Raw genomic sequence first — 72,089 nt, 5'->3', positions numbered from 1 at the left:
ATCGTTAAGAATCTCGATAGACACGCACTAAGCATGTCCTATTCCTGTACAGTACCAGTGTACAGGAACACTGATCTGGAACAACAAACATTGAAGAGTAGCATGAATAAAGTAATCTAACAGAATATGAAACTGTTGTACTAGAGGGCAAGAAATTCACCGTGTTAAAGGATAATAAAATCGTTCAAATCAAACTTATTGCAGAGTAGCATGGCCATTGACCGAGCAGACAGAAGGTCGGGAGCTGAATCTGAGTTTATGTCTGAAGATATCGACACTTTCATCACTTAACTGAAATAGACTTGCAATAGCCTCGTCACCTCACGTCCTGCAAGTTCAGAGTTCATAGTCCAACAGAGAAACACCTCTGCCGGTTCAGACTCGTTGTCTGCAGAGATTTACAGAGAAACGCGAGCTGGCGCAACAGATCGAATCAAGACAAAGTAGCACAAACAGGATCATAGCAAGAAGAGAAAGCGCTGTTACAGTAATCTGATCAAAATTCAGTAAAAACTTAACAAATCTGATCAAATAAAAACTTTCCATTGGTACAACAATCTGTAACTGGTACATCTCCTGACTTCAGTTGGCAGCCAATCATCCAATCAAAAGAATTTCTACAGCATGCCAATGGAATTGGATCAAGACCTACGTCGACAGTTTCACTGAATTTTGTTTTCGGCGTCAATGTTTCATTGCGAGCCAAACAACAAATCAGATGAAATAAAAATCTTACCCTGCAAAAATAATGAAGACCTATGCCAACAATTTACTCATCCATAGATGATCAGCTAGATGCAGAAGGTTCAGGGCAAGAAAATTGGTCGAGCACATCACACGAGTTAAAAAAATAGAACAATTGGTCGAGCACATCACAAGAGTTAAAAAAAATAGAACAACCGCCATCGTCATAAAACTGAAGAACAGCACGACTGAAACAACCACTGGATGATTCGTTGATTCAGATAATCCGACTCATTTTACACTGTTTGTATAACCCCTGTGATTGTTGACACACGAACAAACGGAACCAAACTGACAAGAGACTCGGTGGCGGCAGGAGATCTAAGAGGAGGTGAACTTGGTGACGGCTTTGGCGCCCTCGGAGACGGCGTGCTTGGCCGGGGAGGACGAGGCGGCAGCCATGGCCGGGCGGATGAAAGAAACCTAGACGACGAGGGGAAAGGACACTACTAGGGAAAACCTTATACACAGAACTTTAGCAGTAGCGCGTCTTAAAAAAGCACGCTGGTGCTAAGTAGCAGTAGCGCGCTGATGTAAATGGCGCTACAAATACAGTTATAGCAGTAGCGCGCCTGAAGATAAAAGCGCTACTACTAAAATTTCCACGGCTTAGCTGATAGGCTATACATAGTAGTAGCGATCTACTGCGAACAACGCTACTGCTAGTTGGTTTGTAGCAGCGCGTTTACGAAAGGCGCTACTGCTAAAGGAAATAAAATTAAATGGAAAGCAAATAGAAAAGTAAATGAAAATGAAAGAAATAGAAAAAGGAGAAAGAAAAAGAATAAAATGTAAATAAAAATAAATAAAAAAAGGGAAAAAGGAGAAAGGAATAGCAGTAGCGCATACCCGGAAACGCGCTATAGCTAACTTAGCACTAGCGCACTTCCCGGAACGCGCTACTGCTACTTTTGACTTAAGCGCGCGGTTTGTCCCCCCTCCCCCCCCCCCTCGGCCGGCCACTTTCCCCAAATCCAACTCCTCCGCTGTCGCCGTCGCCGTCGCCCGTCGGCCGCCGCGCGCTCTCCTGTCGCTCTCCGCACACCCTCGGCGTCGCCCCCGACCCCGGATTCGACGCCGCCCCCGACCCCAACCTCGACGCCGCCGCGCGCCCGAGCCCCGACCCCGACCTCGACGCCGCCTACCCCTCGCCGCAGGCACCCGAGGTGAGCACGCCTGCTCCTCCCCCTCCCCTACCTCTGCCTAGGGTTCTTCAAATTTTAGTTGCATCAAATTAGTTAGGGTTCATCTATGGGTGGAAACGAATCGGATGCCGATGTTATCGGATACGGATGCGGCTCGGATGTTTTCTTAGATGATGTTTTCTTAGATGATGAATAAACACTATTGTAATGCATAATAAAACGAGTAAAATTTGACCACTTATTTCACTTATAAGTTGGATAATTGGAATATGGGTTACCACTTTCCACCCCTAGGTTCATCAAATTAGATGGTAATTAGGGCAGTAGTTCCTAGGTACTAATTAGTTAGTAAGAACTAGGTACTAGTTTATTTTTGTTTATAATAAGTTTATTTTTAGTAAGAACTAGTTGAATTAATAGAACTAGTTGAACATGTCACATTTGTTGTTATTTTTTAGTTAAAGCAATTATTACCGCATCGACGTCGACGATGCCTATCCCGCATCCTCGTCGTCGTCGACTCGGCGGAGGACACCTGCTTGACCAGATGGGCCATGTCCGGGACTAGGCTCCGCCGGGCTGGTACTGGGAGGCACTACCTACCGAGGGGTGCAGCTTGGTGAGGAGTCAGCCCGTCGTTGACCCGAACCTTCTTTGGTGGCGGTCGCATGGACCAGTGACGGTCCAGAGGCTCGAGGACCCCGCGGAGGTGGTACGTCACCGTGTCAGGGAGGAGAACATGCACGTCCGTCGCTACTTGTTTGCGTTGGAGCACAGGTTCTCCAATACCTGGCAGGTTCTCCAGGGATCTCACTGGAGCTATGATCATGTGATGGTTCCTTCTCTTTGGGTGTCCACCGCACGCGCCGATAACCGTCGTGCGCTAGGGTTTTAGTTGTATTAGTAATGTTATATGTATGATACTATTCGGGATGTATTAATGATAATATTCGACGATGTACAGACGCATGAGTTGATTTACTTTTGCTTATTGAATGCATGCTAATTTGAATACTTATTTGTTTTACGATTTGGTTTTGCTTATTGAATGCTCATGTCAATATGAGTCCTATAAGATATTTTGAAATGTATATCTTGTATTGCTCAAATAGGATATGTGCTTGCCCAAGTGGCCGGTCATGTTTGCAGGTTATACCTCCGAGTGGCCTATGTTTTGCCGGAGTGTTGATTCATTTCCGTTCCGGCAAATTTCAGGCGCTCGATATGTCCTATTTTAGCAAAGGTCATGCCGGATTTTTCCGTGAATTTTGGCATGAGTTGTGCCAGAATATGTAGGAATCGAGTGCCCCGGATTTGTGTGTTGAGTATCTTGATAGTTGCCTTCGATCGATTTTCAATTAATGTTTCAACTATGAACATAGGAAATGTCTGACGACGAAAAGGATTTCGGTATTTGCTAATACTGCGAAGACGAGCGCGGCCTGTGCGACAGAATCTTCCTAGATGATGATAGGTGCTTCAGCATCAAGCTGGATGAGAACTTCGAAGTGGATACAGTAAGTCACAACGACAAGTATTTTTTCGTAATTAAGCATGACATCTGCTTCATTTGATTTAACTTATAATTTAAATCTTTTACTATTCTACTAGCGTATCCCCAGCCATGCAAGAGTTTTTTTGTCTTGGATAAGATAGGTTTCAGTCCTATAAAAACTACTATGGAGATAAAAAGAGTTAACTTGAAGATCGAGCATGGTTATACTTTCCACACAAAATTATACAACGCAGACACCTACACCTATTTTGAATGCAAAACTTGGCAAGCACTATGCAAGGCTTATGCATTTGAGCCTGATATGTTTATCACCTTTGATATTCGTCTCGAAGATGATATTGAAGGTAATAGAGACATCTGGGTCGATGTGCAGATGCCTTCAGTTATATCATTATGTGAGTTTCTCAACCATATTTATGTCTTCGATATTGTTTATTCAAAAATAGTTGACAACTAATTTCTATTGACAGCTTATTTCCATTCAAGCAAACATGTCCGACGCTTGGTAGACATGACCGTCCATTGTCCCGGGGCTGAACTAAATTGCGAGAAGATAGGTCATTATGTTTCATGGCTTGAGGATCTTCATACTGTCAAGACAAATTATTTTCCTGGACTTAAAAATCTTAGTACTCAAAACGTGCGACCAATAATGTTCGTACTGAACTACGGTAACATCTATTTAAGAAAGATGGTAAGATTTTTACTATCCTCAGTGCATCTTTTGCATACATTATTTTTTAAGGTAAACTTCATTGCTAAGTATGTTACTATAAGATGTTCTTCAACAGGGACTCCCGATGAATGTTGTGCCTCATTGGATTGAGACTAAAGGTCGCATGAGAATTGTTAGCTTACGGCCAAGATTTCCTACAATGCACTTTAGTGCATTCAGGATTTCTAATAGCGAGGAATGCTTAATAGTGAAAGACTGGAGCAAAATTGTGAACGATAGCAGAGAAGTACTAGGGGGCAGCAATTACAAGCGCAACCCATGATTAGGAGACAGGTTCATATGCATGCTCCAACTTCATGAAGCAGGAGTGCTACACATGTTTTATATTATTTTACCTAAGAGAGAGCAGCAGGAATGATTAGCTAGCCAGAAATGAGTTATGATGATTAAATAGCTAGTGTTGGTGGTAATGACTATGATGATTATTATTAGCTAGTGTTGGTGGTGATTAGATAGCTACCGCAGCTAGTGTTGGTGGTGATTAGCTAGCTAGAATGAGTTTGAAGATGATGATGTGTGCTACACTATGACTATGATGATTAAATAGCTACTGTTGGTAGTAATGACTATGATGATGATTAAGTAGCTTGTGTTGGCGTATTAGATTCAAGTGGAGGCAACATGTGGTGCACATCGAAAGTACTACTAGTCCAAACTAGATCAAGTTTGGATTAGTAGTATACTTTTGACATGAACCACATGTTGCCTCCACTTGAACCTAATCCACCTTCATTTGACACACTGTTATGGACATATTGATATAACAACCTCATAATTGGTATTGTACCAAAATTTGTATAACAGCGTATAAATACACAAAAAATTAAAAAAATGAGAAAAAAAATACTAGTAGCGATGGAGAGTAAACACGCTACTACTAGCTATATTAGCAATAGCGCAGGGGCGAACAAACGCTGCGGTCACGCGCTACTGCGACTACTAGGAAAAGGGTTATAGATGGAATGGCCACTAATGGCGCACCAGACATGTGGTGCGCCATTGCTATGTAGCAGTGGCGCACCATGTGCTGGTGCGCCACTAGTGTGAAATACACTAATGGCGCACCAGACACACGGTGCGCCATTAGTAATAATTTTTATTTTTATTTTGCCAGACATACTAATGGCGCATCAGCCACATAGTGCGCCACTACAATTTTTTTTTATTTTTTACGTTTTTGCAAAACTACTAATGGCGCACCTGGGGCAGTGCGCCATTACTAGTTTAAGCTAGTAATGGCGCACTGCTCCCTGGTGCGCCATTAGTGTCTTTTTCTTTTTTTGCAAAACTACTAATGGCGCACTACCAGCAGGTGCGCCATTAGTAACCAGGGTTACTAATGGCGCATTAGGTGGTGGTGCGCCATTAGTAACCTGGGACGAGCTAGATATTTTGGACTACCACACCTACCCACTCACTTTCCCCACTTCATTCTCTCCTCCCTCCTCCAAACTTGTCTCGGCTGCCTCCTCCTCCTCACCTCATTTGCACCATAAATTCATCCAAATTACGTGGTTAAACCCCCTTTTTTGATAGGTAAGTAAGGGGGAAGCTATCTTTATGTTGTTCTCCCTCCAACAACGTGCACATGCACTTTTTATGTCCTAGCTAGATCTATGTATGTTTGTGGTGTTGCATATGTTTGTGGTGTTGCATATATGTTTGTGTTTGCAGGTACCGGTATTTGAAATGCGATAGTTGCCAATATTTTGCCGGAATGTTGATTCATTTCCGTTTCGGCGAGAATTTTGGCACTATGCATTCTTTTTGGTCCTATTTTTAGGGAAAGTCATGCCAAATTTTTTCTTGGTTCTAAAATATCGTTTTGCTCTACCCCGCAGGCGACCATGGTCCGCACAATGACCGAAGGCATCGTGAATAGGTTTTTGAGCTCCGCGAAGGCCGAGATGCTTGAAAAGAACGAGACGGAGATAAGATGTCCGTGCCGAAGATGCAAGCTGAAGAGCCTTATTGCGAACCCGGATTCCGGGCAGGTGCGGGACCACCTGCTCTTGCGTGGTTTCATGGATGGCTATCGGTGGCAAGGTGATGAAGATGACTATGAAGTCGTCCATGGGGGTCGGGCAAGAAATGAGGATGGGCAGCAAGACAACCACCGCGGCTCGGGCGGGCGAGAAGACGAAGAATCTCCAGGACATGATCACGACGGTGATGCTGTACACAGTCATCATGTAGAAGATGCCGGACATGATGATGAGGAAGATGCGGGAGCAGACGAAGGGCATGATCATGAAGATGAAGATGCTGGCGGAGCAGACGACGATGGACCATCGATGGACTGGGTGCAGGACCCTCATATTCAAGAGCTGCTTCTCAAGCAAACGGATAACGCAAGAGCTGCCGCCCGAGAGAAAGCCAAGCTGGATCAACTGGAGATAGACGCGGTTACTCCATTGTATGAAGGATGCAGGCCCGAGGATACCCGCCTGAAAGTAACGCTCATGGCTCTGGAGATGAAGGTAAAGCACAAAATAACCGACGCATGCTTCGACGAGAACATGTCATTCTGGCACGAACGTCTTCCCAAGGGGAACAAGTGCCCGACCAGTTTCGAGGAGGTGAAGAAAATCGTGTGTCCTCTGGATTTACCGCACGTGAAATACCATGTGTGCATGAACAATTGCATCATTTATCGGGACGAGCACGCGGAGTCTACCATATGTCCGGTGTGCGGCGTCACTCGATACAAGAAGAGGAAGAAAGCTCCTCGAAAAGTGGTGTGGTACTTTCCGATCACTCCTCGTCTGCAGCGGTATTTCGCGGACCCTAAGGTAGCAAAGCTCCTGCGTTGGCACGCGGATAGGGAGGAGAAGAAGCAAGAAGATGACGCAAATGATCCGGAGATAAATAAAAAAGACAAGATGCTGAGTCACCTTAAGGATGGGAGCCAGTGGCAAGCGTTGAACTTCGAACACCCAGAATTTAGGAACGATCCAAGGAACATCGTGCTGGGCGCGAGCACCGATGGAGTCAATCCGTTTGGCAGCCAGAGAAGCACACATAGCACCTGGCATGTGTTTGTGTGGATGTACAACCTTCCCCCTGGTTGTGCATGAAGAGGAAGTACATTCACATGAGTATGCTAATTGAAGGGCCGAAACAACCAGGGAACGACATCAATCTGTATCTGGGGCTGCTAGAAGAGGAGCTAGACACGCTGTGGAAAACGCCAGCCAATACGTGGGACGCCGCAGAGAAAGAATATTTCCCTATGAGAGCCGCACTGCTCAGGACGGTGCACGACTATCTCGGTTTCGGATATCTCGCGGGGCAGGTGGTCCACGGATTTTCTGAATGCGTCAGGTGCATGGATGACACAACGTATCGCCAGCTAGATAGAGATCCCGGGTCTTCGAAAACCGTGTTCATGGGACATCGAAGGTGGCTTCGCGACGATGACCCGTGGAGGAAACGCAAGGATCTGTTCGATGGTGAAACCGAACCCCGAAGACGCCCGCGTACGAGGAGCGACGAGGAAATAGACGAGCTGTTGAAAAATTGGAAAGATTGCCCACTGCCGGGAAAGAAGCAAAAGGCGCCAGAGCCGGGAAAGAAGCGAAAGGCGCCAGAGCCACTGCTGAAGGTACGGAAAACGAGGTCTGTTTTCTGGGACTTGCCGTACTGGAAGATCCACCGTGTGCCTCACAGCCTTGATGTCATGCATCTCACGAAGAACGTGTGCGAGAGTCTGCTTGGTACCCTGCTCAACATGCCAGAGAGGACCAAAGATGGGCCGAAAGCAAGGGCAGACTTGAAATCAATGGGCATCAGGGAGGAGCTTCACGCTAATGATGATGATGATGATGAGGCGAAGTAGGACAAGGAAAGTCGTCGCAAAGGCAAAAAGGCCAAGAAGACCGGAAATGACTTCCCTCCCGCGTGCTTCACTCTAAGTCAGGAGGAGATCGATCAGTTTTTCACCTGCCTCGTAGGAGTAAAACTTCCTTACGGTTACGCGGGGAAGATAAGCAGATACCTAGACTCAGTGAAGCAGAAGTTCAGCGGGATGAAGTCTCACGACTGTCACGTGCTGATGACGCAAATACTTCCAGTTGCAATCCGTGGGATCATGGACGCGCACGTCCGTGAAACGCTATTTGGCCTATGCAACTTTTTCGACGTCGTCTCTCGGAAGTCGGTTGGCGTGAGGCAACTCAGAAGGCTACAGGAAGAGATCGTGGTGATACTATGCGAGCTTGAGATGTACTTCCCTCCCGCATTGTTCGACGTTATGGTGCATCTGCTGGTCCATATCGTGGAGGATATCATCCAACTCGGGCCGACGTTCCTGCACAGCATGATGCCGTTCGAAAGGATGAATGGTGTCATCAAAGGATACGTTCGCAACGTGTCACGTCCAGAGGGAAGCATAGCCAGGGGCTTTCTGACCGAAGAGTGCATCTCCTACTGCACGAATTATCTAGGCATCGAGAACCCCGTTGGTCTGCCCGTCAACAGGCACCTCGGCAGGCTCGCTGGATGGGGTCACCGTGAGGGTCGCCGCAAAATGCATGTCGACTTCGACGGTCGACTCGCCGACTTTGAAAGAGCAAACCTAGTCGCACTACAACACATAGACGTGGTCGATCCTTGGGTGGTAGAGCACAAAACGTTTATTGAGAAGACGTACAATGACCGAGGCCAACAGAGGACGGACGGAGATATAATCAAAGAGCACAACTCATGTTTCACGCGTTGGTTCAAGCAGAAGCTTCTGTCGTACCCTTTACATGAGGATTCTTCCGCGGAAGAACAACTCATATTTGCCTTGTCACAGGGCGTCGAGCACAACCTGATGACGTATGAGGCGTACGATATCAACGGCTACACATTCTACACCGAGGACAAGGACATGAAGAGCGATGGTTATCAGAACTCCGGGGTAACGATGGAATCCTACACCGGTAACGACAAGGAAAGATACTACGGAAGGATCGAGGAGATCTGGGAGCTGAGCTACGCTGGAGAGAAGGTCCCGATGTTCCGTGTCAGATGGGCCAAGAGCGTCATAAAAGAAGACCGGTATTTCACCACCATGGTTATACCCGAAGCCAAATCCAAGACCGCAGGCGCGAACGTCACCGCGAAAAATGAGCCATGGGTACTGGCTTCCCAAGTGGACCAATGCTTCTTCATTACCGACCCATCAAAGCCCAGTCGTGTTGTCGTGAGGAGAGGCAAAAGGAAGATCATCGGAATGGATGGAGTCGCCAATGAGCAAGACTTCGACAAGTACGGCGACCCGAAGATGGAACATGACGACGACGATGAAGTATCAGCATACACCACAAGAAGAAGCAGGACCACCCTACCTAAAGGACGTCCGTTCAAGAGAAGAACTCCATTTACGAAAAATAAGGGCAAGAAGATTGTGAACAGATAGCTAGCTAAGATCGATTGTATTTAAATTGTAGCCTTCATTTCTCGATTGTATTTCATGGGCACTTTTTGAACTCATGAATGTTTTTAAATTTCATGGACACTCGATCTCGATCCCCCTCCATCTCGATCGCTATCCCACCTCGCCAGATTCGGTCCCCCTCGCCGCCGAGCACCCCCCGCACCATCTCCCCCGCTGCACCGGCCGCCGCCGCCGACCCCCCGCACCCTCCCCCACTCCACCGCCGCCGACGACCCACCGCACCCTCCCCCGCTCCACCGGCCGCCGCCACCGACCCCCGGCCCGCACCCTCCCCCACTCCACCTTCGCCGACGACCCACCGCACCCTCCCCGCTCCACCGGCCGTCGCCGCCGACCCCCGCGAAAATATTACTGTTTGATGATATTTTTTAAAAAATCATTACTTTTTTATAAAAAATATTACTGTTATGATTTAAACAAGTTTGAACATATTTAAACACAAATAAATATCAAACAGCATTTTAAATGCATAAAAACAAAAATTGGGGAGCCTGGGAATTGAACCCAGGACCTCCTAGTGTGTGTGCTGCATGCTGACCAGTCGGGCTAGTGGGCATGTTCTGATGGAGATAGGGTTAGGTGGAATATAACCTGACCAGTCGGGCTAGTAATTAAAACAAAATTCTAATGGCTCACCAGGGGGAGGTGCGCCATTAGAATCGACGTACTTATGGCGCACTAGGGGTAGGTGCGCCATTGCTAACCCACTCCACTTGTTCCCCTCGGACTGTAGCCTCCCTCCCTCCCTCGCCAGATCCCCCACTCGACCCCAACGATACGCCGCCGCCCCCTTGCTCCACCCCCTCCGTCCGCCGCGCCTGCACGCCGTCGGTGACGCCGCCGCCGCTGTGGTCTTGCGCTGTCTAGACGCCGCCGCCCCGACCCCCGCGGGACTCCACCCCCGCCGCCCCCCGAACGGGATCGGCCGAGCGCGCGCCGCCCGCTCCTCTCCTCTCCTCCTCCCTCCGACGAGCGAGGGCCTCCTCCGGCCCCTGCAGCAGCCGGCGAGCGCAGCCCCGACGCGCCCATCCCGCCTGCCCCTGCCATCCTCCGCCACCGGCCCCTGCTCTCCTTCGACCGCGGCGAGCGAGGACCCGGACGAGCTCGAACCCCGACCGCGACCCCTTCGCCGACCCCTCCCCCTCCGGCGACCAGGTACCTCTCCTCCTTCCTCCTTCCTCCCTCTCTCCACCATTCCCCATTCCCTCCCTCCCTCCCCTCGACCGTGGCAGTGTAGGTCATCTGACAGGGTAGTCCATGGATTAGTCAGAATTGTGTATGATTGTGCCTAAAGTACATAATCTAAAGATACAGATAAAATAATTAGGGGAGCATGTGTGAATCTAAAGTATATTGTCAACTTCCAACATTTGCTCTGTTGTCCATGTGGTTGATGATGATGATGATGATGATGCATAGTAGTTTTATGTTGTTGTTGTAGTTGTAGTTGTAGATACAGTAGCAGTATCATGTGCTACAGTAACAAGTGTCATGTTGTTGTATTAGATACAGTAGCAGTATCATGTGCTGCTGAAGATGAGTAGTTATAGGAAGATGATGCCCTAATGGAAGTGACATGAGTATTTGGCCTGCCCATCATGTTTGTTGGTTGTTTGCTGTCATGTTGTTATTACTTCCATTAGGGCATCTGTTGGTTCATTAATCTTAAGCCCATTATTCCATGGAATAGCTGAACTATAATACTATTATTCATTTATGATAGTTTGTGAGATACAGAAATAGATAAATTTAAGTTTGTAATGGCTAACAGCCAGACATGTGAATCTGTTCTTGATACTCCTTTTCCCTTTTCTTAGAATCATCATATACAAATTAGAACCTTTCTAACATCTGCATATTTCAGGTTTCCGAGGAGGTAAAGGAAGTGAAGTCCAGACAGTGCAGCAGCAGCAACACCTCCAAGGTGAGAAATATGTTCCTATTTATCTTTTTTTGCTCAAGTTCTTCAGTACATCATATAATATAGAGAAGTGCAGATCAAGTGGTGCAATCATATACATCTGGCCACTTATTTGCTCCAATGGCACAAACTTGAGCTGCTAGCATAAAAAGTGTTGCAGGCGACAGACAGTGAGGAGCTACTGTCAAAAACTTGAGCTACTGTAAAAAAAATCAGTTATGGCATCTAGAATTATGTCAGTTTTGTTTTGTAACTAGAAGACCAAAGTGTTAGGAATTCTGTCCAAACTGTAGTTTTCAGTATTATGTCCAAACTGAAAACTGTTAAAAAGACCATGTGTTTTTTGGTCAAAATCTGCATGTAAAACTGAAATAATCAGTCATAAAGAATATCCTCAAGACCATGTGTTTCTTGGATTTCTGTAATGATGATGGAACATTATAAAGCATTGTACTCCAGTGTGTATGAAGGATACAAAAAATTTAGCAACTTCTCTGATTTTATAAAGTTGTTCTTATATGGGTGAAACTTCACTTGTTTTTAGGCTAGTGCAGGGTGTTGCTTTATTGTGATGCCTCTGAATTACTTGTGATCACATTGAGAAAGACTTGCAAAGATGATGATCATCTTTTACAGAAAACAATTTCTGTAAACACGTTAGTAACTTTGCTAGTTTGCTGGGTTTTGTCTCCGACCATTGTGTCGTGATGAATTTGCAGGTACCCCGAGAGGCCCTTGAGTTTGCTGGAATGTCGATTAACTTCCGTTCCGGCAAATTCGGGTACTCCATATGTCCTATTTTCAGCAAAGGTCATGCTGAAATTTTCCGTGAATTTTAGCATGACTTTGCTAAAAATAGGACATATGGGGTACTTGCGACTAATTCATGGGCCGGGGTATCTTAGTACTTAGTTAAGTAGGATCAACTGCCCCGCCATTCTTGCTGCATTAAACCATAGGTGGCAATAGAGCCAAGTGATTACGCCCAACTTAGAATTCTCCTTAGCATCGATAAACCCTAGATGATAAACCCAACATAGGTGGCAATAGAGCCAAGTGATTAGTGCCAAGTGATTAGGCCCAACCTAGGGTGCCTCGGCATCGATAAACCCTAAATGATGAAAACTTAACTTAGCATTTAGGGTGCCTCGGCATCGACAAACCCTAAATGATGAAACCTTGGCTTCTATAGGGTGCCTCGGTGTCGATGAGAACCTAAATGATGTACGCTTAGGCTTTTAGGGTGCCTCGGCGTCGACAAACCCTAAATGATAAAAGCCTAGCTTTTAGGATGCCTCGGTGTCGACAAACCCTAAATGATGAGACCATGATCTTGTTCCTTGACAATAACCAACTTTTTGACCAAACTTTTTTCCTATTTAGAGCGAAACATGGCCCACAACGATGAGGCCGGCGGTTCGGGCGGCAAGCAATTCTGGGAGCTATCCCAGGAGATGGAGGAAGAACCTCACCGCTATGAGGACGCCGCGGAAGACACCGATCCTGACTACACAACCCCTAGTGGCGTCGGGGATGACACCACTGATGGTGCCGCCGAGGATGCCACCACTGATGATGGCGGCGCACGCACAGATGGCAGCCAACCGAAGAGGCAACGGAAGGACCGGTGCCCGAACGTGCTCGGCACCGTCAAGGAGGAATTTACTAAAGTGAATTCCGACGGGCATCCAACGGCGCCCAAACATGTAGTCAAGGGGTACTCGGTTCAGCTCGGGTGCATTCTCCGGAGCACCGTCTCAATCAACACCGAGAACCTAAGGCATAAGGACCGAGGGAATTTGTGCAGCCTCCTCTTCATGAAGCTGCACGAACGATACAAGTTCCCCGATGAGTTTGCAAACACACGCCTCTCAGGGAATAAAGTGAACAGTGCCACCCTCATGAGGATGAGCACGGCCCTGTCTACATGGAGAAGCACGGTGAAGGCAATGATTGAAAAAGGTGATAGTTATGAGAAGATCAAGGCGAAATATCCTTTGATGAGCGAAGATGACTACAAGGAGTTCAAGATCAAGTGCGAGAGCAGTGCAACCTCCGAATCAAGTCAGTGGGGGAAAGAAATGTGGCAGTTGAACTTAGGGGTCCACCAACTCGGTCCCGGCGGTTACAGAGTGGCGGAGCCTATATGGGACAAGGAGGACGCGGAGCGTGCCGAGCAAGGCCTACCGCCCCGCTTCGAGAAATTTCCTGACAAGCAGACCAGGAACTTTGTCAGGGCCCGGTACAAGGAGGACCCGGTAACAAAGGAGCTTACCACGGATCCGAAGACCAGGGCGCTTGAGCTTGTTCTGGTAAGGAATACACCCCCGCGTAATTAGCTCCATATGGTTGCATTCTAATTAATGAAGCCAAATTTCTAAATGGTTCACATTCCTTCCGCAGGAGGCTGAAAGCAGTAGCGCGGGGTCATCTCAGAGCTCCCCTTTTGATACCCCTTTAAATAGGGCGTTGAACGTAATGAAAAACAAGGATAAGCTCAGTAAGCCGTCGTCAGCTGGTCGTGTGGCCGGCAAAGGCTTGTCCACAAAATGGTCGTCATACTATACCGCTGGTGGGCGAAAGGAGAAAAAGGCCAGCTCGGAAAGCCAGTCGCGCGAGGTTCAAGAACTCAAGGCACAAGTGGCGCGGATTCCGGAGATTGTCCAAGAGCAAGTGCAACAACAACTGGGAATGACGCTCACCGCCATTGTGCCTACCTTGATTCAGGGGCTGACGACGTGGATTGCGGGCGGCCAACAGGGGCCTCCCCCGGTTCCCAGCTTCACGGCCAGCAACTCGCACAACGCGCAGGCGGCGCCATTGGTGTCTCCGGCGGAGGCGGTATTCGTGTCTCCAGCGCCGGCACGGGCATTGGAGCTTAATGCACCCGGGTGTACGCCGGCCGGCACCTCGCCAGCAAGCGGCCCCTCCGTCAGTTGCACGCGCACGCCCGCCGTTGGCGGTGCCTCGACATTAGCCGAGCTCGACGGCATCATGGTAACTAAGCCTCTCGGCCGATGACTTCATCTCCTTGCCTTTGACTGGGCATCCCTGACGCCCTACATGTTTTCGCAGGGCGCCACCGATGTTCCTTGCACTCTCCTGCACTTCGTGGGCGACGAGTTGGTCGATGTCGCCAAGGGCAGAATCGTTCAACCGGGCAACCGCGTGTTCCACGGTAATCCGATGCCACCCACCTTGTATAGGGTTGAACTGGTTCGGGTGCTGCCAGGCTGCGACGAGTTGTTACCTCCGATTCGACCCGCTGGGGCCGACGAAGATGATGTGATGACCCTCAGCGCCTATGTAAGCTGGCCCCTGCTTTGGCCGAAGAGCCAGATTCGTTTGGGGGCGGGGGACACCACCCCACAGACAAGACCTCCAGTCGTGCCAGCGCCAAGCCATGGCAAGAACGCCGCAACGCTACCGGACATGCCGGACATCCCTATGGCACAGGATCCGGACATGCATATGGCACAGAATCCGGACGACGACGACAACGACGACGGTACATTTACCAACGTCGATAAGTACTTTGCCGAACATGGGTACGGTGACGAGTTCTGCGGGCCTCCTTCTCAAGAACCCAACCCTCAAAAAGACGACCGCGATCTAGCTGGTACGGCGGAGAAACCCAATTGCAACAGGCGTCGTCTAGCGTTCAGTTCTCAGGAGACGCCTCCAGCTGCCGCCTTCACCGAGCCTCAGATAGCTGAGGTGCCAAATATTATCAGCCCCAACACGCTCAAGAAGGCGGTCTGTGAGCAGAAATCAATCCCATTACAGCAGATCAGGAAGAAGGGACGGAAACGAAAGACTAACAAGGGTGGCAGTGCGAGCCAGCCGGCACCGAGTACGATCCGTGCTCAGGACGGGCCACCTTCACCTAAGGATATCTCGAGGAGGGTGCATGTGGCGGGTAGGCCGATGCTACCGACAAATATGCTCAATGCTGCAACCGGTGCTATGCGGAGTCTGCATGACAGTGTTCTTTCTTTGGAGAAGCGGCGTCTCAGAGAGAATGATGTGGCATACCCGGTTTTCGTGGCCAAGGTGCCAGAGGGCAAGGGCTTTGTGGATAGCATCGTCGGGGGTACGATCGTCCTGCGGTTTGATGACATCTTTGCTATGCTTAACCTTCATCCGCTGCACTACACCTTCGTTCGGCTGTTTTCGCTGAGTATGGAGATGCGAATCATTAGAGACAAGACCCCGGACATTGTGATAGTCGACCCCTTCTACATGCGTGCCAAGATCTTGGGCAGCGCTGGGGACCGGCAAGTCGCGAGTTCACACCTCGAAGGCGTCATTCTGGCAAACCCAGATAAGGATAACTTCCTCGTGCCTTACTTTCCCGAGTAAGTCATCTCCTAACCGCCCCGTAACATATGATTTCTTAGATTTCGATCGTTCTTTTTTTTTCTAACATTCCGTGTTCTGTGCAGTGACACACATTGCACCCTCATCCTCTTAAGTCCGAAATATTCCATGGCCATGTATTTCGAACCGGACCGTGACTCCAAGATAGACTACACAAATATCAAGAAAGTTCTTGATGATGCTCTCCCCGGCTACGCCGCATCTGGAGGCACCTTTAAGAGGCCAGTTCGTAGGTACGGCAGGCACGTGTTCACCCACAATACGACGTTCCCCTGCGTCAAGCAGCCGCCTGGCGGTCAGAAGGATGCCTACTATGCCCTCCATCACATGCGGGCGATCGTGCGGGACCATAATCACCTTCTGCTACCAAATAATCTCAAAGATTGGGCCGCAAGCTTGGCGGCAATCCAGGACGCGGACATCCGACAAGAATTCTTTCGCATCCAGTCGGAGTTTGCAGAAATCATCCATCAAGATGTCCTTCGTACCTCGGGGCAGTTCTACCTCAAATTTCAACCGTCCAACAGCGAGATAGACACAACGCTACAAATGCAGGCTGACAACGCCCGCGACTTCATGACCATCACGACAGACGGTGGCTTCATCCATGCTCCGGACCCATGAGTCGAGTCGAAAGTAGTGATGCTATGTGTAGTTCTGAAACATTGATTAGCTCATGTTGTAATTAAACTTTAGTGAACTTGTATGTCTCTTTGGTTTGGACAGTCGTTCAACTTAGATGTAATCGATGCTATTTGTTAGTAGGACCATGAATCGTGCTATTAATGTCTTGCTTTTCTCTTCCGATCCTTTTGTTGCATACTTATATATTGCTTATGTATTGTCTGTTGTTTGGCTAGTGCATAGAGATGCCGTCGTATGTCGTGTACAAGTGTAAGGTTCCCGGAGTCTACGACGACTGGGAGGAGTGTCGGAGACAGGTTCACCGTTTCAGCGGTAACAGTTACAAAGGGTACACCACTAGGACGGAGGTGGAATCTAGATACGCGCGCTATCTAGCGGGAGAGAGGAGGGAGCGTTGGAGGAACCAGATGAAGACCAGTTTCATCGCGATGATGCTCATCGTGATGACCGCAGCTCTCTTCTATGTGATGGTAGTTTAGATGATCGATATCGACTTGTAATGTGAAGACAAACTCGCTACTCGCGGTCTCGAGACTTGTAATGTTCTATCTTTGTTCAGTCTTTTGAATTCGGAGACTAATATGATGAATTGTATTCGGAGACTAATCTTCTATTGTATTCGATGAATCTGCTATTGCTGTGTCCTGCTGCTTATATTCTGTCCAATAATATATTTTGTAATCTGTGCAAAAATCAGAAAAGAAAAAAAATAATCCCTAATATACATACTAATGGCGCATCACGCCAATGTGCGCCATTAGTATGCCAAAGGATACTAATGGCGCATCGCAGCGCAGTGCGCCATTAGTATGCCAGAGGGTACTAATGGCGCATCACCTAGCAGTGCGCCATTAGTATGCCGAAGGATACTAATGGCGCATCACACCGCAGTGCGCCATTAGTATGGCAAAGCACATGGGTATATATGCCCCCTGGGAGGCATACTAATGGCGCACCGTGGCCTATAATAATGGCGCACTGCCCGGTGCGCCATTAGAATACCAGATACTAATGGCGCACCAGCGGTGCGCCATTAGTAAAAAATACTAGTGGCGTGGTGCTAGTGGCGCACCAGTAGTGCGCCATTAGTAGGCAAAACTGATGCGCCACTAGTAAGCCTTTTTCTAGTAGTGTGCTAAGGAATAGGTGTAGCGCCTTACTAATAGCGCGGTGTCCCGCGCTACTAGTGGGCATTAAACCTGCGCTACTACTAGCGTCTCTTCACACCCTGCTTGTTTGGGCTTTTACTTCTGCTTTTGCAGTTCTTCCACTTTGGCAAAGAAGCCACAAAAGCTCCTAAATAGGGTCTTTTTGCTTCGGCTTTTGACTTATGAATCAATAGGAGAGGTTCGGAGGGGGGGTTTGGGAGGGATTGGGCTGTGAAAACCGGCCCTGCGTATCAAATGGGCCAACGGGGATTTTCATGTGATACGGGGCTCACGAGAGCTCTTGGATCTGGGATCCAACGGCCACGGGCCAAGATTTTAGGCTTGTCCAGGCGAACCCTAGATCGGCACACTCCTCCCATCCTCTCCCCTTCTCTTCGGTTGGCGGCCGGCGGCTGGCGGCTGGCGCCGGAGGCCGGACGAAGAGGCAGAGGAGAGATCACCGGATGGCGTAGCCCCCGCTCACTTCCCGTTCGTTGAGGCAGCAGGGCAGCCACTTCCTGCTCGAGCTCGACACGCTTCCCTCGTGGGCTCTCAGTCGGACGGCGACCCTCAAGCTCCACACCCCTGTGGCCCTGTAACCCTCAAGCTCGACGCCCAGATCCCCTGCGGCCAAGCCCTTCTACCCGTGAGTCAAGTCCCAGTCCGGCTGCTCTGCTTCCCAGCTGCTCCTTCAATCCGGCTTCGGCAGCTCACTTCTCACCACGGTTCAGCACCTCAACAAGGTATAAACTTTCCTCTTCTTTTCATTTATATTATATATATATACTGGTCGATGCATATACTAGTGTCATGTCCGTAGATGAGAACACAACAAATCAATACACACCACCGCCAATTCACCCGAATCAAACCGGAATCTGACTTGATAACGATTGTTTGTGGCTACAATCAAACCATTAGTTGTAGGGAGGATACAAGACAAGTCAGCAGCATGGAGATGGGGAATCAGAAGCAAGCAAAGGGGATGGGGAAACTGAGCTCAGGGACGAGGTAGAGAGACAGAGACGAGGAAGAAGAAGACCAAGGTTCTGTTCTGTTTGATGCCTACTCGTGCCGCCTCCTGTGTGCTTTATCCTTCCTGCTCGAGGGCTTGATCGGTTGGGCCGGGCCCATGTACAACGGCCATACTACAAGCGCAGTCCAGGGGTGTATGCAGGGTGTTACACTACCGCCCCGGCAAAACATTGCTTGTCCCCAAACAATGACTCAAATTCCATTTCCATGAAAGCCTCCTGGATCCCATGACATTTGCGTCGACATACCGCATAGCTGATGAATTTTGAACCCAAACAACATGGATTGCAAGTGTAAGTAGCACCTTGAGCCGCCGTCTTGTTGATTCTTGTGAACCATCCCCTTTTTTGAGCATATATCCCACTGACCAATTAAATGACCGTGTTGCTGCTCATCTCCAGCATGATCAATTTTCTCAGCACAATTTCTTATCAGATGGCTAAGAGTATGCATACACCTTGTCAGTCGCCAAGCTAACACTTTACAACCTTCCACATCATTCAGCTTAGGAAATGCGAATAATAAGGACCATCAAGGGGAGCTGATACTTGATGGCTCTCAAATGACACAGTAGTCTGACTAACCATGCAATTCCCACTGGAAAAATGCAGAAGCATATAGGAATGCATTTCGACAGCTGCAGTACATCACTAAAGCAAAAGAACTCTCAACAGCCAAATAAAACTGCACCATGATGCCAACTAATTCAACCAGCAGAGACATTTTGATTGGCCTTGCTCGAGCACTACTAGTCATCCACTGCATTATTTCCGATAGTATAATGGCTCTGACCAGGCAAGTGCAAACACAAGTCCCATGACTGAAAACATTTCTCCTCCATGGGAACACCTTGTCAAATATTCCACGAGTACTCTCTATGCCAAATATCTGAACACCATTGAGCCTCCATGATTGTAGTTCTAGCAAATGCTCCCATTGGTCCCCAAACCAGATATCACACCAGCATGGATGTAAAGGTACATACCCAAGGTTAGGTTGATTACGTGTACTATTTAACTGGAAGTAAGGTGGCCATGGCTTCAACCGCACATGGCTCTCATATTCCAGCAGCTCCTGGAATAGTCGAGGAATCTTCCATTGCCAAAAGAACAAGAGCCAAACAATTGTACCTTTCGTACGACTGGAATCAACAAGGAATGCATGGTATAAGTTTGTACTTTGAGTCAAAACCTGACCAGAATCCCAATTTTTTGTAGCCAATTGCATGACTTGGAGCTGCAACATTAAACATGACCACGTTTGTGCAGTTGTTGAATCTGAGATGCCCCAGTTTTGAAAAATAAGTTGGTTCTCGGTTTGCAAGTCATCACTATCCAAAAGCTGCACCCTAAAGTTCCTGTGAAATATATCTGCAGGCAACACCCTCAACTTCGCCACGATGTTCTCAAGGATCTCGGATTCTTCTTTGCATTTCATGTGTTGTATTTCACCAACTTGCTGTGCTTTTATCATTCCAACAAATGGCTGAAACAACAAGGATTCAGAAAAATGTTTGCAACTCGGCACCCAACATGCGTACTTTGAACCTCCAGGATCCCAATGCCTACTTAACCTGCAAGCCAAGAGCTGATCCACCTAAAGAAAAGAAGTAGCCTGCTGTGTACGCACAAGTTGAGCTGATGGATTATGAGCAAACTGAATTGAGCTTTGGCGTGTAGACACTTTGACCACCATCTCCCTAACAATATGACTAGAGATGCTTAAGTTAGCGCCGCAAACTAGTGTCGAACCAATATTGTTGTGTGTGCACCTAGTGGATGGCAGCAGCCTCGGAAAAGAAACTTCATGATAGAAAAGATTGGCTGCATATTGATTTTCTTGAAACTCATGGCGAGTAACCATATCCATAAGACTGACTTAAAGAAGAAGCGCCCCCCGCCCTTGCGAGAACTAGAACCCTACCTATCTAAGGCTAGGCAGCAGGAATACCCTCCCGCCACCGGCCGCCCAAGCGGCAGGCGGAGGGTAGGCGAATCCACGGGCTCGCCGGCGGAGATCGAAGGGAGGAAGGCTTTTCCTAGTGGCCTTGCGAGAGGGAAAACTTAGCACAAGAACCAGCAGGAAAAACCGTAGTCAGAAGATCGACGGGCAAAAACCACCTGTAATCATCGGCCCATGTCCTCCTGCTCGATTTGCACGTTTGGGCACTATATTACGAAGAATAAGATTTTCCTCATCGACACCCTTCCAGATCACACAGCGGCACCATCTAAAAAAATCACACACCGGCGGGCTCGCCGCTGGCCGCCTCCTTTGTCTGCTTTTTGCGGCTTGAGCTGTTGCGCCCCAGCCACCCCATCCCCCCACCCGGTCTGACTCTTGCTCGACCAATAGCGACGGCAAGGCCACCGCCCCGTCTCCAAGCTGTTTGCCGGACTTCATTGATTTGCGCCGAAGTGTATGCTTCGTCCAGCGTCACGCGACGGCGCGCCTCTTGCGCCCCGCTTCTTCCCATTAGACTGCGTCTCCTACGCCGCCTCCTTTCTGCTTCTCTCCATAGTGAGTATTAGCAGCTTATTGTTGTGTTTTTTGCGTGATGTTGGAGAACAAATTGGAATGCAAATTTGTTGTTGATTTCAAAATGTTCTTCCACGATTGCGAATCCCGTAATCACGATTGATGTATGTATAGAGTGAATGTGAACATGACCTTGTCAACTTAGTCGGTGATGATCTTTGAGTAAAGTGTATTCAGTGATAAATTCAGAAATAGTAGAGTGAATTTGGGGAAACAAGTAGCAGGGGTCACCCTCGTCGTTGCCTGGTTTGCGACCAGTGGGATCAAATGTTGTTTGCAGCATGACAACGGTTCATCCATGTGCTGGATCAGAAAATTCTCAGATTATTGTTGATAGAGCTTGAACTTTCTTTCCCCAAAATCTGTTTGTCACCATTACGGGTGTGACTATCATGTAGTACTAGTGTGATTGCTGATATTAGGAGCAATTCAATCTGAAATCTGTTTGTTGTGTGTTTTATGTAATATCACAGTGTGCCCCCTTTGAAATGGTCTAGCAGGTATTAGTTAGTCATGGTGTTCAGCAAGGTGGAAGTTAACTTGAGAAGGCTGCTTGAGGCGGCCCCCCGCCAGCAGAATCAGGCTAAGCTTGTCCATGTAAGTGTAGCTCCTCTACTCTTCTTAGTTTTTTATCATTATTAATTTCTGTTCAACATCGGAGAAGATATATCTTCCATGTGGATCCTATTGTTGTTAAAATGAGTATAAGGAAGTTTGTTTGATGGAATTTGCTTGCTTCATTCTGTGCTTGTTCAACTTTAACAGGTGGTAGCTAAGGATATCCTCACTTTAATCCTTATTATTTTGGCTGAACCATCTACCGGCACTGACAACCTCCATTTGCAGTACATAACCACAGCCAGGGAGCTGTTGGAGCAACTTGGAGCTGAAATTACACCAGAAGGAATATCAAGGTATGATATAGTGTTGTGTTTTATTTGGGGAATTAATGTGTTGATCGTGGTACAGCCTGCAAGCTGCACTCTGTGTTCCAGCTAGCATTTTGTTGAGGATCCATAGTTACAGAAAGAAATACAGCCGGTATGTGACAAGATCGTAACCATCAAGGTTGTAGTCTAATACAGTATTAAATTGTAATGTACTCTTGCTCCTAGTTTGTGAATTTAGTGTGTCCTTACAAGGTACCAATACTTAAATCGTGTGAATGCATCTGTATCGGTATCACCATCCATTCATATGTATTTCCTATTAAGGTAAAGGATTGGTGGTTGTTAGTCATTGAATACAGTTTGCTGCCAGCTTGCTATCATTGATCGTGTGTTTGAGCATTTCAACTTCTCCGTACTGTTGTTATAGTAATTGGCACAAAATTTAATAGGAACTCATGCGAATGCCGCTATAGCTTTTAGCTTACATATTTGAAGTTTCTCTGTGTACACTGACTGGCCTCCAGATGTACCATTCTCTTTCAGTATAAAAGGGCCCATGCTTCTCCACTCAATAAAGGCACACAAATCTGGATACTCTTTTGCTTTTGGATTCATGGAAATCTGGATACTCTGTCTGTTAAGATACTCTGCTTGCTTCACAAAATAAATCTTACATGAAGGTTCAAACTACAATTTTTCATGATTTTCTTTCATTTGTTGGCCTGCATTTTGGCGATGAGAATGTCTGGTATACTGCCTGCCTTTTCATCGGCGAGCTTAATGCTGATAGACTTGTGTGGAGCAAAGCAAGTTATCTTTTTCTCTTTACGCATGCATTCCCATGATGAGAACATGTTCATTCATGACTTGTTGATTCAGTGTTTCAAAAGCTAAGCTCAGTGAGTATTCAGAAAAGATTGAAGCACTAGCTGCCACGCTTGCTTCTCTAGTGGTATGTGTTTATCATGTTGATTCATATTTACATTGACATGCTAAGTACCTCTACTACATGTAACGATGCATACCACTGTTGCTCATACAATTTAGTACTATATTTTTTGATGCAGCCAGAAAATGAAAATCTGGTTGATGAGAGTAGAGAACAAGACAGCTCTTATGAAAGAGAAAAGGTCGGGAGTCCAATATCCTTATCATCAGGACTGCGGAGGAGATCGACGTAAGTGAAATTTGGTCCTTTTTATATGTTGACTTTTCTTACAGTAACAACTAACGAACTGATGGATGCAATTAAATAGGGCTCAGATGGAGGTTGGACCAAGCAGTCATGAAAGAAAAGAAAGAGACACTGGAGCACCTATTAAATTGGATGCAGAAGCTCAGGCTCATATTGAGAAGCATAGGTATGTCCCCTTCTTGTTTGCAAGTTTTTTTTTGGACCTCAGTCTCTGGCTTAATGTTGTCACTATTCTTATCTACATGAGTAACCAGTTTATCGATTCATTCTTTGACCAGTCTCACTGATTTTGCTGCTATGAAAAGTTGAAAGCTGTAGCCAGTGCTATATTTTACTATTACCCGTTTCTTTTGATGTTTTAAGAAGTAAGCATAGAAAGTTAGGTCGTACAACTAAATATACTGGCTACCCTCTTACCGTGTTGGATCTCTCCTAACTGCACAGGAAGCTGCAAGAAGATCTGACTGACGAAATGGTTGACTTAGCACGCCAGCTGAAGGAGAGTAGCCTTTTAATGAACCAATCCGTGCAAGATACAGAGAAGGTAGCCTTTTACTTGAGTTCCATTTCTGCTGGATGTTTACTGAGAAAGCTCACCTGCTTTGTACGTACTTGTGATGCAGATCCTCGATTCCACGGAGAGAGCCGTGGAACATAGCCTGGCGAGTACTGGCCGTGCAACGGCGCGAGCCTCGGAGGTCTACTCGCTGGCCTCCAAGACGAGCTGCTTCCAGTGGTTGCTCATCTTTTTAATGACCTGCATGTTTGTCATGGTGGTTCTGCTCGTACGGATCACCTGATGTCGGTCGCCATGGCGTGTCACCAGTGGCCGCTAAGATAGTAGTGAAGTCTTGTAAACGGTCCTTGTATGAAGATAAACTTGAACCCGTGTTCCAGAGGAGCATTGTTGCTCAACTCAACATGGTTATGCAGTTTGCTGAAGAAAGATGTCCCATTGGGAGAATGCACCCAGGCCCACTGTTAGTTAATTTTGGAAACACCAAATGTTTTTGAAAATGTGAATCTAGAAATTTTGGTCCAAAAGACTTGTGTGTTGGAAGCATCGAGCACGATGGGCGGCGCCACCCCACCGTGGCAGATAGTTCGGTCGGTCGACGGCGACGGCGGAAACATCGGCGCCTATCCACCTCCCGTCGCCGCAGCTGGCTCCTCGTGCGGAGGTGTGGCGGCCTGTCTCTGCCCGGCGACGGTCCATGTGCTCCTTGCGCGGACGCCGGCCGGCCATGGATGTGCTGGAGGGAGTGCGCACTACCATGGTCCATGGAAGATATCTGGTGCTCCGGGAGCTTCTCAGCCGTTGGATCTAAAATCAAAAGGCCATGGAGAGAGCTCGCGCATTTATTAAAAACACACACCTAGAAGTCCGTTATTACAACCAGATCCAGCGCATCCCTAGATGACCGTCAGATTATAGATCCAACGGCTGAGAAGCTCCCGGAGCACCAGATATCTTCCCCATGGTCCATGGGCACGCGCTGATGGCGACGGCGGACGCACTTGGCCGCCATCGAGAAGCGGTGTGGCGTCCTCCCGTGCATCCAGGATTCGTACCCAGGGACATGTACAGTGAGACCATCTTGAATACAGTAATGATTTTTTAGACCAACTTGTATCTGCATGTACATGTGCAGTACTGATTTTTGACAGATTATAAATGCATGAACATGTACAGTAATGATTTTTGACACTGACAACACATATGAAGTGAACATGTAGTACAAGAGCATAAGTTCTGAACCTGAACAGTACATACTAGGTTCACAAATTTACTAGTCTTATGATCAGCACAATGATCATAAACAAAACATAGCCATTAATTACAAGCTCTGCATCTTATCATACAGTAAGTAGAAACACAAAAGTCATGAAGATCCCCATTTCTGACGACTAGAGATTTCTGCTCACCTAAATTCATCAAACATGCTAACCCTTGTAGGTTTCTTCAAGCCTAGCCTGGTCTGATTTGAAGATGCACCTATTTTCTTTGGCTTGTTTCTCTGAGATTGGCATGAATGTATCTTTCCTCCTCCTCTGCGTTTGAACTACTTGCTGCAGTTTGTGTCCTCTTGGTTATTCTGCATGTCCCAAGCTTGTTGCCTTGCAGCCTCCCCACGAGTGAAAAAAGGGCTGTATTTCCCTGAAACAGAGCATAATTAAGCAAGTTAGTCGCTCACTTAAAACAGAGCATGATCAAACATGGCAAGGGCTCACTTTCAGGAACCCTACATTCAATAAACCCTAGTGTAATGCGTATGAAATTCCATGAAATCGAACAGCAGACCGTAGGGGAACTAGAAATCATTGCTTAATCCACTTGGGAATGACTCGATCTTAACAAAAAAAAAACATTACGCCGGAGCCGCAACCTCGTCCAGCCACCGTATCAGGGCACCCATCGGCGCCGGCAGATGCGGCGGCGGCGAGCTGCTTCGTTCCTCTGCCATTCACGTGCTGGACCTGCCGACGATCATCAGGCGGCCGCCGCTGTCCAAGGTTGATTACTTCTGTTCTGATGAGAGGAACGGGCGAGGGCAGATGAGTGACAAAAGCAGATCCTGGGGGGCCGAACACAAAAAACACCAAGGATTGGCAGCGGTTGCCGGCGAACTCGTGTGTATCAGTAAAAGAACACCAAGGATTGATTCAATCAGTAAAAAATAGCTTCATTCACCATAAGGAAATTCTGCCAAAAACACCAAAGCTGAATCATCTCAACATGGTTAGGGGGTAAAACAATAGAAACATGGATTATCACTAGGCATTTCGTAGTGTAGTGGCACACTTTCAAGTTCTACTGCTAGCACATTCCAGGGTATTTTCGCCAGAGGGCAAATGCTGAACCAACTAACTTACCAAATCTTTGACACATTCTTAATAACGATGGACATATGAGGGGCTCAAGGAGTAGAAAAGCAGAAACATCTGGTTTCTAGCTCATGTGGATAATTTTTAGAAATGTACACGCATCTAATAAAAAAACTTTTCTTATTCATCTTTTTTCTATCTTCCAATTCATCTCCACTATACCCCTCGTCTTCTAATTCCTTTTGTTGAACCAAGGAAGTCTCTAAAATAATTCGCAAATCTAAATCTGCTAATTGTTCTCTAATAGCACCTGGAGGTAGCTAGCCACTAACTGATTGAATTAATCAAATTCATGTTGTAGAAGCCTCAAGCAAGGGATTGTACGCCATCTTAATGCTCTCTTCGGTCTAAAATATATGCCATTTCTTTACACTGGACATCATTAAATACAATATCTTGACCGCTACTTCTGATGATAATATATTAGTAAAAATAAAGACTGTAGTTCATGGCGTAATCAGTTATTTGGATAAATTCAGTCTTATCACTTTACTCAAGTGTTCGGTATAATGTATTAGTTGCCTATGGTGGCCAAATCAAACAAATTATTAGGCTGCACAAAAAGCATAGCTACAGCCTACAGCTAAATTTCGTTGTTCAACATCCTAGTACGAAGCTATCAACTGTTAAATATTATCTTCAGAAAAACAGCGCTGCAGATATACACGAGCACTGTAATTATACAGTTCTTGCATGTGTCAATAGGCAGGCAACTACGAAGTTTAGTTCAATTATTACAACGAAGTTGCCAATCTTGGCTACAGAAGCAGTACTCCAGACACAAATGAACCAGATACAGCAAGCAAAACAAAATTCCAGATCATAACAAGTACAGATAACGCCACCACACAAGCATGGGGAGAGAACACTGCATAGCACCATTGCCATAGGTTGAAGAGATCATCAAACAAGAGAATAATTAATATGATACTAGTTAAAATTGTTAGTTTCATTCATATAAAGGATGTGAAAGCCATTCCATCAACCATTTATTGAAAATTAACTTGGTTTTGTTATACCGGCAGTGTAAAGGCATTGTTGTTACCTGCAGCATAGACACTTCCAAATGGATGATAGCGATCCATTCTGGGGTTGGAAAGTTTCTTCAACTGCAAAGATTCGAGTTGGACCGTGAAGTTGCTGCTGCCAGCACACAGGAACACCAAATTCTTGTCCTCAGCGAACCCTTGTATCCATGTAGACTCCCCTGAATCCAGAGAAAGTAGCTTGTCCAGCTCAATAGTTCTTCCCACCCACCATGGTGTAGCACCATCACAACCGGCCTTCCTCTTCCATAATTGGGCGGTGGTGCCAGTCACGGAGAGTAAACCCAGCTCACCATCATCTGCCCGCATCGGTGTATAGCAGGGGACATTAATCCTATCCACTGGCATCTGTACAAAGGCTAGGCTCTCACTCTGCAAATCGAACTCAAGGATACATTCCGAACCACCTTTAAGTATCCAGTAAAGGGAATCCCCAACCAGTACCGCAGGCTGCGAAGAAACCATGGGACGAAAGAAGTTCCAGGATGGAATCGATGTGGAGATGAGATTACCCCACACCCCGGTCTCTGACGAGTAAACGCAAGCGAGCACCTTGTTGTTGTTGTCGTTTGCCACTACCAAGGCGACCTGGAACTGGAAGTGGACCTCGCCGGCAGCAGAGCGGAGCACCGCCCCATTGATCAAGGACTTGATCCGATCAAATCCAGGTGGAATGGCTATGCAGTGCTGGTGGCCGGTGATGGGGTCACACAGCAGGAGCTGGGGCGGCACCCGAGCAATCGGAAGTGGGAGTTAAAGTGCAAGCAGAGGCGCTCGGGTGGAACACGATTGGGGGCCTCCAGAGTAGGCTCGAAGCGAATCTGGTTAAAATCTTCGTAGAAGTAACCGAGGAGGGGAGGGTTGCGGCGGTGGTGGAGGCGGAAGCGGCGGGAGAAGGCTGGGTCGGAGGCGAGGCTGCGCCAGCGCCTGCAGACGGCGGAGGCGCGGGGGAGGGAGGACGGGAGCGGCGGGAGGCGGAGGAGGATCTCGGAGAGCACGTTGTCGTCGTCCAGCGGCAGCGCCGCCACCGCCGCCGCCGGCAACATCTCTCGCGAGGGAGAGGGGTGGTGAAGCGGCCGCCGCACTGTGGTTTTTTTTTTTCTAAGGGAAAACCAAGCTTTATTCATCAAAAACCACAGAGTGTGGGATACATCTTTGGTTGTGGGATTGGCCAAACCAAACGTGGCGTCCCGACCAAGAGTAAGCGAATGCCTGGCTAAGCTATGAGCTTCTAAATTTACTCTACGACTTTCAAATTTAAAAATGCAATTAAAAGTTGCTGCCTGCAGTTTGATCTCCTTAATGATGGCACCATATCTTCCGTCTGAGCCCTTCTGAATGTCTCTTATAACTTGCTTGCAATCAGAAGAAATAACCATATTGGATATATGAAGATCTTCCCCAAGTGCAAGTGCTTCCCTGACTGCCATTGCCTCCAAAGTGGCCGGGTCCTGTATCCCCGCGACCACGATGAACTGCCAATGAAGTTTCCGTTGCCATCCCTGCACACTGCAGAAACCGAGCCGCCCCTTCCCTGACGAACTGCTGCATCCACATGTACTTTATGGTACCCTGTCGGTGGTGCACTAGGGCGCTGGCCATGGCCCTGAATATTAGGCGCAGCGCTTCCAGAAGTAGGTTTATCCGAGATGATTGATAGCTCTTCTATGAACCGGGTGATAAACGAATAAGTTGCATGGGGACTTTGAAATATACCTTCATGGATAGCCTTCCTGCGAGCATACCATATCGCCCACAACGTAACAGAAAGCTTGACAAACAAGTCATGGGATAATAGATCCATCAGAGTGAAGACCATTGCTTAGCATTGATCTCTGTTGTCTCTGCTAACTTTTGTGCCAACTCTTCATCAACGAGTGCCCAAATACAACGTGACATGGTGCAGTTGACAAGAGAATGCTTCCATGAATCCGGTGCTCCACAAATGCCACAAGCCGCTGAGTCTGTCATATGTCTATGGGCCCTAACATCATTCGTTGGGATTGAATGTTTAGAGAGACGCCATAAGAACATCCTAACCTTCCCCGGAACCTTAGTATTCCAGAGGGTTTTCCATGATTTTTCCTCCAAGTTCACTCGGGATGAACCAGCGGTGCCCTCGAGCCACGCCTCCCTCCTTTTCCTGGTTGAAACAAGCATTCTATAGGCTGACTTCACTGTGAAATTGCCATTCTTTTCAAAGTTCCAACTCCAAAAATCTGGGATATTTCTTGTACATAGGGGGATTCCAAGAATGACCGAAACATCCATTGGCATAAAGACCTCCTCAACTCGTTGTCTGATCCACGTTGCCGACGTTGGATCAATCAGCTCGGACACTAAAGAGGGCCGGTTCTGAGATATACATCCATACGGGCGTAGCATCTTATCCCGTGGTAGCCAATTATCGTTCCATATATCCGTTGTATTTCCATTGCCAATACGCCTGATTAAACCCAGCTTCAGAGTGTCCCTTCCTTCTATAATGGCCCTCCAAATTTGGCTCGGATGATTTCCCAAAACAGCTTCCAGAATTGTGGTGTTCGGAAAGTACACAGCTTTCAAAATTCGACCACTTAGTGATCCTGGATTCTGCAATAGACGCCATGCCTGGCGAGCTAGCATCGCTAGATTAAAGAGCTCAAAGTCTTTAAACCCCAAATATCCCAAACCTTTTGGTTGTGACATTGTTTTCCATGATACCCAATGAGGTTTTCGTTTGCCATCTTTCGCCCCCCACCAGAACTTTCTGATCAGCATGTTCAAGTGCTCGCATAAACCTCTAGGTAGTTTGAAACAAGACATGGAGAAGACCGGCACTGCCTGGGCAACAGATTTGAGAAGGACTTCTTTTCCAGCAGATGACAGGGCCTGTGCAATCCATCCCTGAATCTTACTCCATAGTCGATCTTTTAGGTATTTAAAAGCACCATTCTTGCTACCTCCAATGTCTGATGGCATCCCAAAGTACTTTCGTTCAAAGTTTCGTTCTGGACATTAAGTCCGGTTTTTACTTCCTGTCTTGTACTTTCTGGCACCCCCTTGCTAAAGAAAATAGAAAATTTAGCATGATTGATTCTCTGGCCTGATGCCTGACAGTATTGATCCAAAACCAGGTTCACCTCGCTAGCTCCCTCACCGTTTGCCTTGAAAAACAGCAGGCTGTCATCAGCGAATAGCAAATGGTTGACCGGTGGCGCCGACGGTGCCACCTGTATACCTTGCAAGTTGGATGACTCTCTTCTAGATTTGAGTAGGCACGACAGGTCCTCTCCTGCTAACAAGAACAAGTAGGGAGATATTGGGTCCCCTTGTCTTAGTCCTCTTGATGGTATAAATTCTTCCAATCTCTTACCATTAAACATGACCGAGAATTTTACCGTGGTTACCAGGCTCATTACGATGTCCACCCATCTGTTGGTGAAGCCAAGTTTGAGCATGATTGCTCGTAGGTAAGACCACTCCAGTCTATCATATGCCTTCATCATATCAAGCTTCAACGCACATGACTGATGCTTTTTCGCTTTGTTCCGCTTCATAAAGTGTAGACACTCATATGCAGTTATGATGTTATCAGTGATTAACCTCCCAGGAACAAAGGCTGATTGCTCCTCTGATATTATATCAGGCAAAACTAACTTTAGCCGGTTAGAAATCACCTTGGATGCTATCTTGTAAAGGACGTTGCATAAACTTATAGGGCGGAACTGAGTAAGGAGCGTGGGGTTTTTTACCTTCGGAATCAAAACAAGCACCATCTCATTTATACTTTCGGCTGACTCCTGACCTTCAACAATTTTTATAACCACTTTTGTAACCTCTTCTTTGCAGATATCCCAGTGGTTTTTGAAAAAGTGGGCTGGAAACCCATCCGGCCCCGGCGCTTTTGTTGGGAACATCTGGAACAAAGCGGTTTTCACTTCCTCATGATTATATGGCGCATTCAAGACCTGATTCATCTCCGAAGTTACCTTTCTTGGTACTGTATCTAAGACCTGGTCCATGTTATGGGTCCCCTCCGAGGTATACAGTTCCTTGTAAAAAGCCGTGGTCATAGCCTCCATCTCACTATTAATCTCAGTCATCTGCCCATCTGGACGTTGGAGTGCTTTGATTTGGTTTTTCCTTCGGCATCTGCTTGCTCTGAGGTGGAAAAAATAAGTGTTTTTGTCTCCATGAGCCAGCCACTCTAGCCTTGCTGTTTGGCGCCATAAAATCTCCTCTCGATGGTGTAGTTCAACCAGCCTATCCGTCGCTTTCAATTCTGCATGGCATGGTCCTGTACGGCCTGGGATCTGACGCAGAATCTGCACTTGTCGTTTAAGCTGGTCGATTTCTCGCCTCACACTGCCAAAGTGGGTACGCTCCCAGTGGGTCAAATCAGCCGACAGTCCCTGCAGCTTTCCATGCAAAGATTCCACCGAATCACCTGCCACTCTCGCCCATCCGGTCTCCACAACCCCAGGCAGCGCCTCGTCCCGCTCCCAACACAACTCATATTTAAAGGGACGGGGGCCCCTGCTGCATGCATGCACGTCGCGCAAACGGAGCAAAATAGATGATCAGACGACGCTGCGCTTTTATGCTCAATGTTTGCATTAGGGAAAGCTGATACAAATGCTGCATTACCAACTCCTCTATCCAGCCGAACCCTAGTGTAGGTCCCTCCTGAAACCTTTTTCTCAAACATCCAATTTGTCCCTGTATAGCCGATGTCTGTTAACCCACATGTATCTAGAGCATCCCGAAACAAGTCCATCTGCGCCTGACTTCGGTTTGCTACTCCATCATGTTCATGGGCATGAATTACCTCATTGAAATCACCCATGGCTATCCATGGTAATGTACTTATGCCTGTGATTCCTCGTAGCATATCCCACGTTTTATATCTTTGGTTGACTTGCGCCTCCCCATAGACAAAGGTCACTCGAATTTGTTCATCAACAATATCATCCACATCAACATCAATGTGATACTCAGAATAACCAAGAACTTCAACTTTTATTGAATCCTTCCAAAAAATTCCAAGACCCCCACTTCTACCAGAACTACTAACTGCATAACTTTTATCAAAACCAAGAGTACCAACTAAATTCTCAACACGAGTTCCCTCTATTTGAGTTTCTAAGATACAAAGTATAAAGGGGGCATGCTGCTTCGCTAGGTCGCGAAGCTCTCGAACTGTCGCGGGTTTGCCAGCCCCGCGACAGTTCCAACATAGTATACTCATTGCGCGGGGCGCGGCCCCACTAGGGGGCCCGCCAAGCGCGCATCAGTTGGTTTGTTTGTTGTTGCATTCTTGTCCTTCCCCTTCTCAACGATCTGTGGAGTTTGTTTGTTCCTTTTTGGTTCTTGTTTTGAAGAGGGGCTCGCTACAGGTGGAGGCGGCAGGGCAAGCAGAGTGTTGCCCACTTGATTTTGAATAGTAGCTGGTACCATCACGGCTGCGTCTTGCGGTGCTCCCCTCTTCCTGTTTGCTTCCGCGTCCTCCATATCATAATCTCCATGCCTGCCCATCGAGAGGTCAACCTCATAATCCTGCTGTCCTTGGGTATTCCCTCTTCCTCTTCCAGTGCTTGATCGGCCCCTTCCACGGCCACCTCCCGAGCCCCTTCCTTCTCCTGGGCCGCGCCCTGGCCCTCTGAACCAGGAAGCCTGAAGATCCTTGAACACCACTTTTTCAGGAGGGTGGATGCCATTGCCACACTCCTTATACTTGTGACCCAGATGACCACATACAGCGCACCAATCCGGGAGTCTTTCATATTTGACCCTAAAAATCTCTCTGACTACCTCTTTCTGCCTCTTGATGACGAGAGACACCGCGTTCTTGAGCGGCTTGTTTACATCTATCCTTATACGGACTCTGCAGAAGTTCCCTTCGAAATCTTGAGATTTTTGGCTCGGCATAAATAAACTCTCCCACTGTCGAGGACAGCGATTTAATCTTGCAGAAGTAACCTTCCGGCAGATCGTGGATTTGGATCCATATTTCCACCTTGTTCAGATCAATCAAGGACGGTTTTGTGAATCCATCATATGGTGCTAACACCACCGATTTCCCCTTGAAAGACCATGGTCCCTCCTCCATCACACGTTCCCAGTCACCGAGGCATGAAAACTGAAGGGTGTAAAGGTTATCTTCAAGGGGGCGAAAATTCACCTCCTGCGCTAGATCCCATGCCACACGCATGTTGCGGAAAAACCAGTACTGGCTGTAGGGTTTGTCCGTATGGACACGGGCTAGAGCCATCCATCTTGTAGCCTCCTCAGGGAGTTCATCTTCTTCGATCACCACATCTTCCAGTTCATCTTCCTTCAACCCTAATTCCTTCATCATCGCCTCCATGTCGCTCAAGGCCGCGCCCGAGCTTGAAGACGGATCTGACATCTTGAAACTATCGCCCAAAGAATAAACCTGTTCCGCGAGCGGTAGATCCCTAGCGTCTCCCTTGAGTCGCCGTCCCGGAGCCAGGCCCCGGCGGCGAGCGAACGGAAGGGGGGCAGGGTAGAGCAAGTCTCCAAGGCGATCGCCGTCGCCTGGAGGAAAAGAAACCCTAACTTGAGGGGATTTGTGGCCGCCGCACTGTGGGTGAACCGGTCAAGTGCAATGTGACCTAACTTAAAAGGTAATACCGAATGAAATTCGGCCCACTGGAAGAAAGAGCCCACGAACACAACCATTGTCTACCGACGAAAATCAACCATGCAGCGGAATTTTGTACTCCACTACCGAGGTAATTGGTGGTGTTTCCAGTTTAAACTCAGAAGATTTCATCACTATGCTACTCCCTCCGTCCCATGATATAAGAACATTTTTGACACTACACTAGGAGTAGTTTATATGATCACTGATTGACTCAACTTCTTCGTTTTGTTGTAGCTATCTGCAACACCATTTTTGCGTGGCACGTAGTGCACTCCAAGGGTAACTACACCTGCATTGCATAGGATCAGGCAAATCTAATTTGATGTATCTCAAATTTCATCTGATCATTGTTGAAAGTGTCACTTTTTTTCCAATATGGAAAAAATGTTTTTAATTTGCAGCGGGTGACCACATTATGTAAGAACGAATGGAAAAGTGAGGAAGACACACATAAAAATGTAATCAAATATCATCAAGCAGGCAAGCTTGCTTCCAAATAATATGGCAAATGAACCACAAGGTAAATGCTACTAAATCGAACCAAATCATTACATCTAACATCCCGGTTGGCTCATTGTGTCCACCTCAGTTTGTGGGCTTAGCTATTGACATGGGCAAGCCGGGGCACGACATGTCTCAGTTTCGCGGATTCATAGTTCTTTTTTCTCGAATATGCACGAGTGTGCATATCATATATTAAAGAAGAAGGGCAAAGCATGCCTCCACGATTACATCACACACAAGTACGGCCTTACGACCCGTACCCACTCCACTCAAACGCCCACAAGCCTACTCCTCCCTACACATCCACCGGTGTAACCCACCCAGGAACCCCTCTAGCTTACCTTTGAACAGACCCGCAGATGTTCATACCTCGCACTCAGATTTTACCCTGTCCATGAGCCTCTCCACCGACGGTGACGCACCGTCGAAAACAATTGCATTCCGATGCTTCCAAAGCTCCCACATTCCGATGCGGATTCATAGTTCTTGATCACGCAAATTGTCGTCTCGTGCTTTGACTTGGTTTTGTGGTGACAACGGGATTGGTGCTCTCAAGCATGTTCCGATTAATGTTCCTTATATGTGTTCTCAACTCCTTTTTTTTGTACGATATCCTTCGATGAAGAAACAGTTCAATGTTCTGTCTTGCAATGGGTGTCTTCTCAATTGTGTGCTCAACGGTCTTACATTTTTCATCAATTGTGGTGAGAGGCTCATGTTGCTTTTCAAAAATTTGAGGTTATTTTATCTTGTGCAAGCTTGGCCTTCTACAGTTTTTCACTAGAGGCTTGCAAGAACGTCAAGGTCTGAATGGTGCAGCAATAAATGTCTGCTTGACATAATAAAATGTTGAGGTAAATACGCCGGTGGTGCCTGAAGTTGTCATGGATGTTCACTTTAGTGCATGAACTTGAAAAATACATCAAACTGGTTCATAACTTGGCATGGATGTGCAAACACGGTTCAAATCTCATGTATATACATCCACAATGCTGACAAGGCATTCCAGCGTGGCATGGGGCTCAGTGTCAGCAACTAGACGGCAGGAAATAGGGCGTGTGGCCTAGTTTTTTTGGAAAACCACCTGAAATTATTATTTTTACAAATGGGCCCTCATAGAGGAAAAAATAAAACTGGTCTGGTGGAGGTTCGAACCCGAGACTTGCATTTAACATGCAAGTGTGGTTAGCCAATTGAACATTTACACATGTTGTCATGAAAGGATTCATATGCTTTATACACACTATGAACCCGAGACTTGCATTTTACATGTCATTTTAAAAAGAATTCTCATTTTATTTTAAAACATATTCATATAATTTAAAATATTTATGAATTATAAAAATGTTTGTATAATTCAAGTATTATTCATGTGAGGATCTGCAATCTGAGGGCGCACTAGGCTACTTCTTTTTTATACACACAATCTTTTATATACTATATAAATTTCAAACAACACAAACATTTTCTTGAAGCATGAAAACTTTATATGCTACATGAATATTTTATTAAATACATGTAAAATTTTAAACTTATAAGAGAATTTATTTAAATATATGAAACTTTCTAAAATTACTTTAAAATTTAATTAAAAATGCCAGCACTTTTTAAAATTATATTGTTTTTCATAATTATAGTAATTAAATAATGTTTATTTTTGTTAAATTATTGCATACATATTTTATGAAAAAATTTATTTATTTAATTTTAACTTTGTGTATATAATTTTAACACATTATTATAGTGTATGGTTTTTTATAAACTTTTAAAATGAAAAAAACTAACATGTTGAAAATGGGCCGCACTGCGGTTGTTTTACCCACACGAGCACATTCTGTTACAAAGAGAAATTTATACTTTTAATATTACATTTTGTGGGTTGGATTGCTATTTGTGGCCGCTATATGGCCTTAGGGCGAATCATTGACCCAGTACTTTTTTCCTGGAATAAATTTCTTCATTTATGTTGATCAGACATAGTATATAAAGTATGCGAATATCTGCAGTCATGTACATGTGATTTGGTCTATTGGCTAGGCACGGCCACATGCGAGTGACATATCGAGTGTTTGAAACCCAGCTTGACAAGTTTTTATTATTACAATTTGTGTTGTTTCAATCCGAGGGCTCTTTTGTAAGAAGAAAATTATTCCAGGAGGGTTCCGCAAAAAACTAGGCACCACGTCCTCCTCCCTGTTGTAATTACCTCTAAAATGTTTTGTAATCAAGCGTACGTGTTCGTCGTATTTCATTTCAGTTTTTTCAGTTCCATTTATTCATATTTTGATTCACAAAATTAGTCCATTTCTTCGCTATATTTGTTGTTTGACAAAATGCTTCGTTATGTGTAGGTCCGAGCCTGGACCACATGCAAGTACGCTTCTTCTATGCGAGTTTATTAGTCTCCTTCATATTTTGGGTCAAAATTTGCCCACAAAATTTACTAATGAAATATAAGTTATACTCCTTCTATAAAGAAATATAAAAGCGTTTAGATCACTAAAGAGAGAGTACTTGGCAGAAAATAATACCATTGGACAGTACTTTCAAATATGAATTTAAGAGTATAATCTTGGTGGTATATCACTTATATTTTACTAGTCAAATGCACGGTCAAAGTATGACTCAAAATAGAAAGAAGGACCAACTTGGACGGAGGTAGTAACACATGCCAGGCATTCTACGGAAGACCCAACTAAGATGAGACATGTTTTCTATCCCCCGAAAGTGGGGATGGTTGTGATAGTAGCAACAGCAGCAGTAGTATTGATGACAATATATGCACTTGGTAATGTTATTTTGAATTTTTTTAAAAAAGGAGGATGACCCCCGGCCTCTGCATCTGGAAGATGCATGCGGCCATTTTATTGATTATTCACAAATACCTTACAAAGAAATACAGCGATAAGTCTGAAGCCACCATCTTCCCAACATCTGTCGCTACTCCTATCTAACTGATGAAGGGGTGCCGAGAGTCCGGGCCAAATACCAAACAGACCTCGCACCAATGCCTGACATCTAAAACCCGAGGCCCAACTAAACCACCTGCTCTAGGGCACTCACCGGTTCGATGCCCTTTCAGAGGCTGCTGCCGCCATCTTCCACCGATCCATCTTCAGAGCATGTACCGACGCGACGCCATCACAACGTCAGACAACGCCACCTCCCTACGCGCGTCGTCACACATCCGTTGCCGAGACCGTGCTGCGCCACGCCATTCTTCTCAACTCCATGCCATCATTTTGCATATAGCACGACCACCACACAAACCATACCCCATGCATGCGCCAGCACACAAAATATCATCCTAATAAGTTTTTTTTACATCGTTGTTTCTATTTAAGCAAACAACCTAAGTAAAATAATTAAAATTATCCTACGTTGGTTTTAAATTAACCTAAATAAAACTTAATAATCTCTTATCATTTGGTCTGTAACACAAATCTAATTTCAATACACAATTGATTTAGTTACCAACCTTCGTTTCCATGTTGAAGTTGCTTCTCCACTTGCATCTGGTACATGAACATCGCAAGATCCAGCTTGGACACTAGCCGCACAAGAAGCCGAGCCCTCGCCGAGGTTTTCGATGGATCTATTGATTTCAACATTTCCTGAGGCTTCAAGCACTGCACCAGCTGCATGCTGCCCATTATTTTCTGCCAGTGCTTCCATTCGTTGGCAAGCCTTAGATGATCCTGACCAACAATTTGATGGCGCATGCAAGACATCCCGAACTCTTTGCGACGCGTCGGCGCAGTCAGGAATCAAACTAGCTGTTGATCTAAGATGGAAAAAAAAGAAATAATACTCAATTAGAAGAACTCCATATTGCAAGAACATAGCTTCAAAATTGTTACCTTACCTGCCCCTCCATGTCGACGAACTCCATACTTCTGTCGAGCATGCAATAGACCCAGCCGAAACACCGAGATCTTCCGAATTACGTTTTTGCTTTTATGTGCCACGCCCGGGCTGGCTATATTAAGTGATTCGAAATGCGCGGGTCCAGGCTAAAACAACAGGCGCGCAAAATGTTGGCCAGGTACTTATTGGGCCATATCATCTACCACATGCAAGCGTACCTGGGCCGATTTTCGCATAGGATGCCATCATGTTTGGTACAAGTGATAACGCAAACCGGGCGCCGGACACACCATACTGGACCGCAATGTGAGTATTTAGTATCACCCGCATGTAGTATATGACCCACGTATTGTTCCTATATTACAACCTGTTGCTGGTTCCTCGCATCATGATGCATGCAGTGCACGACGAGGATAAAAGTGCACCAATGCCGCCGTGCACTGAAACTCCGCTCCGAGCTGATATTGCCTTTCCCGGCACAAAGAAAATGTGAATTCGCGTGTCATCAAGCGCACGAAGAATAGAAGCTTGATCGGATTTAATAACGTGGTGGAGAATGCTTTCGGTTTCTGGCCGACAATCAGCTTGTCTTGTGCACTACACACGGGGAAAAACAAGTTCAGTTTAACCAGCGATTCACGCTGACGAGTTTTCTGAACCACAAATGAAACGGGAGCCTTTTATCAAATGTGTTTTGCTTCCTCACACTTCAGCATTCACTGGCCAGAATCAGATAAAAGATCAGACAAAGATGTCCGCACAAAATGGGACAAAAGTTAAAATTCAACATATTGGAATCTCCCGCCGTCTTGATTCGACATGGATCATAATCAAACAAAAACAGTGCGGAGATTAACAGATACACAAAACCATGAGCAAATGGAATCAGACAAGCTTGTTTCAACGTGCTTGCTTGGAAAGCATAAAGCAGGTGCACCACAAATACTAATTAACCGAAGCAAGTCGCTGTGTTTCCCTCATACCAGTCGGCTAATTGTGTCCAGAGACCAGACAACAACAGAGAGAATTTTGCGAATTTAAGGATTAACATCTACTAATTGTTGTGTCCACTTCCCGGTTGATTGATGCATGCAATCGAAAGGCTCGACCGGGGCGTGAAGCATACAAACTGGAAGAACCTACAGCAAGCCCATTCCTCCATCTCAGTAACCGGAACACAATTCTAGGTACCTGTGGAGTAAACAATGACATTAGTCAAACCATTTTGAACTATTCATCCATCGAAAAGACGTTGAAGTTATGCAACCTCACAATTTCTTATGATACAAACAGTAATCATTAGCTTCATCATAAAGAAATTGTACCAAAAACAGCAAGGTTGAATCATCACAGCATTGCTGGAAAAGAACCAGCAACGGAAACAGAGATTATCAGTAGGTAAATTGTGCTGTAGTGGCACACTTTCAACTTCTACTGTTGGCACATTCTCAAGTATTTTCGCCACATTCTCTCAGTAAAGGTAAAAAGAGCAATGGTGCAAATACCTCATGCAGAGGCAAATGCTGAACCATCTACCTTACCAAATCATTCGGAATCATACATTCTTAAGAAGTTGATCCCCACTACTAACAATTCTCTCAACATGCACACTATCCACATCAGCGTGATGCCACGTAAGCGTTCAATTTGCAAGCACCAACCAATCAGACTGATTCCCGGGCCTAACCTACAGGCTACAGCCACGCTGGAAAAAGGTTATATTATTTCCTCCCGCACGGCCGCCCCGCTCCAAGTCTGAACTGTCGAAGCAATGCGGTCTGATCGTCTCCTCAATTACTACTTCCTCCACCGTAATCCATGGCTCTTTTCATCTTCTGCGCTAGAGTAACTGACGAAGATGTTCTCCCCTTTAATCTATGGGTCTGCCCTTTCCGTAGCCTCCACCACAAATACAAGGACTGATGGAGACAGAGCGTCCCATTATCACTTTGCTTCTTCATTCTATCATCAATCCGCAGCAGTATCATCTTCTCCTAGCCCAGGCCATGGAACACCCAACCCAACCACCTCTCCTTCTATATTGCAATCCACATCTACCACTAGGGTACCAAATCGAAGAAGGAAAAGCAAGATTCAGGTTCTGATGCTACAAACAGGAACATCAAGCCTTTTTTTAATGAGTCAATTCAGCTAACGGATTTGGAGTATCCGGTTGTACAAACTTCAGATCTTGGGAGAACAAAAAACATGGCAGAAGTAGAGGTGTTGGCTTCCCGATTTGAGGCATCCGGACGGACCGCCGGTGGCCTAGGGCGTCGCCCTCATCTTCCTCTTACAATCTCCCTGCCTTCCCCGAGCTGTTGTGCCATTATGTTCCAAGCGCCTGCAGATACTGTTGCCTTAGCTGAAGGGGACGAATTTGAAGACTCCTATCGTGGACCGCATGTCGCCTACTGCCACCCAAGACTTTTGTTCAACGGCCGGTGTAGTGGCGTGATCTCCAGCATCTGCACTATAAAGAACCATACCTCTGTTGCCTGCTGCTACGTCATGGTCCCATGGACAAGTCCCACAACAAGGTAACTAGCACATTGTGTTAATCCCCTATTAATCTCCTAAATTAACCGCCCTGCCGTTAATTTGCTTTATGCATATATATGTTTCCGCTTCATGCATCTCTATCTACGTCGCTTGCTGCTCCTCCCTCGCGGCATTTGTATCATGTAGCAGGCAGTTCCTGATTGCTCCATGGCTGGCCATTCCTAATCTTCCTCTACTATCTTGCTACCACGGCGTGAGCCGTGAGGTAATCCCACATGATTTTCTTATTATTTATTGCCATGATATGGACGAATGTATGTATTATTTGTCACCCAAGGATGCATGTTTATTGGATCATTTGAGGCAGCAATGCTCTGTTACATTTAGGCGGAAACCGAACTCTCTTCTTTTCTTTGCACTTTACTTCATTTTAGGCACTGAGATGTGGGCTCTGTTGTTCTACTGTTTCTTGATAGTAGAACCATATCCTTTCCAGATCGTATGGACAATTAATGTTTATTGGTTCATTTTCTGAATTGTTGTCAAATCTTTGCTGTCTGATCTCCTATATAGAATAACAAAAAACAGATTGTTATGGTACATGGAGGGTTGGAGTTTCATAATTTTAATTTTGACTGAAAACTGTAGGAAATTTTCCTTACAAAATTTAACTGCAGATTGTGTTTCAATAGCTCTGTGCGAAAATATCATATATATTTCATGTTTAAAAGTTCCCTTCAAATTGTCTAAGCACATGCCGCCTCACCATCAGGCCTCAGTTTGACCAGGAGATCTTGCGGCATCCGCTCACTGATCCACGATCTTCATGGAGTGGTTATGAACCAATATACGAAGAGTCCATTCTCTAGGAAGTGTTTCCAGTGGTTTCAAAGTTTCAGTTTCTTTAAACGCTGCCAAGGATAACCCGTGTAAGTAACAAATAGATGTACACTGTAACTAATCCTGAAATATTAACAGCATGTTGTCATGAAATTATAAATTAACTAGTTCCAATAGTTAATGTAATTGTCAATATATGTATATATATCGCTTGCTGATTCTAATTTCTAATTGCTGCTTTGTTTGGAGTAGAAAAGATGAAAGCTTCTGAGGAGGCAAAGTTGTGTCAAGGTACAAACCTACAGCTATAACCCTTTTAGAAATAGTTCTCATGCCTTTATTTTATTTATTTTTGGTTCTGTTTGTGTACGATGCTGATTCCTTAGCATTTTTTAGAGATAATAACTATATGTTATTCATGCTGTGTTTGGCTGTTCAGAACATAGGAGTGCATCTTAGCTGGCTGCTCAAGGGTTGCTTGATAACATGATGACTAGCTTTCAGGTGCACATTACATCTCTCAAATGCCCATGTTTTCTTCTTATGCCCATATTTTATTCTGTCCACATATTTTTTTTTCAGGTGATTAACTATCGGTGAAACACCTTTCGGGGAAAAAGAGACTTGGCTCAACAGATTTGGGCATTTTCATACAGATGAATAAAGGAATGTTTTGAAATCACTACCAATCAATTGAGTGTATTAATTGTTTTGATGCTCTTACAAGCCAAGCACAAGCGTTGTCGTTGCCTGATCAAAGATCGTAGGTTTTCACCCTGAAGAAAGACCGCGGTTCCAAAACAATGTCTTCAACAAGATCATTGCCAGGCACAACCAATAAATGCCAGACCTTGGGTTTTCACCCTGGAAATCACGTCCCGGTACTCAAAGGAGCACCACCAACAAAGAAGTCCTCCAATCACGCCATGGCATTCTCCGCATGTGTTGAACCCTTGGAAATCTTGGTGCAGACATGTCCCAAGGTGTCAATAAAAACAGAGCTTCGCGACACCCTGATGAAGCTGGTTATGCTGATGTTATGGGTGTACACGACCGGTCCCTATCCAATCAACGTTTCCAAAGAGCGCCATATACGCTAGTCCTTGTTTTCCTTCGAAGGATAAGTCCGGAACTCGTCGATGTCTAGATCAAAGAAGACTGCTTTCACGACCACCCATCCCCAAGCCATCAAGTAGCCGGCGCATCACACCGCGTCTTGGTTTCTTGTGCTTGGGATTAGTGGACGCAACGATCGAGAGCGGCTGGAACTTATCCTCCCAAAGCACACATGGGAACTGAGAGATGTCACCAGCCACCTGAAGCACACAACGGGATGGAGAATGGCTTAGCTTGGGTGCAGGCGCTCAACTGAATCGATCTGCTGGAACATCATGGACATATGATGGGCTCATGGAGTAGAAAAGCAGAAACATCTGGTCAGTAGCTAATAAGCATTTTTTAAGAAGGCATGAGCTAGGTAATCACTAACAAATTAGATTTAGTATAATTTATCTTGTAAAATCCTGAAGCAAGGGATCATACATCATTTTATTAATTAATATTCCCTTCAATACAAAATACAGGTCACCATTTTACACTTTCATGGCATAAGAAACAAAACTTTTGAGCAGAAACTGTATGGGAGGCCCCGACAGTAAATTAAAAAGAGTTTATTTACATGAGAGAGGATATATATACATGGGCAGGGAGAACAGAAGGGGAGAGGGCACAGGGAGAAGAAAAATATAGCAGGCTAATCAATGAATGAGTGAAAAATCCCCTTCTTTGATCTAGCTTCGTCACTATCCCAGACCCTATTTATCTCCTGCGATCTCGATCTCAAGTCCTGGCTAGCCAGCAGCAAAGCTAGCTGACATGCTAGAGGGAGAACAGCCCACACTACCAAAAGCAATCTATTTGGTAATCGCGAAATAGTAGCAAAAAGATGAGCAATATATTTTTTCGCACAAACATTTCAGATACGTGAACTTACATGCAGAAGATATGCTTACCTGCTCAACCAAAAAACATAATAGCATATCTACCCAAACAATCATCTTATGTATTGTGCAAAAGTTCAGCTCCATCCTGTCCACCACCAATGCTGGTGCCTACTACCATAAGAAGTCAAACACTGTATCTACCAAAGACATTCCTACGGAAAGCCAAACAGTGAATCGATACGAGTAGGCGTCACTGAAGATATTTAGTTAAACTCACATGTGTAATTTCAGAAAAACAACTAAGGGCCTCTTCAGTTCAAAGGAATTTTGAAGGATTAATTCTACTACAAAAAATATCCTGCGAAGCTCGTAGGAATGGAAAGTTGGGAACCACAGGACCTTTTCCTATCATCTACTTTGCATGCAATTCCAAAGGAAAATGTCCAGTGGTTCCAACCTCTTGGAAACTTTCTTCATTTCAGTGACAAATATGGCACCCACCTAACCCTTCAGATAAGTTCCTGGCTTTTCCCCTAGGGCACAACCAAACATCATTGAGTACACATTTATGTGCTCTCAATTTCTGTAGGCTTCTTAGCAAGATCAGTAGAGGTAATGATACTGAATTACACAAACATGCTTTAATAAGCTTCCAAATATACTTATTGAGCTATGCGTTTGATGTTTTAGTCACTTCAAGCTAGTTTTCAGGTACCACACAGCCTAGTGATAACAAGAATTAATAATGTTGGAATATTCAAAACAACAACATCCCTCCCTAAACTAGGTACCGCTGACAAATATTTTTCCAGTTCATAACCATATATAACATAAACAAAAAGGTGCTATGGCACCCGGAGTCCAGACCCCCCCTTATCTGCCTGTTCAGCTCCGCTGAGATTCGTGCTATGGTCTGCACATCAGCATACGATTTGCAGTGCCACAGTACTTAAACAGGTCATTTAAGATAAAGAACGGTCTAGGCAACAGGCGCTAGGCCTATGCGTGGGCTGGCAGCAGGTCAAGCGTGTTAGTTCGATGAGACTACTCATAACCGGTGCATGTTAGCCACGGTCCAACATGCATGCAGTAATTTTCTGGAGGTCTCAGATTACTTATGTAAAGAACTATGTGGCTTCTTCTGTATCCCTTTCCCAAACAGTATTTTTGTGAACCAGAGTATATACATTGCTCGCAGAAGATCCCACTGAGTAGTAAAATGTAAGTAGCCTTTTTTTACTTTGCTCCCGCTGCTTCAGACACATACAGGCACTCTAGCGGTCTAGCCACCCTTTGTTTCTTTTTATCAATGCGCTTACCCTCTCTCATATCTACAGTTTCAACATGTCCAAGAAGACACGTCTTTTCAGCATGTCCTTTTGACGTCTCAGGTAAGGCCGGTCACAATGGGCAGGAACTTAAAAATAACATCACACACTCCAATGCAACTTTGCTTATGTGGCACATATTTAATGAAGAAAGACCTGCTTGTGGTAACTAGCTAAGTTACCGGAACATCACATACTCCAAAAAACAATGAGTCTATGACCTAATAAATACATCGTTGCATGACACTACATACATGTCCCTACCCACTATGGAGGTAGTAACATAGTCTAGGAAAGTGTGTAGGTTACTAGCTTATGTTCCTGCCCATTGTGACCAGCCTAATGGTTGGAATCGGCCTAGTAGGAACAGTGCCAGTCTAGTCCCGACATGGCTTGGCGACCGAACAAGCCTATTAAACAAAAGATAGCTACTGTACTCTGGTACATATCCCCAGGCATTGAATTGTAAATGTACGGTGCTGATAAAGGGGTGTCTAGACACCCGGGTACATAAAACACCACCACACAAGCATACGGACAGAACACTACATCACAACGTCACTATACTTCAAAGGCATGCTATTACCTGCAAAATAGACACTTCCGAATTGATGATGATATAAACCTTTGCCAATCCCATGAAACTTCTTGAATTGCAATGACTCAAGCTGCAGCATGATGACACTTTCATCACCTCTAGTCAGGAACACCACATTATTGTACTCAGCAAGCCCATGTATTCTCGGGGGCACTCTCTCCTTCTCTGGATTCAGGGAAAATAGCTTGTCCAGTTCAATAGTTCTTTCCATCCCCCATGATGAAAGACCATCACAATCAACCTTCCTCTTTCATAATTGGGCGGTGAAGCCTGACACGGAGAGTAAACCTAGCCCACCACCCTCGGCCCGCATAACAGTGAAGCTATTCTCCTCACCAACTGGCACTTGTATCACAGATAAGCTCTGCCTCTCCAAATCAAACTCGAGAATAGCACAAAAACACCCAGCAAGGCGCCAGTAGAAGGAATTTCCAACCAACACGGCTGACATGCCCGCACAATAAACCGATGATGGAATTGGTATTAAGATAAGATTACCCCAGCCGCCCGTCTCTGACGAGTAAACTCAGGCGAGCACTCGCAAATGCCCTTCATCCCATATGACCTGTACCAGGACCACCTGGAAGTGGTCCACCTCGCCGGCAGCACGAAGCACCGCCCCATGAATCGGGTATGTGTCGAACCATGGGGGAAAGGCGATGTGGTGCTGGTCGCCGGTGACGGGGTCCCACACCAGGACTTGCTTCCGTGAATTGTTGGAGATGAGCACAAGGCCATTGCGGCAGCCGAGGAGACAGAAGCGGTTGCCCTCGTCGAGCTGCAAGGAGAAGCGCCTGGCGGGGACACGATCTGGGGAATCCATGGTAGGTGTGAAGGAGACGCCTCCCCGGTCTAGGACGAAGCAGCCGAGGAGGGGAGGGCTGCGTCGGTGGCGGCGGCGGAAGCGGCGCACGAAGCCGGGGTCTGATACGAGGAGGCGCCAGCGCTTGCAGACGGCGGATGCGCGGGGAAGGGAGGACGGCAGCGGGGGAGGCAGAGGAGGATCTCGGAGAGAAGGTTTTCGTCCTCCAGCGGCGCCGCCGCCGGCGACATGTCGCCGATCTCGTGCGGGGAAGTGCTGTAGTCGGATCAGACGCCACAATGCCTGCACATGTAGCCTCCGACTGAAAGCCCACGAACACATCGGATGCTCCGCTGGGCTGTAGCTCCGTTCGGGCACCAATATGGCCCAGCAAGAGTTTCAGCAAGGAGACCGTCACTGAAATACTGAATCTTGTTCTGAAAAAAAGAAACTGAAGTGATGAATCATGTGAACGGCAAGAGATCATTTTTCTCTATATACAAGTGTTCACCCTTCTCTTGTCATAAATTTGAAATATGCTTCAGATTCTTATTATTTCAAAAGTGTAGCTAGGCTTTACATCCTATATTTTTCGTGTCATTTCTTGTGTTGCAAGGGCCGTGCCGCATATGTCCGCTCATAGTTAAAATTGGAGAACCCAGTTCGATCTTGATCATGGCGTTGGTTCAGTTTGTACTAGTTGTTTTAGCGGGCTTTACCCGACACGCTTTGCATCCTTATTTCTGAAGATAGAAAATGTCCTAGTTTGCTTTTCAATAACATTTTCTGATAAATTCCAGAGATCAGTCTTAGTAGTCTGACAATGATTGTAAAGGAAGAGTCCCTTCTACCGGAGGATCTTGCTTGGGCAGACTGGAAATTTGCTTCACCAAAGGCAGTTTCTTCTCAGTACTTGACTATTTCTTTGGCTGCAGTGTATACATTTTCAGTTTTCAATAAGAAAATACCAGTGTCTACAATGTTAAGCATAAATGACCAGAATCATATCAGCTCCTGCTATAATAACAAGGAAATGCGCGGGCAAGTGTTTTAATAGTTGTTCTTTTTTAAACAAATGTATGACCTATATACATGCTCGTTATTTTTTTTAGCATGCTGAAGAGTCTTGAAACATTATAGTCCTTGTTAACATGCCCTTCGTTTATGTAACCATCTTTCTTTGCACACTCTAAAAGTATATACGATATCACTTTGTCTCCAGTCCCTATGTTTATCTTAATATCTTAATACTCCCTCCATCCGAAAATACTTGTCGGAGAAATGGATGTATCTAGACGTATTTTAGTTTTAGATACATCCATTTTTATCCATTTTTCTGACAAATATTTCCAAACGGAGGGAGTATTTTGCTTGACCGTCACATCCCAAATGGTGGATCCCAATGTCTGCTTGCTGAACACATTTAGCCAAGGGACAAACTGTTTGTAACAAAGGATGCTGAGACAATGATTCACTGACGTCATGTGTATATGAAAACTGAAGAGCAAAGGTAAAAAAAGAAGGAGAAACATGAACGGAAAAACTCAAAAATATTGTTGCCGTCACACATTGTCCAATCAGGACAAGGCCTGAGACGACAATGTGCCAAACCAAGAGTGATCAATCCACATGACGAGAGCAACACAAGTTTTGAGGCGTAGACAATGAAAGAACACTAAGGTAGGAATGGAGGAGTGCACCATTTTGCCTCTTGGCATTTTTCAAATGAGTAGGACGAAAAATTCCACAAACATATGTCTGCAAAATTATATTTGGAAATACGCTAATTTCAAGCTACTCCACACATAGTTTTGTAGGCCAATAGTAGCAAATAGTAGATCCATTTTCAGTGCACGCAGTTTCCTCCTGCAGTAGCCCACAAACAAAAATATGCATCGATAGAATTTTTTTTTTGCGAGAATATAGAATTTTGTCCATACCTAGTTTACATCCACACGTACACGTGGAAAATGTTTCATTAAAAAAAGTACTCCCCCATCTGTAAATAATTATAAGAGCGTTAAATCACTAGGGAGTAGCATTTTTTAAAATTCTTAGAAAAAAGATACAAGAGGTTTTTTTTAAGTGATACAAGAGGTTTTTGGGTGGTATAGTAAAGCCGTGTGATACCTTACTCTATGCAATGCGGCCATCGCCACCAATTACGTAAGGGGAACCATGGGTGTGCAACATTGTTTCTTTTGTCCAAGAAATGGTCTGCTGCGTTCACGAGGCCACCCTCGTATGCACGAAGACAAGAAGGAAAGTCTAAGATATGATTAGCTACGTTCCTTTGCAGCTCTATGTTGTTTTGAGTATTTTTTTGTTTCGGCAATTCGCGAATTTTAAAATGTTTGGGCTCGTTTGGGCCTCAGTCTCCAGCCTTCTTTTGGGCTTCCCTTTTGAGCTATCCTTCTTCATTGTCACGTTCGAGCCCGCATCTCTCAACTTCACTCTTCCAGTCCAGCAGAGCTCGCATCGGTGAGGAGATGAGCAGCCCCCGCAGCCGCCACCGCCGCCGCCGCCTACCCCCGCTGCCGTCCTCCCTCCCCCGCGCATTCCTCGTCTGCGAGCGCTGGCGCGGCATCGTATCCGACGCCCGATTTCTCCGCCGCTTCCGCGAGCACCACCGCCGCAACCCTCCCCTCCTCGGTTGCTTCGTCCAAGGTATCTCCCCCATCCATTTCGAACCTACGCTGGATGCCCCCGCAAGCCCGCTTCCCCTTTCCCATCGACGCCCTACACACCTACGCGATCCTCGGATGCCGCCATGGCCTCATGCTCATCTTCCTCTGGCGGCGGAACCAGCTCCTGGTATGGGATCCCGTCACCGGTGACCGGCACCACCTAGACGTCCCCCCAGGGTTGACAATGAGGAAACCATGATTAGCGGAGCGGTGCTTCGTGCTGACGGAGTGCCCCACCATTTCCAGGTTGTCTTGGTAGGCAACAGTGGCATACATCATTCACAGGCTGTGGCCTCGGTGTACTCGTCGGACACTGGTGTATGGAGCAATCTCGTGTCGACGCTGCTTCCGGCCAACGATCCTGATGTACTCACCATGGTTTACCATGACATGTGCTCTGTGATGGTTGGGAATTCCCTGTACTGGTTCCTTATAGGGAATTTCTGTGGAATACTTGAATTTAATTTGGATAAGCAGAGCCTTAGTGTGATACATGCGCCAGTGGACGTCGATGTCAACACTTGCTCCGTCACCGTTATGCGGGCAGAGGGTGGTGGTCTTGGTTTCCTCTTCCTGTCAGACTACTGCGTCCAAGCATGGAAGTGGAAGACGGACTGTGATGGTGTAGCTTCATGGATGCTGGAAAGAACTGTTGCACTAGATAAGCTACTTTCCATGAATTCAGAGGAGGGGAGTCAGAGCCCAAGGATACTCGGGTTTGCTGAGGACAACAATGTGGTGTTACTGTGGACATTTATAGGCGTTTTCCAGGTCCAGTTTGAATCATTGCAGTTTAAGAAACTTCTCGAATCCTACCGCTTTTACCGCTGGTTTCACTATTATCCATTTGAAGGTGTCTATACTGCAGGTAAAAGTAAACCAAGTTATTTGACATTCTTGTATTATTGTTGTTGAGTTATGTGGTTTATTCTATGGATGTCAGTAGAGACTTTTTTTTATTTGTTGCTGGCCTATTGACATACTTAATTATGAATTTCATTATGATCAGATCAACTGATTTTTTACTCGAATTATAGAAGTATGTTTATATCTAGTTAGTGCCGCCTTGTAGCTATTTAACTGTTTGTTGGAATCTCATTGGTTCTTTGACTTCCTATTCTTGTAGACGCGGGCATAATGTGATTTGTTGGGATAGGCATGCTATCTTGATGTATTGACTCAGCAGGTAACTATCTGTTAGTAGCAGCAGGATGAAATATTTTTCCTTTCCTGTCCTTCGGTGGTAGTTCCTGTTTTTGTTTTTGCTGCTTGCTACATTTCATTGAGTTTTTTTTCTGTTTATTGGTCTGTCTAGTGTCAAATTTGATGATGATTTATTTATTGTTCCATCAATGCAAACATTTGATAACTAAAACACCCCAGCATTTGGCTTTAAACTTCTTATATTAATATGGGTTTGCAATTTCTTTCACATTATTGCTCATTCAGGATCACTATAATACCCAATGATTGCTTGCGGTTATTATTGTATAATTATGCGAATCTTGAGCGGTTTAGTTAAATATTTTCTCAGATAATCTGAATTTGTAAGAAACTCAGCAAAGCAAAGGTGTCTATATTTATAGTTAAATATTGTTTGTCTGATCCAAACTATAATTATCCTTGTGCTTGACTGGGTAGGCATTCGGCCATTCCCCGTGTACTGGCACTCTGTTCAAATGTTGGTTTCGTTTTCAATGAAAACGATACCAAGCAGGGCCCTGTTCTTCTAAGAAATTTTGGCTGTTGGTGTGGTTTCTGTGCAGTCCATTTTCTTCGATTTTGATCATTGTGGATGTTTAATAATTTTAGAACTGAACACATGATAAAATTGACAAGACCAGATATAGCGAAAAACCTGAGAATATGCTAACAATAGGAATTGAAGGTGTGCCGCTACAAAGTAATTGATCCCCTACTGCTGTTCTCTCTATATAATGTTAGTTTTGTCCAATAGTGCTAAGTTGATTCAGTTTTGAGCTTTTATCGCAATTTTCACAATGTTGAAGCTAATGTTTACTGTTTGAATCAACAAAAAATGTGAGATAAGTTTGAACTTTTTCCATGAGTCGATATTACAAATCAGTCTGGCTGATGGCATTGGTTGCTCTGCAGGTACCAAGCATTACATTTCCATTGTCTGGGATGCAGAAATGGACTATTTGCTGTCGGTTCTTCCATTCTGTATGCTGCGCATAGGGCCTTTAATGTCAACTTGTAGGAATTAACCTTCTATATATCAGGCCCTGGTAAATGTGATGTGAACTTGTAGCAATTAACATGTCCTGGCCAACAGTAACTTGGGATTAATCTTCTCAGCTGTGAACTGCCATCAGTCGTCTGATCTCCGTAGGCAATATTCGAACTGGCAGGAAGAGAAATGAACTTGCCTAGCGTTGGCCCTGTCGCTGAATCTTGCTGTTCATTTGCTTGCATTCCATATACTGTTTTGTGTGTGCACATATATTTTTCAGCATGGTTTGCTCATGTCCCACAGTCTCTGCTTATGCCAATGACGTTTCATTCTTTCTGCGTGTTTAAATGCGTAATGGTACCACAACATCTCTGAATTTGAGTTAATTTCTTAAGAGCATCTCCAACAGCCGCGCCAAAAGGCGCGCGCGCGGTAAACTGGGCTTTTAGAGCGCGCTCCAGCGGTGGCGGGAAATTAGCGCACGCGGGAAAAGGCGGCAGCTCGCGCGCTAGATTTGGCGCACCGCGTCCGGCGCGCCTATAAATTGCAGCGCCTCTGCCGCTCTCTCTCGCTCGCTCTAGCGCTTTCTTTCCTCGCCACCGACACGACACCACCGCGCCACCATGCCGCCTCGCCGCCGGGGAGGTTCGGGCTGCCGCGGCGTCCGCGTGCGTCCGTCCAGCACCTACTCCGCCTCGATCCGGTTGGGCGGCGGCGTGCGCCTCGGCCTCGGAACCTTCGACACCGCCCAGGACGGCGCCCACGCGTACGACGCTGCGGCGTGGCGCCCGCGCGTACAACGCTGCGGCGTGGCGCCTCCGGCGGTCCCGTTGGGATATGAACTTCACCGACGTGGCGACGCCAGAGCGGGCACAGGAGTTGGCTCCTTTCCCGCGGCTTATCACCGACGAGGATCGGCGCAAAAACCGGAGGCGGGAGCACCGTCTCAGCCTGGCCGAGATGGACGAGGAAGCCATGGCGTTGTGGAGGCAACGCTTCCCGCAAGATATCATCAACGAGGAGCAGTTCTTCGCCGAGAGGAGGGCAGAGAGGAAGAAGAAGAGGAAGGAGCGAGCCGCCTATCGCGAGGACAAGCGAACGCGGAAGGCGGTCGCTAAATACTGTAAAGATTTGATGGAAAACTTGTGTTTATTGATTCTGGGCAAAGCCCTATTTATACAAGGATTTGGGGCGCCTCCGGAGAGGCGTCCGTTTACAATAGGCGCCTGTGGCGCGAGAAGACGCCCGTATGGACGTTCGCGTCCGTACGGCGCTTTGGACAGACGTGACGACTCTTAACGCTAATGACGTTGCTTTATTCTTAACACTCCCCCTTGTACAAAGCTGCTTCTTCTATGTCTTGCATCCTTGTATAACTTTGAGAATATTGCTCTTAATCACAACCGTATATGATTTTGAATAACTCCTCCAAAAACCCTGTGGGAAAAATATGAGGAGAATAGAACTTGATATGTTGTTAAAACTCCATTAAAACCCAGTAGGAAAAAATAAGGAGAAAATGTTACAACATATGTTATCGTCTCTTTGATAACTTATATGAGAAAACCTTGAGGATAAAACTCATTGGTAAGTTTAGAGGACAATTAATATGCTTGTATACACTCATTAAAAAAACCGGTGGGGAAAAATAGGATGTATGACATATATTATTATGTTGATATTACCTCATTAAAAATCTTGATGAGAACCATGAGAGTAAACTCATAAAGGGAAAAAGAATGCAATATAATGTTTGAACAGGTTATGATTCAGAGAGACTCTTCCCCTGATCTTTGCAAATCTCGAAGTCGTCGCATACTAATCCCATGAACATATTTTTCAAATGTTGAAGCTGGGAGTGACTTTGTGAATAGATCAGCTAGATTATCGCATGATTTGACTTGCAAATTGTTTATCTTCCCTTTCTTTTGTAATTGATGGGGGGAAATAATTTAGGAGAAATATGCTTAGTGATATTGCTCTTTATGTAACCTGTTTGCATTTGAGCAACACAAGCTGCATTATCTTCGTAGATAATGGTTGGAGATTCGATAGAACCTTTACCACATGATTTTTGTATGTGGTTTATCATTCTGCGAAGCCATGCACATTCACGTGTTGCCTCAAATAAAGAGATTATTTCAGAATGATTGGTAGATGTAGCCACTAGAGTCTGTTTGGAAGACTTCCATGATATGGATGTCCCACCATGTAGGAACACAAAACCGGTTTGTGATCTGGCATTGTGGGGTTCAGATAAGTAGCCAGCATCAGCATACCCAATCATATCAATGTCCAAATTTCTCTGAAATTGAGAGAATAGGCCAAGATCCTTTGTGCCTTGGAGATATCAAAAGATATTCTTAACTCCCGTCCAATAGCGTTTAGTAGGAGCTGCGCTATGTCTAGCTAGTAAATTCACTGCAAATGCAATATCAGGCCTGGTGCAATTTGCAAGATACATGAGCGCTCCAACGGCACTGAGATATGGAACTTCAGGTCCTAATATCTCTTCCCATTATCCATTGGTCTAAATTGATCTTTCTCTACGTCTAGAGATCGAACTACCATAGGAGTTTTGGATGGATAGGATTTGTCCATATTGAATTTCTCCAATATTTTCTGGATATAGGCGGTTTAATGAACCAAAATACCCGAGGGAAGGTGCTCAAGTTGTAATCCTAAGCAAAATTTGGTTTTACCCAAATCCTTCATCTCAAATTCCGCCTTTAGGTGATTGCGTGCTTCATCAATATCTTGTGTGGTTTCAATGATGTTCAGATCATCAACATACACAGAAATAATGAAAAATCCAGTTGTGGACTATTTTATGAAAACACATGGGCAATCATCATTATTGGAGTATCCTTTTTTCAAAAAGAACTCAGTAAGTCGATTGTACCACATGCGACCCGACTGTTTTAAGCCGTATAAAGACTTATTTAGTTTTACACAATATGCATTGCATTTTGCGTTTGGATTCGGGATTGGGACTCCATCAGGAACCTTCATGTATATGTCCGAATCAAGTGAACCGTAAAGGTAAGCGGTCACTACGTCCATCAACTGCATAGATAGACAATTTTGCACTGCCAAAGATATAAGATATCAGAAAGTGGTTGTACTCATTACTGGAGAATATGTTTCAGTGAAATCAATGGCGGGTTTCTGCGTGAAACCTTGTGCTACGAGCCTTGTTTATATCTCACCACCTCGTTGTTCTCGTTTCTTTTACGAACAAAAACCCATTTGAATCCCACGGGGAAAACTCTGGGAGGTGTAGGTATTGCTTCAGTGAATACCTTTCGTTTATTGAGCGAGGCTAATTCTGCTTGGATTGCATCCTTCCATTTAGGCCAGTCGGAGCGTTTCTTGCACTCTGCCATGGTCTTTGGATCATGATCAGTGAGAAGGGTTGATGTCTACTACACAACCTTCTTCTTGTAGATGTTTGTTGGGCCTCCAAGTGCAGAGGTTTGTAGGACAGTAGCAAATTTCCCTCAAGTGGATGACCTAAGGTTTATCAATCCGTGGGAGGCGTAGAATGAAGATGGTCTCTCTCAAACAACCCTGCAACCAAATAACAAAGAGTCTCTTGTGTCCCCAACACACCCAATACAATGGTAAATTGTATAGGTGCACTAGTTCGGCGAAGAGATGGTGATACAAGTGCAATATGGATAGTAGATATAGGTTTTTGTAATCTGAAAATATAAAACAGCAAGGTAACTAATGATAAAAGTGAGCACAAACGGTATTGCAATGCTAGGAAACAAGGCCTAGGGTTCATACTTTCACTAGTGCAAGTTCTCTCAACAATAATAACATAATTGGATCATATAACTATCCCTCAACATGCAACAAAGAGTCACTCCAAAGTCACTAATAGCGGAGAACAAACGAAGAGATTATGGTAGGGTACGAAACCACCTCAAAGTTATTCTTTTCGATCAATCCATTGGGCTATTCCTATAAGTGCCACAAACAGCCCTAGAGTTCGTAGTAAAATAACACCTTAAGACACAAATCAACCAAAACCCTAATGTCACCTAGATACTCCAATGTCACCTCAAGTATCCGTGGGTATGATTATACGATATGCATCACACAATCTCAGATTCATCTATTCAACCAACACATAGAACCTCAAAGAGTGCCCCAAAGTTTCTACCGGAGAATCAAGACGAAAACGTGTGCCAACCCCTATGCATAGGTTCATGGGCGGAACCCGCAAGTTGATCACCAAAACATAAATCAAGTGAATCACATGATATCCCATTGTCACCACAGATACGCACGGCAAGACATACATCAAGTGTTCTCAAATCATTAAAGACTCAATCTGATAAGATTACTTCAAAGGAAAACTCAATCCATTACAAGAGAGTAGAGGGGGAGAAGCAACATAAGATCCAACTATAATAGCAAAGCTCGCGATACATCAAGATCGTATCATCTCAAGAACACGAGAGAGAGAGAGAGAGATCAAACACATAGCTACTGGTACATACCCTCAACCCCGAGGGTGAACTACTCCCTCCTCGTCATGGAGAGCGCCGGGATAATGAAGATGGCCACCGGTGAGGGATCCCCCCCTCGGCAGGGTGCCGGAACAAGGTCCCGATTGGTTTTTGGTGGGTACAGAGGCTTGCGGCGGCGGAACTCCCGATCTATTCTGTTCCCCGATCGTTTTAGGGTATATGGATATATATATAGGCGGAAGAAATACGTCAGGGGAGCCACGAGGGGCCCATGAGGGTGGAGGGCACGCCCCCCTGCCTCGTGCCTCCCTCGTTGCTTTCCTGACGTGCACTCCAAGTCTCCCGGGTTGCTTTCCTTCCAAAAATAACTTCTCCAGAAGGTTTCATTCCGTTTCGACTCCGTTTGATATTCCTTTTCTTCGAAACACTGAAACAAGGGGAAAAAACAGGAACTTCTACTGGGCTCTGGGTCAATAGGTTAGTCCCAAAAATAATATAAAAGTGTAAAATAAAGCCCATAAACATCCAAGATGGATAATATAATAGCATGAATACTTCATAAATTACAGATACGTTGGAGACGTATCAGCATCCCCAAGCTTAATTCCTGCTCGTCCTCGAGTAGGTAAATGATAAAAGAAAGAATTTATGAAGTGTGAATGCTAGCAGGTGCATAAGTTTGATCAATGATAATTTCAATCACATTTTCTAGCATCATTATATGTCATAACAGTAGCTCAACTCATAGAACTTTTCATGATCAAGTACCAAACTATTCACATGTTAAAGTATAGATCATAAACTTTCTTGAAAACTAACAAACTATGTTCTCAGTCATCAAACAATTGCAATTCATCTTATTTTCAGGAAGAGTCTATGTCAGAGCTTTGATTCAGCAAACTTCACATACTCAACTATCATTTAGTCTTCCATGATTGCTACCACTCAAAGCATATTTTTAGAACAAATAGTATTCATCGAACACAGAGAAAGATAGGGGCTTAATATTTTGCCTCCCAACCTTTTACCTCAAGGGTAATGTCAACAGTAATAGTTCATGCTCAAATATATTTGAATGGCCATATATGCTTAGATCTTTCCATTACATGATGCTTGCTAACTAAAGAGTAGGTTGGAATGAGAAGGAATACTATTGACTCTTGCATAAAAGTAAAAGATAGGCCCTTCGCAGAGGGAAGCAGGGATTTGCAGAGGTGCCAGAGCTCGAAGCAAAAACAGAGATGAAAATAATTTTGAGAGGTATGCTTTCATTGTCAACATAACGACCAAGAGTTCCCAATATCTTCCATACTACATACATTATAGGCGGTTCCCAAACAGAAAGGTAAAGATTTTTACTCCCCCTCCACCAACAATCATCAATCCATGGTTTTCCCGAAACAACGGGTGCCTCCAACTAACATCAAACCTGGGGGAGTTTTGTTTGCAATTATTTTTGATTTGATTTCGATCTTTTGATCATGGGACTGGGCATCCCAGTTACCAGCCATTTTCTCATGAATGATGAGCGGAGTCCACTCATCGTGAGAATAACCCACCTAGCATGGAAGATACTGCTAGCCCCTAGTCGCTACATGAGCGATTTGGGCATACAAAACAGATTATTATTTGAAAGTTTAGAGTTTGGCACATGCAAATTTACTTGGAACGGCAGGTAAATACCGCATATAGGTAGATATGGTGGACACTCATGGAAGAAACTTGGTTCAAGGAGTTTGGATGCACAAGCAGTATTCCCGCTTAGTACAGATATTTTGGCTAGCAAAGGATTCTAAATAGCAAGCACCACATGTTAGAGGATCCATAACAATATAACTTCTATACAAATATACCCAAGCATAATTCATTATGTTGTCTTCCTTGTTCAACTTCAACTAATTTGCTCAGGTTTGAAAATAATTAATGGGGATCACAATCATAGAAGATGTCCAAAATAGTATATTTATATGTGAAATCTCTCTTCCTTCAATATTCTTTCATTAATTGTTCAAGTGACCAATACAATGTTTGCTAACCTTCAATAGATTTACCACCTCTACTTCTTATATGTGAAGGCATTACTCCCCATGGGAAAGGTATATGAAACATATATAATTTCAGATTTATGACATTCAAATCATTCAACCATTTACTCATAGGATATAAGTGAAGCACACGAGTAAATGACAAACTACTCCAAAAAGATATAAGTGAAGATCAATGAGCAGTTGAATAATTATGTAGCTATGTGACAACTCTCTCTGATTTAAGAATTTCAGATCTAATGTATTTTATTCAAGCAGCAAGCAAAACAAAATAAAATGACATTTCAAGGATAGCACACATCATGTGAAGAAGCAAAAACTTATGTTCAACCGATACTAACCGATAATTGTTGAAGAAGAAAGGTGGGATGCCTACCGGGGCATCCCCAAGCTTAGATGCTTGAGACTTCTTTAAATATTATCTTGGGATGCCTTGGGCATCCCCAAGCTTGAGATTTTTTGTCTCCTTAATTCCTCTCACATCACGGTCTCCCTAAATCTCAAAAGCTTCATCCACACAAAACTCAACAAGGACTCGTGAGATAGGTTAGTATAAACCAATGCAAAACCTTATCATTCTCTACTGTAGCAAATCACTTAAATTATTATTCAACATTGCATACTAAATTCCTTTGCATATTTAATACTCCTATCCTCAAATAAATCATTAAACAAGCAAACATATGCAAACATAACAGCAATCTGCCAAAACAGTACAGTCTGTAAAGAATGCAGCAAGATCCATACTTCCCTAGCTCCAAAAATTATGAAAGAAAATTGCCACTGTAGTGAATTTATCAGACCTTATTATGCAAAACGTTTCAACATTTTATCACATTCTGACTTTTCTAGGGAATTTTTGCAACAGCGGTAAACTTTCTGTTTTGAAACAGCAATATGTATACTTGCAAAATAAGCATGGTAAAGACTATCCTTGACATCTTTATTGAAAATAGAGATGCAAAACATTATTCTAAATAACAGCAAGCAAATACTAGCAAAATAAAATGACGCTCCAAGCAAAACACATATCAAGTGGTGAATAAAAATATAGCTCCAAGTAAAGTTACCGATGAACGAAGACGAAAGAGGGGATGCCTTCCGGGGCATCCCCAAGCTTAGGCTCTTGGTTATCCTAGAATATTACCTTGGGGTGCATTGGGCATCCCCAAGCTTAGGCTCTTGCCACTCGTTATTCCACCATTGAATCTTTACCCAAAACTTGAAAACTTCACAACACAAAACTTAACAGAAAACTCGAAAGCTCCATTAACGAAAGAAAACAAAAAACAAATTCAAAGTACTGTAATGAACTCATTCTTTATTTATATTGGTGTTAAACCTACTTTATTCCAACTTCTCTATGGTTTATAAACTATTTTACTAGCCATAGAGTCATCAAAATAGGCAAACAACACACGAAAAACAGAATCTGTCAAAAACAGAACAGTCTGTAGTAATCTGTAACTAACGCAAATATCTGGAACTCCAAAAATTCTAAAATAAATTGGTGGACCTGAGGAATTTGTATAGTAATCATCTTCAAAAAGAATCAACTAAATATCACTCTCCAGTAAAAAGTTTTAGCTAATCTCGTGAGCGCTAAAGTTTCTGTTTTATACAGCATGATCATAAAGACTTCACCCAAGTCTTCCCAAAGGTTCTACTTGGCACAAACACTAATTAAAACATAAAACCACATCTAAACATAAGCTAGATGTATTATTTATTACTAAAGAGAATCAAAAAGCAAGAAACTAAAATAAAATTGGGCTGCCTCCCAACAAGCGCTATCGTTTAACGCCCCTAGCTAGGCATGATGATTTCAATGATGCTCACATAAAAGATAAGAATTGAAACATAAAGAGAGCTGCATGAAGAATATGACTAGCACATTTAAGTCTAACCCACTTCCTATGAATAGGGATTTTGTGATCAAACAATTTATGGGAACAATAATCAACTAGCATAGGAAGGCAAAACAAGCATAACTTCAAAACCTTAAGCACATAGAGAGGAAACTTGATATGATTGCAATTCCTACAAGCATATATTCCTCCCTCGTAATAATTTTCAGTAGCATCATGAATGAATTCAACAATATAACCAGCATCTAAAGCATTCTTTTCATGATCTACAAGCATAGAAAATTTACTGCTCTCCACATAAGCAAAATTCTTCTCATTCGGAATAGTGGGAGTATCATAAGAAACTTGAATACTATAAATTGTTTCCACATTAAAAGAGTGATGTTCAGAAAAAGGGTAATCATAATCATGCCAAGTTTTATAAATATAATCATCTCTACTCTTTATAGCATAAGTTTCATCACAATAATCATCATAAGTAGGAGGCATGCTATCATCATAACAAATTTGCATATCAAAACTTGGAGGCTAAAAATATCATCTTCATTAAACGTAGCATCCCCAAGCTTGGGACAAACATTAATTGCAGCAAATATATTCTCAAAAACATCATCTTCTTCAAACATAGCATCCCCAAGCTTGGGCCTTTTCATATCATAAGCATAATCACTCTCATCATTAATAGTATGGATAACACCAATAGTATAGCAATTATCATATTCTTCCAAGCAAGTGCCAAAAAGATTTTCAAGATCATAAGAAGTATTATTATCTTCCCAATCATAATCATCACAATAAGCAATAGGCATAACGAGATCATCATCAAGTGCATCATCTTCCACAATTATTTTTGATTCATTTTCATGAGGCACAACAATAATAGGAGCAACTTTATTTGGGAGAGATATCTTTTTATCTCTCTTCCTTTTTATTTTCTTCTTCTTCACCACATCATGTGTGGGTTCAATCCTCTTTTTGGAGCTCCTTATTAATGAGATTGGTTGAATAGAAGGCTCCTCCTCATTACCTGATTCATCATAAGAAATAATAGGAGGATATTGGGAAGTCTCTTCCCTTTCATTAGTATTCTCTTCATCTTCTATTTGTTTTCTTTTTTATGTAGTTGGCAATAAAAGGATTTTCAATGCAATTCACCGTGCAATACATATAAATTTCCTCTAGATCAAAATGAAGAACTCTATCAAGGGCAAATTCTGGAATAACCTTAGTTATACGTTTCATTTATTCATAACCCAAGAGCAAAGTAAGTTCATTATAATGTGCAAGGGAAATGAAGTCATCACAATTTTTGGACACGATATGATCATGAAACAATTTGCATTGGGTACTGGAATGATCATGTTCATTGCAAAGTTCACAAGTACGGCTAAGAAAATTTAAATTTTTAGCACAAACATCTAGCCTTTCTTCCAACAATTTAGTTTCTAAATGCTTATGCCTCTTGCAATATCTATCTTCCCTATTTGGTATGTACTTGCAAACCCAATACACTCCACAAAAATCGACATGCTTATAAGAGATATTTTCATCATGACTAGTGCAATCATCATTAGTACTATGGATATTCAAGGAGTTCATACTAACAACATTGCAATCATGCTCATCATTCAAATATTTAGTGCCAAACATTTTAATGCATTCTTCTTCTAACACTTTGGCACAATTTTCCTTTCCATCATTCTCACGAAATATATTAAAAAGATGAAGCGTATGAGACAGACTTAATTCCATTTTTTGTAGTTTTCTTTTATAAAATAAACTAGTGATAAAACAAGAAACTAAAAGATTCGATTGCAAGATCTAAAGATATACCTTCAAGCACTCACCTCCCCGGCAACGGCACCAGAAAAGAGCTTAGTTGACGGGGTGTGAGTGCCGCTTACCTAGCCTCCCCGGCAACGGCGCCAGAAAAGAGCATGATGTCTACTACACAACGTTCTTCTTGTAGACGTTTGTTGGGCCTCCAAGTGCAGAGGTTTGTAGGACAGTAGCAAATTTCCCTCAAGTGGATGACCTAAGGTTTATCAATCCGTGGGAGGCGTAGAATGAAGATGGTCTCTCTCAAACAACCCTGCAACCAAATAACAAAGAGTCTCTTGTGTCCCCAACACACCCAATACAATGGTAAATTGTATAGGTGCACTAGTTCGGCGAAGAGATGGTGATACAAGTGCAATATGGATAGTAGATACAGGTTTTTGTAATCTGAAAATATAAAACAGCAAGGTAACTAATGATAAAAGTGAGCACAAACGGTATTGCAATGCTAGGAAACAAGGCCTAGGGTTCATACTTTCACTAGTGCAAGTTCTCTCAACAATAATAACATAATTGGATCATATAACTATCCCTCAACATGCAACAAAGAGTCGCTCCAAAGTCACTAATAGCGGAGAACAAAAACGAAGAGATTATGGTAGGGTACGAAACCACCTCAAAGTTATTCTTTCCGATCAATCCATTGGGCTATTCCTATAAGTGCCACAAACAGCCCTAGAGTTCGTAGTAAAATAACACCTTAAGACACAAATCAACCAAAACCCTAATGTCACCTAGATACTCCAATGTCACCTCAAGTATCCGTGGGTATGATTATACGATATGCATCACACAGTCTCAGATTCATCTATTCAACCAACACATAGAACCTCAAAGAGTGCCCCAAAGTTTCTACCGGAGAATCAAGACGAAAACGTGTGCCAACCCCTATGCATAGGTTCATGGGCGGAACCCGCAAGTTGATCACCAAAACATACATCAAGTGAATCACGTGATATCCCATTGTCACCACAGATACGCACGGCAAGACATACATCAAGTGTTCTCAAATCATTAAAGACTCAATCCGATAAGAAGGGAAAACTCAATCCATTACAAGAGAGTAGAGGGGGAGAAGCAACATAAGATCCAACTATAATAGCAAAGCTCGTGATACATCAAGATCGTATCATCTCAAGAACACGAGAGAGAGAGAGAGATCAAACACATAGCTACTGGTACATACCCTCAGCCCCGAGGGTGAACTACTCCCTCCTTGTCATGGAGAGCGCCGGGATGATGAAGGTGGCCACCGGTGAGGGATCCCCCCTCGGCAGGGTGCCGGAACAGGGTCCCAATTGGTTTTTGGTGGCTACAGAGGCTTGCGGCGGCGGAACTCCCGATCTATTCGGTTCCCCGATCGTTTTAGGGTATATGGATATATATAGGTGGAAGAAATACGTCAGGGGAGCCATGAGGGGCCCACGAGGGTGGAGGGCGCACCCAGGGGGTGGGCGCGCCCCTGCCTCGTGCCTCCCTTGTTGCTTTCCTGACGTGCACTCCAAGTCTCCCGGGTTGCTTTCCTTCCAAAAATAACTTCTCCAGAAGGTTTCATTCCGTTTCGACTCCGTTTGATATTCCTTTTCTTCGAAACACTGAAACAAGGGAAAAAAACAGGAACTGGCACTAGGCTCTGGGTCAATAGGTTAGTCCCAAAAATAATATAAAAGTGTAAAATAAAGCCCATAAACATCCAAGATGGATAATATAATAGCATGAATACTTCATAAATTATAGATACATTGGAGACGTATCAAGGGTATCTGCAATCTTTTCAGCAAAATATATGTCGACAGTGGTAGTCTTACGGTCAAATGATTCTCCAGAATCAACATAGTTGATAGAAATTTCCTGCACCCTTAGTGACTCTTCATGATTTCCCAATACGATTGAGTCTGGGTGTTCCGATGTCCCAGTTAGTTTGTGCACAACTGAGCTGGGTTGTGGAGGTTGTTCTTCCACTGGGTGTATATTACCCATTTGATGATTATCAACGCTAGGTTGGTTTACATTTACTGGTTCAGGGAGTTTCTTTCTCTGTTTCCTTTGTTGCTTGTGAGGAGCTGAATCATGTTCCGTGGTCGTACTTCTCCCCCTCTTCCTTTGAACAGGGGGTTGAGTAGTTTTTGTTGGTACCTTCACTCTTTCGGGCGCGTTTTTAGCAGGATTGTAGGATTTGGTAACACCTTTATAGTCAGTAAATGAATCTGGCAGGTTATTTGCAATGTGTTGCAAATTAATTATTTTCCGAACTTGAAGTTCAGTTTCTTGAGTACGTGGATCAGGGGAGGAAATGCCTTGGGCATTCCAATCGATTTCCGGGCATTCTTTTTGGTACTTGATGTCTCCCCCTAATGCCGGGAAATGGTCCTCATTGAAGATGCAATCAGCGTGACGGGCTGTGAACAGATCCCCCGTGAGGGGTTCAAGGTACTTGATTATCGACGGTGATTTGTACCCCACATAGATCCCCAATTTTTTGTGTGGGCCCGTGGATGTACGCTGCGGTGGTGAGATTGGCACATATGTGGCGCATCCGAATTTACACAGATGGGAAATATTTGGTAGGTTTCCACGTACTAATTGCAGAGGGGAAGTGCTGTGATATGCAGTTGGTCGCAATTGGATTAAGTTAGCAGCGTGTAAAACTGCGTGACCCCAACAAGAAGTTGGTAAATTGCAATTCATTAGTAACGGTCGTGCAATGAGCTTAATTCTCTTAATTAGAGATTCGGCCAATCCATTTTGAGTGTGGACATATGGGACAGAGTGCTGAACTTCAATGCCTAATGCCATGCAATAATCATTGAAAGCATGTGAAGAGAATTCAACAGCGTTGTCCATTCGAATTGATTTAATTCGATTCTCAGGATAATGAGCTTGCAATTTGATAACTTGTCTCATTATTTTGGCAAATGCATGGTTTCATGTAGATAGTAAACACACGTGAGACCATCGTGTAGATGCATCTATTAGAACCATGAAATACCTAAAAGGTCCAGACAATGGTTGGATCGGACCACAAATATCACCTTGAATTCGTTCAAGGAATTTTAGTGGTTCTGCTTGAATTTTAAGATATGAGGGTCTTAAAATGAGTTTCCCAGTAGCACATGCAGTGCACATAAAATTTGAAGATTGTGGGAATTTAGCTTCATTTAAGTCATGACCATTGGAATTGCAGATAATTTTCCTCATCATCCCTATACCAGGATGACCAAGGCGATCATGCCAAGTTTGGAATGCATTTACATTCTAAAAAATTACCTTATACGCAACGTGCTCTACGGGTTTTATGTACGTGTAGTACAATCCTGATGATAAAGAGGGAATTTTCTCAAATATATGTTTGCCATATCCGTTGTCTTTGGTAAAGAGGAGATATTCCTCTTTGTTATCTTCATAAGTTTCAATGTGGAAACCATTTTTGCGGATATCTCTATAACCTATGAGGGTACGAGTTGAATCGGGATACAATAAAGCATCCTTAATTACAATTTATGTACCCATAGGGAGGGTAAATATGGCACGTCCTTTGCCAACAATTACCGCATCGCGTCCAGCGATTGTTAAAATATCTCCATTCAATTTTGTAAGAGTTTGGAAATACTTTATTTCCCTAAGTATAGAGTTTGTGGTGCCACTGTCCACAAGGCACATTTCCTCCATTGGATTGACTCCCGTAGAAATCTATATATTAAAAATGTGGAATTTTCAGTTTAATGAAAAACACTTTATTGGATATATAGAATACATACAAATTTTATTGATATCAAAGTGCTGATACAATATATATTGTGTTTTTACAATATAGAATGATGACAATAACAATAATAATATGTTTTTATTACAACAATCTGATGGATGTAAACAAATAAAATATCTAAATGGAGTCAATTGACTAGTCAAAGTCCCCGAACATGTCGGCGGCGTATTCGGTCATCATATTCTCCGTGTCCATGGAGTCCTGCGATATATGGAATTCCTTGTTGTTACTTGGTGCTCCTCGAACATCTTGCGAGCAACCAGCGTCCTTGTTGTTATCAGGTTGAAGATTGAAGTGAGCTTGATATCTTGCTCCTTGGGCAGGTCTGTTACGTCCCACGGATTGCAGGTAGAGGTTTACCAGATGTCTTGGGGTGCGGCATTTTTTGGTGACATGCTTGTAGCATCCACATTTCTGGCAAAGTTTAGTTTTATCAAACTTATTCTTTGTTATGCCCTTCCCCTTGTCTGAATTTTGTGGCTTGTTCTTCTTGTTGTGGTTGCTCTTACCCTTGAAGTTCTTGTTTTGGCCTTTGAAAGAACCATTGAACTTGGTATTTTTCTGAAAATTTGCATGTACTTTAGGCAGAGGAGCGGCCCCAACTGGGCGTTGATTACTATTCTTTAGCAGAAGTTCATCGTGTTTCTCAGCCTAGAGGAGCACATGTATAAGTTCAGAGTAAACTGTATAATTGCGGGCACGATATTGTTGTTGTAGGATCCTGTCAGCTGGGAGCATAGTGGATAGAGTCTTTTCTATCTTATCTGCTTCTGTAGGCTCCTTCTCGCAAAACTGCAACTTTGAACAAATTTTATGAACCTCATGATTATAAGCTCCGATCGATTTGAAATCTTGGAGTCTTAAATGGGTCCACTCATGACTAGCTTCAGGAAGTATAACTGCCTTTTGCTGTTCATATCTAGTCTTAAGTGATTGCCACATATTGCTTGGAGATTCCTCCATCAAATATTCAGATTTCAGATCTAGATGGATATGGTGCCTTATTATGTATAAAGCAACATATTGTTGTTGTTCGGTTAATTGTGCAATTCCCTCTTGGGGAGGGTCTGCAGGAGGTATGAGTGCAGCTGCAATTCCACGGGATGAAAGACTGATTTTAACATCCATAGCTGCAATTCCGTCGATTTTAACAAATGATTTTCAATTGCAAAATAATATTATTGTACCATTTGTACATGTTATAGGGATTGCAAATTGCAAACACATTGAACATATAATGATTTATAGAAATAATATGGTCTAAACATCAATACACAATTTAATTGAGTACAATATATAATCACATCGAGATACAAGGTCTAAAACATGACAAGTACTTAATTACAGCACTAGTAGTTGAACCTATCTGCGAATTCCCAAATTTATGGGGCTAAAACATGACAAGCACTAAATTAGTACTAGTAGTTGGACTAATGCACGAAATCCCGATAATATAAGGATTTTTCTGCAATCTAGCCTATAACCCGTTGGTTTTTTTTCTGGTCGTTGCAACATGGGCCACAACCCACGAGGCCTTTCGGCCCAGGCCCATGGCAGCGCCGCTGATGGAGACATCGAGCGGATAAGGGGGGCTGGGAGGTGAGGCGGTTGGGGTCAATTCCCCCCATTCCACCGCCACCTCCACGGGATCCCGCCGGCCGCCGCCGATCTTCAGGAGGAGGACGGGCCCCCCGCAGCATAGCCGGGGAGGTGGAGGCCTGCAGGGGCCCAGGAGCCGGAGCGGAGGCCGGGGCGGTGCTGCTCCAGCGCCGCCGCGAAACGGCGAAGGATCCGGCGAGCCGCCGGTGGAGGCGTTTGCGGGCTTGCCGGGGGCGGAGGCGGCGGAGATGCTGGGGCCTTGGAAGACGACGCCGCTTCCTCAATCTTCACGCCAGTGGCAGTGTTGAGGTCGGGGATGGTGGCGCAGGGTTCGTCGGTCTCCGCTGGTGTGGTTGGCTCCGGCTTCACAACGGAGTTGAGCCACTGCTCCTCCTCTTCGTTCGGCGTCACCTCCCACTCCATCATGGCGGGAACATGGCCATAGCCTGGAGGGGCGAAGTGCTCCTCGTCTTCGTCGGCGGGCGTCGGCGTTGGGAGGTCTGGGTAGGCAAGCGGCTCATCGATGACCTCCGGTTCCGGTGGTAGAGTGGCCGGCGGTGGAGGGCACGGCCCGTACCCGTGCACGGGGCAGAAATCGCGGGCAGGGCAAGGGCCGTATCCGTGCACCGGACAGAAGGCCACGCCTGCGTCCATGCCATTGCCGAAGAAGATCCCCGGCGGTGGCGGGACCTGGGCGGCGTCGAAGAACTCCTCCTCGCCCAGGAACGGGGCTGCAGCCTCGGCGGGAGCCCAGTCCATTGGCGGAGCGACGAAGGCCTGTTGGGGATCGTTGCAGAAATTAAAATTTTCTACGCATCACCAAGAACAATCTATGGAGTCTTCTAGCAACGAGAGGGATAGGAGTGCATCTACATACCCTTGTAGATCGCGAGCGGAAGAGTTCAAGTGTACGGGGTTGATGGTGTCGTACTCGTCGTGATCCAAATCACCGATGACCGAGCGCCGAATGGACGACACCTCCGCGTTCAACACACGTACAGTTGGGGAAGACGTCTCCTCCTTCTTGATCCAGCAAGGGGGAGGGAGAGGTTGATGGAGATCCAGCAGCACGACGGCGTGGTGGTGGAAGCAGCGGGGATCTCGGCAGGGCTTCGCCAAGCTCAGCGAGAGGGAGAGGTGTCACGGGAGGGAGAGGGAGGCGCCAGGGCAGGGGTACATCACATATACCTTTGGTGTTGCCGGCCTTCTTGTCCGCTAAGTACTTGGGGCAGTTCCGCTTCCAGTGACCACTTCCCTTGCAATAAAAGCACTCAGTCTCAGGCTTGGGTCCATTCTTTGGCTTCTTCCCGGCAACTGGCTTACCGGGCGCGGCAACTCCCTTGTCGTCCTTCTTGAAGTTCTTCTTACCCTTGCCTTTCTTGAACTTAGTGGTTTTATTCACCATCAACACTTGATGTTCCTTTTTGATCTCCACCTCCGCTGATTTCAGCATTGAATATACCTCAGGAATGGTCTTTTCCATCCCCTGCATATTGAAGTTCATCACAAAGCTCTTGTAGCTCGGTGGAAGCGACTGAAGGATTCTGTCAATGACCGCGTCATCCGGGAGATTAACTCCCAGCTGAGTCAAGCGGTTGTGTAACCCAGACATTTTGAGTATGTGCTCACTAACAGAACTATTTTCCTCCATCTTACAACTGAAGAACTTGTCGGAGACTTCATATCTCTCGACCCGGGCATGAGCTTGGAAAACCATTTTCAGCTCTTCGAACATCTCATATGCTCCGTGTTGCTCAAAACGCTTTTGGAGCCCCGGTTCTAAGCTGTAAAGCATGCCGCACTGAACGAGGGAGTAATCATCAGCACGCTGTTGCCAAGCGTTCATAACGTCTTGGTTCTCTAGGATGGGTGCGTCACCTAGCGGTGCTTCTAGGACATAATCTTTCTTGGCAGCTATGAGGATGATCCTCAGGTTCTGGACCCAGTCCGTATAGTTGCTGCCATCATCTTTCAGCTTGGTTTTCTCTAGGAACGCGTTGAAGTTGAGGGCAACGTGGGCCATTTGATCTACAAGACATATTGTAAAGATTTTAGACTAAGTTCATGATAATTAAGTTCATCTAATCAAATTATTCAATGAACTCCCACTCAGATAGACATCCCTGTAGTCATCTAAGTGAAACATGATCCGAGTCAACTAGGCCGTGTCCGATCATCACGTGAGATGGACTAGTCAACATCGGTGAACTTCTTCATGTTGATCGTATCTTCTATACGACTCATGCTCGACCTTTCGGTCTTCCGTGTTCCGAGGCCATGTCTGTACATGCTAGGCTCGTCAAGTCAACCTAAGTGTATTGCGTGTGTAAATCTGGCTTACACCCGTTGTATTCGAACGTTAGAATCTATCACACCCGATCATCACGTGGTGCTTCGAAACAACGAACCTTCGCAACGGTGCACAGTTAGGGGGAACACTTTCTTGAAATTATTGCGAGGGATCATCTTATTTAAGCTACCGTCGTTCTAAGCAAATAAGATGTAAAACATGATAAACATCACATGCAATCAAATAGTGACATGATATGGCCAGTATCATATTGCTCCTTTGATCTCCATCTTCGGGGCGCCATGATCATCTTCGTCACCGGCATGACACCATGATCTCCATCATCATGATCTCCATCATCGTGTCTTCATGAAGTTGTCACGCCAACGATTACTTCTACTTCTATGGCTAACGTGTTTAGCAATAAAGTAAAGTAATTTACATGGCGTTATTCAATGACATGCAGGTCATACAAAAATAAAGACAACTCCTATGGCTCCTGCCGGTTGTCATACTCATCGACATGCAAGTCGTGATTCCTATTACAAGAACATGATCAATCTCATACATCACATATATTTCATTGATCACATCCTTTTGGCCATATCACATCACAAGGCATATGCTGCAAAAACAAGTTAGACGTCCTCTAATTGTTGTTGCATGTTTTTACGTGGCTTCTATAGGTTTCTAGCAAGAACGTTTCTTACCTACGTAAAACCACAACGTGATATGCCAATTTCTATTTACCCTTCATAAGGACCCTTTTCATCGAATCCGATCCGACTAAAGTGGGAGAGACAGACACCCGCTAGCCACCTTATGCAACTAGTGCATGTCAGTCGGTGGAACCTGTCTCACGTAAGCGTACGTGTAAGGTCGGTCCGGGCCGCTTCATCCCACGATGCCGCCGAAACAAGATAAGACTAGTAGTGGCAAGAAAGTTGGCAACATCTACGCCCACAACAAGTTTGTGTTCTACTCGTGCATAGAAACTACACATAGACCTAGCTCATGATGCCACTGTTGGGGATCGTTGCAGAAATTAAAATTTTCTACGCATCACCAAGAACAATCTATGGAGTCTTCTAGCAACGAGAGGGATAGGAGTGCATCTACATACCCTTGTAGATCGCGAGCGGAAGCGTTCAAGTGAACGGGGTTGATGGAGTCGTACTCGTCGTGATCCAAATCACCGATGACCGAGCGCCGAACGGACGGCACCTCCGCGTTCAACACACGTACGGTTGGGGAAGACGTCTCCTCCTTCTTGATCCAGCAAGGGGGAGGGAGAGGTTGATGGAGATCCAGCAGCACGACGGCGTGGTGGTGGAAGCAGCGGGGATCTCGGCAGGGCTTCGCCAAGCTCAGCGAGAGGGAGAGGTGTCACGGGAGGGAGAGGGAGGCGCCAGGGGCAGGGGTACGTCTCCCATGCGCCTCCCCACTATATATAGGGGTGGAGGGGGCTGGTTTCTTGCCCTCCAAGTCCATTGGGGCGTTGGCAAAGGTGGGGGAAAGAAATCCCACCATTTCCCTTCCCAACCGATTGTTATCCCCCCTTTTTAGGGATCTTGATCTTATCCCTTCGGGATATGCTTGATCTTATCCCTTCGGGATATGATCTTATTCCTTCTAAGGGGGGATCTTGGTGCGCCTTGACCAGGGGTGTGGGGCCTTGCCCCCACTACCCAAGTTCATGTGGGTCCCCCCATGCAGGTGGGCCCCACTCCGGAACCTTCTAGAACCTTCCCGGTACAATACCGAAAAATCCCGAACATTTTTCGGTGGCCAAAATAGGACTTCCCATATATAAATCTTTACCTCCGGACCATTCCGGAACTCCTGTGACGTCCGGGATCTCATCTGGGACTCCGAACAACTTTCGGATTTCCTCATACTAATATCTCTACAACCCTAGCGTCACCGAACCTTAAGTGTGTAGACCCTACGGGTTCGGGAGACATGCAGACATGACCGAGACGACTATCCGGTCAATAACCAACAGCGGGATCTGGATACCCATGTTGGCTCCCACATGTTCCACGATGATCTCATCGGATGAACCACGATGTCGAGGATTCAATCAATCCCGTATACAATTCCCTTTGTCAATCGGTACGTTACTTGCCCGAGATTCGATCGTCGGTATCCCAATACCTTGTTCAATCTCGTTACCGGCAAGTCACTTTACTCGTACCGTAATGCATGATCCCGTGACCAAACACTTGGTCACATTGAGCTCATTATGATGATGCATTACCGAGTGGGCCCAGAGATACCTCTCCGTCATACGGAGTGACAAATCCCAGTCTCGATTCGTGCCAACCCAACAGACACTTTCGGAGATACCCATAGTGCACCTTTATAGCCACCCAGTTACGTTGTGACGTTTGGCACACCCAAAGCACTCCTATGGTATCCGGGAGTTGCACAATCTCATGGTCTAAGGAAATGATACTTGACATTTGGAAAAGCTCTAGCAAACGAACTACACGATCTTGTGCTATGCTTAGGATTGGGTCTTGTCCATCACATCATTCTCCTAATGATGTGATCCCGTTATCAATGACATCCAATGTCCATAGTCAGGAAACCATGACTATCTGTTGATCAACGAGCTAGTCAACTAGAGGCTCACTAGGGACATGTTGTGGTCTATGTATTCACACATGTATTACGATTTCCGGATAACACAATTATAGCATAAACAATAGACAATTATCATGAACAAGGAAATATAATAATAACCATTTTATTATTGCCTCTAGGGCATATTTCCAACAAGGCCGGCATGGGGGGTGCCTGGTAGGCGTGGTGGACGGCGGCAGATGGGTTGCTTGGTTCTGCCTGCTCTGCGGTGGCGGGGCCAGGGTGATCCTGACGACCACGGCGACCACGGCGGCCGTTGCCTAGGCCCCAATGGCGAGGAACACCAGCACTGTGGCGTCTGGCAGATCGACGGATCTCCCGTCCAATGAATCGAACAAGGGCAGAGGCGATTCTATGCAGGTTCATCCCT

General features: G+C 45.0%; 3 protein-coding genes across 6 annotated transcripts; 2 read left to right on the top strand and 1 right to left on the bottom strand.

Moving 5' to 3' along the window:
* The first annotated feature begins 18,000 nt into the window (after positions 1 to 18,000).
* Positions 18,001 to 24,325, top strand: LOC123143309 (uncharacterized). 4 transcript variants are annotated; one of them, XM_044562174.1, is made up of 10 exons: positions 18,013 to 18,421; positions 18,600 to 18,724; positions 21,752 to 21,848; positions 22,098 to 22,165; positions 22,221 to 22,292; positions 23,021 to 23,093; positions 23,209 to 23,318; positions 23,398 to 23,502; positions 23,781 to 23,880; positions 23,960 to 24,325. In XM_044562174.1, the coding sequence occupies exons 3-10, from the start codon at positions 21,765 to 21,767 to the stop codon at positions 24,134 to 24,136; spliced, it is 789 nt and encodes a 262-aa protein (XP_044418109.1). In that variant the 5' UTR covers positions 18,013 to 18,421; positions 18,600 to 18,724; positions 21,752 to 21,764; the 3' UTR covers positions 24,137 to 24,325. The 4 variants fall into 4 exon arrangements, with proteins under 4 accessions (XP_044418110.1, XP_044418109.1, XP_044418108.1 ...); XM_044562173.1 differs by lacking the exon at positions 18,600 to 18,724 and having other exon boundaries at positions 18,018 to 18,421; XM_044562176.1 differs by lacking the exon at positions 22,221 to 22,292 and having other exon boundaries at positions 18,023 to 18,421.
* Positions 24,326 to 25,050: 725 nt separating this feature from the next.
* LOC123140944 (uncharacterized) lies at positions 25,051 to 28,306 on the bottom strand. The gene is made up of 2 exons (XM_044560206.1): positions 27,268 to 28,306; positions 25,051 to 25,494 (listed from the first exon to the last, which is right to left on the bottom strand). The coding sequence occupies exons 1-2, from the start codon at positions 27,731 to 27,733 to the stop codon at positions 25,400 to 25,402; spliced, it is 561 nt and encodes a 186-aa protein (XP_044416141.1). The 5' UTR covers positions 27,734 to 28,306; the 3' UTR covers positions 25,051 to 25,399.
* Positions 28,307 to 48,772: 20,466 nt separating this feature from the next.
* On the top strand, positions 48,773 to 51,422 carry LOC123143308 (uncharacterized). The gene is made up of 3 exons (XM_044562172.1): positions 48,773 to 49,856; positions 50,115 to 50,174; positions 51,104 to 51,422. Exons 1-2 carry the CDS (start codon positions 49,184 to 49,186, stop codon positions 50,129 to 50,131), a joined length of 690 nt encoding a protein of 229 aa, XP_044418107.1. The 5' UTR covers positions 48,773 to 49,183; the 3' UTR covers positions 50,132 to 50,174; positions 51,104 to 51,422.
* The last annotated feature ends 20,667 nt before the right edge of the window (positions 51,423 to 72,089 follow it).

This window comes from Triticum aestivum, chromosome 6D (assembly GCF_018294505.1).
Source record: "Triticum aestivum cultivar Chinese Spring chromosome 6D, IWGSC CS RefSeq v2.1, whole genome shotgun sequence".
Classification (NCBI taxonomy): Eukaryota; Viridiplantae; Streptophyta; class Magnoliopsida; order Poales; family Poaceae; genus Triticum; species Triticum aestivum.
Note: the sequence above shows the minus strand (reverse complement) of the source record. Positions and strands in the feature narration are given on the sequence as shown.

Bases quoted from the DNA above. Each gene is read 5' to 3' on its own strand.
- LOC123143309 (XM_044562174.1), top strand. From the start codon at position 21,765: ATGGTGTTCAGCAAGGTGGAAGTTAACTTGAGAAGGCTGCTTGAGGCG. The intron at 21,849-22,097 runs GTAAGTGTAGCT...CTCCATTTGCAG, and splicing joins ATCAGGCTAAGCTTGTCCAT to TACATAACCACAGCCAGGGA. The intron at 23,881-23,959 runs GTAGCCTTTTAC...CTTGTGATGCAG, and splicing joins CCGTGCAAGATACAGAGAAG to ATCCTCGATTCCACGGAGAG.
- LOC123143308 (XM_044562172.1), top strand. From the start codon at position 49,184: ATGATTAGCGGAGCGGTGCTTCGTGCTGACGGAGTGCCCCACCATTTC.
- LOC123140944 (XM_044560206.1), bottom strand. From the start codon at position 27,733: ATGGTTTCTTCGCAGCCTGCGGTACTGGTTGGGGATTCCCTTTACTGG. The intron at 25,495-27,267 runs GTAACAACAATG...GCTCTGTTTCAG, and splicing joins TGGAAGTGTCTATGCTGCAG to GGAAATACAGCCCTTTTTTC.